This window comes from Herpailurus yagouaroundi, unplaced genomic scaffold (genome assembly GCF_014898765.1).
Source record: "Herpailurus yagouaroundi ecotype Mexico unplaced genomic scaffold, PumYag 511, whole genome shotgun sequence".
NCBI lineage: Eukaryota > Metazoa > Chordata > Mammalia > Carnivora > Felidae > Herpailurus > Herpailurus yagouaroundi.
In genome coordinates, this window is record NW_024412728.1 from 341113 (window position 1) to 409449 (window position 68337).

The following is a 68337-nucleotide window of genomic DNA, read 5'->3' on the forward strand; positions in this document are numbered from 1 at the left end:
GCCGACTTCGGCTCAGGTCAAGATCTTGCGGTCCGTGGGTTCAAGCCCTGTGTCGGGCTCTGTGCTGACAGCTCGGAGCCTGGAGCCTGTTTCAGATTCTGTGTCTCCCTCTCTCTGACCCTCCCCTGTTCATGCTCTGTCTCTCTCTGTCTCAAAAATAAATAAACGTTAAAAAAAAATTTTTTTTTAAATGGTAGTAAATATCTTCCTTCAAGGATGTATACACCCTCCCCCGTTCATGCTCTGTCTCTCTCTGTCCCAAAAATAAATAAACTTTGAAAAAAAAAAAAGGATGTATACAATTTTCAGACAAATTTTTTTTCAATATATGAAGTTTATTGTCAAATTGGTTTCCATACAACACCCAGTGCTCATCCCAAAAGGTGCCCTCCTCAATACCCATCACCCACCCTCCACTCCCTCCCACCCCCCATCAACCCTCAGTTTGTTCTCAGTTTTTAAGAGTCTCTTATGCTTTGGCTCTCTCCCACTATAACCTCTTTTTTTTTCCTTCCCCTCCCCCATGGGTTTCTGTTAAGTTTCTCAGGATCCACATAAGAGTGAAACCATATGGTATCTGTCTTTCTCTGTATGGCTTGTTTCACTTAGCATCACACTCTCCAGTTCCATCCACGTTGCTACAAAGGGCCATATTTCATTCTTTCTCATTGCCACGTAGTACTCCATTGTGTATACAAACCACAATTTTTTTATCCATTCATCAGTTGATGGACATTTAGGCTCTTTCCATAATTTGGCTATTGTTGAAAGTGCTGCTATGAACATTGGGGTACAAGTGCCCCTATGCATCAGCACTCCTGTATCCCTTGGGTAAATTCCTAGCAGTGCTATTGCTGGGTCATAGGGTAGGTCAGACAATTTTTTTTTTATCTTAATGAAGGTAAAGGAATTATTCCTCTCATTTTTTTTTAAGTTTTTTATTTTCAGGGTTTTTTTTTAATGTTTATTTTTTATTTATTGAGAGAGAGCACTTGAGCAGGGAAGGGAAAGAGAGACAAGGGGACAGAGGATCTGAAGTGGACTTTGTGCTGACAGCAGAGAGACTGATGCGGGGCTTGAACTCAAAAATCATGAGATCATGACCTGAGCTTATGAAGTCAGATGCTTAACTGACTGAACCACCCAGGCTCCCCTATTTTAAGTTTTTCGGTTTCATTTGTTTTGTCTCTTTTGAAAATATTATTTGTTTTTTGTTTTTTTGGTTTTCATTTTATGTTTTGATGTGGTTCAAAATCCAGAATCTTGTAAAAGATATGAAGTCTCTCTCTCAGCCTTGTCCCATTCCTGACAGGCAACCAGTGATATTAGTTCTTTGCATATTCTTCCAGAGACATTTTATGCCTATGCAAACACACATTAATTAATTAACATATACATTATTTTCCTTTTCATACAGATTTTGACATTTGCTTTTCCACACCTTGCTTTTTTACCGTTAACCATATACCAAGGAGACCATCCCATAAGGATGTATTGAGAACTTCCTGGGGCGCCTGGGTGGCTCAGTTGGTTAAGTGTCTGACTTCAGCTCAGGTCATGATCTCACAGCTCCTGAGTTCAAGCCCCATATCAAGCTCTGAGCCTGGAGCCTGCTTCATTTTCTGTGTCTCAGTCTCTCTCTCTCTCTCTCTCTCTCTCTCGCTCTCTCGCTCTCTCGCTCTCGCTCTCTCTCTCTGCCCCTCCTCTGCTTGTGCTCTCTCTGTCAAAAATAAACATTAAAAATTAAAAAAAAACTTTCTGTCTTTTTATTTTTTTTATTTTTTTTTTTAACATTTATTTATTTTTGAGACAGAGAGACAGAGCATGAACGGGGGAGGGTCAGAGAGAGAGGCAGACACAGAATCCGAAACAGGCTCCAGGCTCCGAGCAGTCAACACAGAGCCTGATGCGGGCTCGAACTCACATACAGCGAGATCGTGACCTCAGCCGAAGTCAGACGCCTAACCGACTGAGCCACCCAGGCGCCCATGTCTTTTTATTTTTTAATGATAATCTATTGTATAGATACACAATGCTTCTTTTTTTCATGTTTATTTATTTTGAGAGAAAGAGAGAGCTAGAAGGGCACTTGAGGTAGGAGAGGGGGAGGGACTGAGGTGGGGAGAGAGAGAGAGAGAGAGAGAGAGAGAGAGACTCTTAAGCAGGCTCCACACTGAGCCCCAGGCAAAGCTTGATCCCATGACCCTGAGATAGCAACCTGGGCAGAAATCAAGAGTCAGACAGTTAACCGATCCAGGTGCCCCTGGATACACAATGCTTCTTAACCAGTTCCTTACTGGTAGATATTTAGATTGTTTATAAGGTTTTATATATATATATATATATATACATATATATATATATATATACACACACACACATATATATATATACATATATATAACGTGTGTTTAATTTTGAAATTTTGAGAGAAAGAGAGAGAGACAGAGAGAGAGACAGAGTGAGCAGGAAAGGGACAGAGAGAGAAGGAGACACAGAACCAAAAGCAGGCTCCAGGCTCTGAGCTGTCAGCACAGAGCCCAACATGGGACTTGAACCCATGAACCACAAACTGTGAAATCATGAGCTGAGCCAAAGCCTGATGCTCAACTGAATGAGCCACCCAGGAGACCCAGATTTTATATTTTTTAAGTTTATTTCTTTATTTATTTTTAAGAGAGAGAGAGAGAGAGAGAGAGAGAGAGAGTGTGTGTGTGTGTGTGTGTGTGAATGGGAGAGGAACAGAGAGAGAGGGATTGAGAGAATCGCAAGAAGGCTCTGCACTGTCAACACAGAGCCCAACTCTGGGCTCAATCCCATGAACTGCGAGATCATGACGTAGGCTGAAACCAAGTTGGACATTTAACCAACTGAGCCACCCAGGTGCCCCTAGTTTGTTTTGTTTTGTTTTGTTTTGTTTTGTTTTTAAAACCTATGCTGCAATATATAATTTTGAATACAGTCATCTTGCAGGTATGTGAGTTTATTTTTGGACACATTCCTAGAAGTGGGACTGCTGGGTGTATACATTTTTTAATTTGGACTGAAATTACCATATTGCCATTCATAAAAATGTGACCAGTTTGCAATTCCATCTTCAATATATTTGAGTACCTGTTTTGGTATGCTATTTTTTTTAAACTATGAAAATATATAGGCATAATTTGGAGCCATTTCTATATAGATGATATTTGAAATCCTGGAACTGGATGAAACTGGAGTGATTAAGAAGACAGTAGAAGCCGACAGAGCAAGCAGCCCAGATACAGTTTTTAAACACTCCAGTATTTAAAGCAAAGGGAGTCAGCAAAGGAGACTGAGAAGGAGCAATCAGGAAGAAAACTAGAACTGTATAATGTCCCAGAAGCTTAAGGAGAGGCAGGGGGAGTATAAAATAATACAATCATTTCAGATAACAGTTTGGCATCATGTGGTAGAGATGTGCAATAATTCTACTCCTATACACATATCCTAGGGGAATTCACACAAAGGACCACAGAGAGATGCCCCAGAGCATTCATGATAGAAAGAAACTAAAGGTCAATGAAGAGAAGGGATAGATTAGAGCATATTCACACCATGGATCCCACCTAGCAATGAAAATAAATGAACGCTTTTGTATAAACATGGATTTATAACAAATATAATGTTAACTGAAAAGGCAAGCTACAGAATGAAACATTCAGAGAGAAAAAATTTATACAAAGTCTCAAAGCATACCAAATAAGGGATTCTTTTAAAAAGTCCTGATAAAAGGGTGTCTGGCTAGCTCAGTGGGTAGAGCATGCAACTCTTGATCTCAGAGTTTTAAGTTTGATCCCCACACTGGGCATAGTTTACTTAAAAAAAAATGAAATAAAATAAAATTATTAGTAAAAACACCATGTTCAATGCACACAGCCCACAGTTAGTCCTTGCCTCGGCAGTGTTAACAGAACCCCATGCATATCAGAACCATACAAAATGAGGACTGTCTGCATATATTTCTATTATTTACTATGTATATTGCATATAACAAATAATTAAAAAATGTTAAAAATTGACAATTTTATAGAGTGGTGACTCTATTCTTTTCTTATAACAATAAAATAATAAAATTTGTGAAGTAATTCCAAAAGAATTGAGCAAAATAAATAAAAGGAAAGAGTTGTCAAGTGTGCCAAAAGCCCCTGAGAGTACAGATGATGACATACATAGTCATCTCCATTCAAACTGGGTATGTATGTTTGTGACCTTGACTGCAGCAGATTTCCTGGAGAAATGTGAGCAAAAGCCAGAATGAAGTGTATAGAACCAAGAAGGAAGGATGAGGAAGTGTGGATTACAGGGGCAAACAGGGCCTTAGGTGTCAACCTCTGGGCGTGCGGAAGGGTGTGGAGGACGGGGAGGCAGGGTTGGATTCTGAATGTGCTTCTTTGGGTCCAAAGCTTAGAAGAAAAGAAATGAACATTTATTTCCTTCTTTCCATAGTCTTCAGAGAGACCTTCAGAAATCATTTATACACGCTGAAAGTTTGCAAACTGTTTCTCCAACAGTTCCTGGGTCCCTCAAAGAAATTAAGTACTTTGGTGGACTTCTGAATACAAAGACAAGGATGTGAAGTTCCTGGGGCTAGACTTCACCATCTGGGCCGTGATTCTCAACAATGTATGAAAAATTAGTAGATTTTGCTTTCCAAAGATTTTTTTTTTTTAGTTCTTTGTTAGAATGTTTGCAATGAATGTGTGTGACAAAGGATTTGGATGTGGATTAGGAACTCCAATAATATGACAGTGGGGGGAAAAAAAGCAACAACAACAAACATGAATAAGACTTAAATAGGCATTTTATTTATTTTTTTAAGTTTTTTCACTTTTGAGAGACAGAGACAGAGCATGAGCAGGGCAGAGAGAGAGAGAGAGAGAGAGAGAGACAGAATCCAAAGCAGGCTCCAGCCTCTGAGCTGTCGGCACAGAGCCCGATGCAGGGCTCCAACTCACAAACCATGAGATCATGACCTGAGCTGAAGTCGGATGCTTAACCAACTGAGCCACCCAGGCGCCCCTAAATAGGCATTTTACAAAGGAAGATACATCAATGGTCAATGGTCAATACATATAGGAAAAAAGGTTTTAACATCAATAGTCATCAGGGGAAAATGCAAAGTAAAACCACAATGAGAAACCAGTATGCACCCATTAGAATAATAAAATAAAAATATTAATAAACTATGTGTGGCTCAGTGAGCATTGACTCTTGATTTTGGCTCATATCAGGATCCCAGGGTGATGGAACCAAGCTCCTAGACAGGCTCCTTGCTGAGCATGGAATCTGCTTAAGGCTCGCTCTCTCCCCCCCCCCCACCTCTTCCCCACTCTCTCTCCCTCTCTCTAAAATGTAAATAAATAATGGGGCGCCTGGGTGGCTCAGTCAGTTGAGCGTCTGACTTTGGCTCACCTCATGATCTTGAGGTCTGTGAGTTTGAGCCCCGCGTCGGGCTCTGTGCTGACAGCTCAGAGCCTGGAGCCTGCTTAGGATTCTGTGTCTCCCTCGCTCTCAGCCCCTCCCCCGTTCATGCTCTGTTTCTGTCTCAAAAATAAATAAACGTTTAAAAAAAAATTTTTTTTAAATGAAGAACTACTGATAACACGCAACAGCATGGACAGATCACACAGATACTATGCCAAATGCAATAAGCCAGACACATAGAAGGCTATGCTCTATGAGTGCATTTGTATTATGTTTTTAAACAGGCAAAACTAGGGGCGCCTGGGTGGCGCAGTCGGTTAAGCGTCCGACTTCAGCCAGGTCACGATCTCGCGGTCCGTGAGTTCGAGCCCCGCGTCAGGCTCTGGGCTGATGGCTCGGAGCCTGGAGCCTGTTTCCGATTCTGTGTCTCCCTCTCTCTCTGCCCCTCCCCCGTTCATGCTCTGTCTCTCTCTGTCCCAAAAATAAATAAACGTTGAAAAAAAATTTTTAAAAAAATAAAAAAAAAAAAATAAACAGGCAAAACTACTGTATGGGAATAGTGGTCAGATCAGTGGATGCTTGGTGGGAGAAGGGAGGCTGACTGAAAGGGGGCTGTTATTGAAAAGGTGATTAACCTATATATGTAAAGAGATGTCTGTAAGTTTATGACTATCATGGGTAGTATTATCCTATCTTTGTAAGAGCACAAAGTAAAAGCCTCAAGTATGTGGATATCTGTTTGTATGGCCAGGAGAGAAACTTGTGGACAGGTATATATATAGCTGTTAATGTGGTTACTTCCTGGTAGTGGAAACAGTGCATTTGTTAACTTTTCTTTCATAAAGTTTTGGATTGTTCACCTATAACGGCCAGCATGCACTACTTTTGTAATTTAAACTTTATATTCTATATATCAAAAGCTTCTTGGTCGTGGTTGTGCAACAACGTGAATATATGTAATGCCACCTTAAGTGTACTTCATGTATACTTAAGGATAGTTAAAATGGGAGGACTCCTGGCTGACTCAGAGCACGTGGCTCTTGATCTTGGGATCATGAGTTCAAGCCTCACCTTGGGTGTAAAGATTAAATAAATACATAAACTTTTTAAAAAGTGCTTGGGGTTCCTGAGTGGCTCAGTCCGCTGAGCCTCCTACTCTTGATTTCAGCTCAGGTCATGATCTAAGGATTGGTGAGTTCAGGCTTGGTGTCAGGCTCCTCCGCGTTGACAGTGTGGAGCCTGTTCAGGATTCTCTTTCCCTCTCTCTCTCCATTTCAAAAATAATAAATAAACTTTTTTTTTTTACAAAAATGCTTAAAACGGTGATTTTTATGTTATGTGTATTTTACCACAATTTAAAAACAAAACAAAAACCTTAAGCTGCATCTGCAAATGATCCTGTGACTAAGAATGGAAGTTGGGACTGGTCGAGACTGGGAAATCAGAAATGAAAGTGAATTTTTAAAAACATGATATTTAATTGGTGAAGAGGAGTCTAAACATTAAAAAAAAAAAAAAAAAGCCCAAAACTCATAATCCCACAGTGACGGGGGAGACTAAATCCAGAATTCCAAAATCGAGGTGGACCGGAGGCGGGATTTTGTGCTTCGCAGGTGGGGAGCACAAAATCCCACCTCTAACTAGATTTAGTCCAATGGGATACAAGGAAAGGGGAAAGTCCCGCCTCTCAAGCAGCTACAGCCCAATGGGAGCCTTCTGGATCCGTTGGAATCCTGACGGGGCAGGTAAAGTGCGCTGGCCCTGAGCTCTGGCTGCGCGGGTCGCGGTCGCCAGAGACTTGGAGAGGTACGCGGCCCTGGGCCCGGTGGCGCGCCGCCCTTCGGCCTGCTACTGTGTTTGCTCGGGGTGGCTCGTTCCGGAAGCCAGGCCAGTGAGAGCGGAGGTCGAGGGTGTGGGGCCCCTGCTCGGCCTTCCAAGCCTGATGACCGCCCGTCCCTCTAACGCCCAGCCCAGCAGCCAGAGACTGCGAAACCTGAGAAACAGGCCGAGTGTTTCATTCCCACAGCCGGGGGCCTGACAGTGCCTCACTGGGGCGCTGAGTTGTGAGGAGGAGTTGTGGGGGGCTCAGTTCACCCCATCCACACCCTTCCCCAAACTGTGACCTTTATGGTGGCCCTTTGTGACCACTTTCTGGAGCCCAGCCAGAGAAGGCTGGGGAGATGGAGGTTGCCAAGTCTGAGAGAGGATAGGGGGTAGGATTTCCTCTGAAATCAGTTGCTTCTCATAAATAGATTACCCCGAATCCTCTCCCCCACATCTGAACCTTAAATTTAACCCCTACACTTAGTCCTACAGCATGAAGAGAAAAAATGGATTTTACATCAAACTGATTTTTGCACCCCTCACTTACTGATTACTTCCTGCTTGGGAAGAGAGTTGCAAAGGGAAATAAGGTCTGGACTTAAAATGTGTCAGTCTGCTGAAAACTACTGAGCAGATTAGTGCAAGGAAATATTAGACATAAATGCTATCACAGCAGAATGTGTAGGGTCTTGAGGCTTCCCAAAAGAGGAGTGAATTCTACCTGTGGAGGTGCAGAAAGCATTGAGAGGAGATGGCTGACATTGACTGCGGAGATAAGACAAACTAGAGAGGGGAAAGAGCACTCCAGGCAACTCCACAGCCAGAGTGGGGTTCTAGGAACCACAGGTAGATCTGAAAACCAGATGGGGGGGGGGGGGTGGGGTGGGGATGGGAATGGAGGGTGTGGGGGGAGGGTACAGGCTCAATCAGAGCACATGGATTGTTAAAGCACTCACCCTTGCTATTGCTGTCTGGGTACTTAATAAACTTGAATCTCAGCCATATCCCTTTAGCTCTTATTTTCCTGGGTTACAGGTGAGAGACGAAAGCTTAGAAGTTATGTTATTTCGTAAATTCACACTGTTGGTATGTTTGTGAGGAATGTCAGTCCACGTCTTTCTGATTACAGATCCTAGGCAATTCCCACTTCCCCACAGGAGCCAGGGCAAGAAATTGACTGTGTTTTTGAAGAGGGGAGGTTGGAGGCGGGGAGAGGGTGGAAACTGAAGGATCTCAGGGAAGGCAGTAAAATGATTAGATTTATATTGAAAAAGCAGCTGCTAGAGGAGAAATGGTAGCAACTGCAAGAGAAGTCCAGAGATGAATGAGTTTCTCCAGGCAATACTCAAAAAATGCCCAGAGGGTAGGGCTTGAGGAAGTGATTCAGAAAACCTGATGTCACTGCTCAGGCACTGTAGCCAGTCATGGAGACTTGAGGAGAGGAGTCAACTCCCAAGCAGGAAAGTGACGAGAGAAAGAGAAATCCAGCCAGGGTCACAGGCTGATGAGAGAGCATCTGAGATAAGGGCTGCAAAGAGTTGGTGGATTTAGCAATTAGGAAGTGGCTGGTGACATCAGCTGCACCATGCTGAGGTGGAGGCAAAAGCAAGATATAATGAGATATGTATTTACTAAGTGGAGAAAAGTTTAGAGTAGAATCATATTTTTGTTTGCTTGTTTGTTTAAAAATATAGTAGGTTACTATATTCATGAACAGTAACCTGGAAGAACATTCACCAAGGTGACAACAGTGGTTATCTTGGGAGGAAGGGTGTTGGAGGGCCTATTACTTTCTTCGTGATATAGTTGATGTTACTTTTTGATCAGGAAAAAATAACCAATTAAAACGTTTTGTGTATTAAAAGTGAGTGGGGGCTAAAGAAGTAGAGAATGACAATTCATTCTGGAAGCTTGTTGGAAAAAGAGAGTCAAAAGGCAGATGTTTCTGAAAAAGGAGGCAATGATAACAGCAGCTACATTTGATTAAGAATGTTTTGGGGCGCCTGGGTGGCGCAGTCGGTTAGGCGTCCGACTTCAGCCAGGTCACGATCTCGCGGTCCGTGGGTTCGAGCCCCGCGTCGGGCTCTGGGCTGATGGCTCAGAGCCTGGAGCCTGTTTCCGATTCTATGTCTCCCTCTCTCTCTGCCCCTCGCCCGTTCATGCTCTGTCTCTCTCTGTCCCAAAAATAAATAAACATTGAAAAAAAAATTTAAAAAAAAAAAAAAAAAAAGAATGTTTTAAGGAGGGGCACCTGGGTGGCTCAGCTGGTTGAGCCTCTGACTCTTAATTTAGGCTCAGGTCATGATCTCATGATTTGTGAGTTCAGCCCCACATCAGGCTCACTGCTATCAGTCAGCCTGTCAGCGCAGAGCCTGCTTCAGATCCTCTGTTCCCCTCTCTCTGTCCCTCCCCTACTTGTGCTCTCCCCCCAACCAAAAAAAAAAAAAAAAAAAAAAATTAGAAAAAAAAATGTTTTAAGGAACACCTGGGTGGCTCAGTGGGTTGGGCATCCGACTCTTGATCTCAGGGTTGCTAGAGAGTTTGGGCCCGTATTGGGCCCCACACTGAGCTGTAAGCTGTATGTATTTTTTTAAAAAATGTATTAAAATACCCTACTAGGTGCTTTTTGGGGGGTAGAAGAATTATCTAGAATCCTCTAAGGCATTCTTTCCTCATTTTTTTTTAACATTTTATTTATTTTTGAGACAGAGAGAGACAGAGCATGAATGGGGGAGGGGCAGAGAGAGAGGGAGACACAGAATCCGAAACAGGCTCCAGGCTCTGAGCCGTCAGCACAGAGCGCGACGCAGGGCTCGAACTCACGGACCGCGAGATCGTGACCTGGCTGAAGTCGGACGCTTAACCGACTGCGCCACCCAGGCGCCCCTCTTTCCTCATTTTTATACATGAAGAAAGTAAGGCTTGGTGAGTTAAAACCTTGTCCAAGATAGTACATCTCATAAGAATTATCAATGAGGTGCTTGTTAAAAACTGATTCTTGGACTTCCTCCAAACCTCCTGAGACAGACTCTGGAGAGGAAAAGCCTGGAAAACAGATAGCCCAGGTGATTCTTAGGTTCTAGCAACCAAGGGCTGTAGCAGCATAGGAGATGGTCTGAGGCCAGGGTAAGGGTTTAATGTGGCTGGTGGGTGGAGCAGAAGGGAGAAATGAATCTTCCCTTGACAATAGACAGTCCCAGGAAGACTCTGGGTCATGGGAGGGCAGCAGGAGTACAGAGATGCTCAAATATTCCTCTTCCAAGTTGGTCAAATGAAGGCAGGGAGTAGTGGGAGATGAAGGTAGAGAAGTCAGTCTTTGAGGGGCCCTGTTTAGCCTGCTAAGGAACTTGGAAGTCATCCTGAGGACAAAAAGGAATCCTTGAAGGAGCAGAAGAGTGGTATGCACTAAGATATGTGTTTCCAGATAGATCACTGATTGTATCAGGAGGGCAGATTTTAAATGGTTAAGACTGGAGAGAGAGAGAGAGAGAGAGAGAGAGAGAGAGAGAGAGAAGCCTAGAGAAGGGAGGCCAACTGGAAAGACTCTGGCTATAAGCCAAACAAGCCATACTATGGGTTGGTCAGTTTGATGGGAATAGAGAAGAATGTCCAGATTCAAGAAATAGGAAGTGAAAAATGGGCAAGGTTTGGTAATTGTTTGAAAGTAGGAGGTGTTGAGGGAGGCAGCAATCTAGGATAAGTACCCACGTAAAATACACTTGCTGATTGTTTGGGAATACCCAGTTCTGCTATAGAAGACAAGAAAACAAATAGGATGAATAGAACTTATAAGAAGTGTTGCATGTGGGCAAGTAAGTTAGTAATCTGTGAGACACGTTAGATGTTGACAAGTAAGTAGAATATATTTCTCCGAATTGAGATAGAAAGGGAGGGAAGACCCAAACAGGCAATCATGGTATTCATGATACTCTAAATATATGATGCATCTGAAGCACTTGATATTCAGGAGGACTCAGTTTGACAGGACAGATGCACATCGAATAACCTAGAATTCAGGCTGTACGATCCTTCCACCCAACTTGTACACAATCCTAAATGTATTAACCTACCCCATCACTTTCCCCTTACTCCTTGCTGTGTGTTTTACATTTATCCAATAAACCATGTGAGTCAAGCATTTCAGTTTGGTCTGTGAGCCTTTTTATTCTGTGACCTCTGGGATAGCCTCTTAGTACTGCACCAGCCAGCTACCATGGCATCAAAGTAATTTCCCACACTACAACCCAGCTCTGACTTGAGTAAGTGGGTAGATTAGATGGTGATGCCACCTACCAGGAATATAGGATGAGGGTCAGGCTGTTTTATGCTGGAGGCTAAGAATATGCTCAGTTTGAATGTGTTGAGTTTGAGGCAATGTAGGACATTAAGCCAAGATGGCCAACAGGTGGTTGGATATAATGATGTGGAGTACAAGGATTTAGATATTGGTAGTCATTACTATTTAAAGCAATGAGCTTGGATGAGATCCTGTGGAGAAACAGTTTTCCTTCCCATTCTTCACTCCCCATTCCCTTTACCCCCTCTTCCGATGCCCTAAAAATGGTCATACAGCCTCACAGTAACCTTGTGGGGCCATCTCATGCTGATGTCTGTTGAGAGATAAACCCTTTCCACCATTTCTTTTCCCTCAGTGATGTATTCTGTGCAATAGAACTTCATAGCTCTTTCCCAGCTCAGCACTGGGTAGTTCACATAGGAATTCTCAAGTTACTTGGATGACCAGTCTTTCTTACGGTGCTGCGAGGAGGGCAGGTGGGCAGAACCCCAGGCATCTGGGTCCCAGGCCAGGGTCCAGGGGCTTGGGAGAAGCTGATTCTCACCAGAGCTCATCATTCTAAGCACCTTGTCAGCACCTTGTCATCATTCTAAGGAGCATGATGAAGCAGAACAACTAGGGCCAAGGTGATTGATTGGGGCAGGGGTGAGGTGGTGGAGAGGTGTGAGGAGGGTGGGGTGGTGGTGGTGTGGCTGTGATGGAAGACTCAATACAGTTCTAAAGATATTGAGCTATGCATTCATTATTGTTCAACTTTATTTATTTATTTATTTATTTATTTATTTATTTATTTATTTAAAGTTTATGTATTTATTTTGAGAGAAAGAGTGAGCATGAACAGGGGAGGGGCAGAGAGAGGGAGAGAGAGAGCAAGAGAGTGAGGGAATACAAAACAGGCTCTGTACTGTCAGGGCATAGCCCCATGCAGGGCTCAAACTCACAAACCATGAGACCATGACCTGAGCCAAGACCAAGAGTTGGATGCTTAACTGACTGAGCTATCCGGGTGCCCCCTATTTTTTTTAATTTTTAATTTTTTAAATTTTTATTTATTTTGAGAGACAGAACATGAGCAGGAGAAAGGCAGAGAGAATGAGGGAGAGACAGAATTCCAAGTTGACTCTGCACTGCCAGCACAGAGCCTGACATGGGGCTTGAACCATCAGCCATGAGATCATGACCTGAGCCGAGATCAAGAGTCTGACACTCAACCCACTGAGCCACCCAGGCACCCCTGTTCAACTATTTGTTAAGTTTGGGCTCTGAATAAATATGCTGAGCACCCTAGATACAGCACCTTTTCTGAGATTCTGATATTATCTCCTCCTTCTTCTGAGGGATTTTATCCCTGACTCCAAACCCAATTATGTACCCAGTGGTGCCAGAAAGACTGGATATTAGGCATTGAGTATTGGCAAAAGTAGGACATGAGTATAACATCCCTGCCCTTGCTCCAAATCCAGAATCTGGGAAATAACTGGCCTTTTTCTGACAGAGTCACCTCCCTACCCTCACCAGCAGTTCATAGGAACCCTGGAGACTGGTCAGAGTCTGAAGTGAAGTATACTTCTAACTTATGTATTTTTTTTCTTTTCTTTTCTTTTCTTTTCTTTTCTTTTCTTTTCTTTTCTTTTCTTTTCTTTTCCTTTCCTTTTCCTTTCCTTTTCTTTTCTTTCTTTTTTTTTTTTTATCTAATGAATATCTGAGGGTCTACAAGTGCTGTTCATTTTGCATTACCAATAATAAACATTACAGTAGCACCTACTAGTACTTGAATTCTTACTGATGGGTTTTACATGAACACTGGCATGGGTTCTCTCATTGGATCCTTACCTGTTAAGGTAAAGACTATTATTATCTCTAATTCCCAGATGAGGAAAGTGCTGCTTAGAGTGGCTCATTTATACTTGCCGTGGGCATCATGAGGAGCAGTAGCATTTAGATCTGAGATTAAAGCAAGATGCTGTGTTGGGCCCAGTGCAAAGTTTTCTGCCTTCAGGGAGCCTCCGTGTGGTGAGGTGTATAATGAATGAGGACTCCATGTAGTCAGTACCATTACTGTGGCATGAGCAATGCATGCTGGGAACACAGGAGGAAGCCACTTGCTGCAAAAGACAGAGGGTGGGATGCAGCATGACTTTGCTGGGATTCATGAGAGAGAAGATATGTCTCTGAGAGTGAGTGAAGGTTAATCAGCTGGAGAAGGGAATTTCAGGCATTTTGGGAAGTGGTGGGATTGGAGGTGGAGAAAGCCACTGTTTGGCTCTCCTGTAACTTTGGAGTTCGGAGCTTAGGTATTTGAGTCACACATCCTGCAGACAATGGTAGTCCGTGAGTTAGGGAACCAGAGCATCTGGGAACACTGGCCAGGACTTCCTTCTCAGCACACTGGAGTCTTTCCACTCCAGCAAAAGCAAGTCTAGAAAAAGCAGAAGTGCAGATGGGGAGAAAGGAAAAGAGCAATCCTTCCTTTTTTTTTTTTTCCCCAATGCTTATTTATTTTGAGAGACAGAGAGACACAGAAAGACAGAGGGAATTCCAAGCAGGCTTTGTGCTATTGGTCTGATGCGGGGCTCGAACTCATGAATTGTGTGATTGTGACCTGAGCCAAAATCAAGAGTCGAACGCTCAACCAGGCACCCAAAGAGAAATCCTTCCTGACCCAGAGCTGCATCTACTCACTCCAGAAATACCTGGCAGCTGGGGTGAGGCCCTGGCCTAGGATAGGAGTGATAGGTGTGCACTGATCAGTGTGTTAGGGGATGGGGGGTGCTGAGGGCACTGTGGGGAAGGGTGGGAAAGCAGGCCTTTCAGATAACCATTACTTCCATCACATTACCTGTGTGTCTTTTGAGCATAGTTCTATTGCTGATCATTCTGCTTGCCTTCTCTCATATGTACTTGGTGAACCCTTTCTCCACTTGGCCTTCAAGTTCTGAAAGACAGGGCATGACCTGGCATCGAGGATGCGTAGTACTTTGGCAAGACCAGAGGTGGCAAGTTCCCTGGTCCAGGTCTTTTGGTCTCCTTTGCCACTGCTGCTCCCTGTCCCACTAGTGTGTGTGACTATCTGTAAAGCCCCTGGAAAGGAGCTCATTGCACATGTGGGGCCCTTGGCTCCTGTCCTCTAGCAGTACTCCAACTAACCTAGTCGAGGGACAGGCTGCCTCTGAACCCTGAATCTCTGGGACCTCAAGCCACCTGTTCCCAGGGGATGGGACTGCTTGGAGCCAGAAGTCCACTGAGATGCCCTTTGACATGAGCAGAGGCTCTTCTGTCTTGGGGATCACCAAGCCAATGCTAGGTCTCTGCAGGAGACCCAGAGAGCAGGCCCAGGGAAAGGTGGAGGAGGGTTCAGCTGGTCTGTCAGTGGCCCACATGCCTTCACCTTTCAGAGCCTCCTTGTTCTAAGCTCCCGTCCCCAACACACACACAGTGTGGATCTTCTGTGGGCTCCTGCCTTCTATGGTGATCATTGTGGGCGCTGCAGTGCACCTTTCTCTGGAGAAGTGGAAGAAGGGTAGCAGGTATGCTCAGAGTATTAGAGCCGGGAATGACCATAAGGATGTTTTGAGGCTGAGGGAGGCTGAGGCAGGGATTTAAAGAGAGCAACTGAAGGTATATGAAAAGAGAAGGGAGTAGGTTAGGATTTTTGTTTCCTCTCTAGCTTTGGGCTTGGGTGTCTCCTTCCTAGTATACACACGAGCGCGCGCGCACGCACACACACACACACACACACACACACACACACACAGCTCTGTTTTCCATGAGAAGTTTTGCCTCCTGAAGCATGTTTCTTGTAACCCCCCAAGCACTGAAAACCAAGTCCAAATTGGCCTGTCAAAATCCTCCTACGTAACTTGATCAGACTTGATGGGAATACCTGCCAGATCTCCCAGGAAGGCTGCTTGGAGGTGGGAGATGGGGTGCAGAAAGGCCAGTTGCCAGCTGGCAACTCACTGAGCTCCTCCTCTCCTACTCCTCCAACCCCAATTTCTCTTCACAAGTGCACAGAGACAAATCTATATTCCCATGGCAAAGACGTGATAAAGATGGATAGGAGGGTGTATGGGAGTGGGGCAGCAGTTTTATGTTCTGGCTGGAAGGAAACGTAGAGTTCATTTAGTCCAATTCCTCTTTATTAGGTGAGGAAACTGAGGCATGGATGGAGGAGGTGCCACTGGCTGGGAAGTCAGAGCCAGGGCCAAGAGCCCTGCTCTACAGACATGTAGTTTACTCCTGACTACTGCTCCCAGGCTCCCACCCCTCCCACTTTTCCCACAGACTACAACCAGCAAACAGGCTCCTCTATTTGAGGTAAGTGTTGGACTGGGGAAAAGAAGACATCAGTTTGCACACCTGGGGAGAGATTGGAGGATCGCTGTGAGAAGGGCAGGTGGTGGTTTACAGCCAGGAGCGGAATATGTATACATTGAGATTAGGGAGATAATCTCTCAGAGTGGGCAAAGCCTGAACCCTTCTCTCCCCAGGCCTCCTTGCTTTCTTCTGCCTACAGATTGACAGAACCCTGATATCAAAATAAGTGGTTTGCCACGCTGGTGTAGAGCAAGTCTCCATTGGTCTCCATCTGAGCCTTTCAGCTGTTTTTCCCAAACAGCACCCCCATGCCCCAGCAAGGGGATGGTTAGGCTGACACCTCTTTGCAGCTACACAGCCAGCCACGCCTGAGGAGTGCTGGACCTCAACTGCCCTTCCTGAGTCTCCAGGTGGTGCCCTGAAACCAGATACTTGTGCTTTTCTCTGTGCAGGGCCTTGACGTTGCACTATAATAAAGGTGTATGTGGAGAGTTTGTGAGCCTAGTCCTGAACTGATTTTTGGGACTTGAAGTATTTTAGTGACTCTCTAAGATCCAGGAAAGTCAAGCCTGGTCTGAGGACTCAACCTCGCTTCCTGTCTCCTCTAGGTCAACAACCCTGGGCTGCCCTACAGACGCTGGCTGGCAGAAGGACAGCCCCCTACCCTTCAGGATGAACAGGAGGGTGGAGAAGGGGAGGGCAACATGTCTCAGCCTGGGTCAGCCCTGAGAACCCCAGGAGGGGCTGGCTAGGACTCCAGACAAACTTAACTTGCCATTAAGGTTCTGACTCAGACTCCAGGCAAGCACAGGGCTGCCCTGCAGCAGAGGTACCACACAGGCCAACAGGGATCCCAGCACCCGCTCCTCTTCTGGTTCTCTCTCTGGAATGAGTCTCTTGCCCAGGCCAGAGACACCACCTAGAGCAGCTACAATTTGTAATCTAAAAAACAAGAGGGTGGTGTTGAGTGGGAAAATTGGGAAGGTGTTTGAGGAGTCGCTGCGAAGATGGGCAGCAGGGACTCTCTGAACTCGCATGGGGAGGGAGGTTTCTAGAGAGTGGTGAGCTGAGAAGCACTGGTGTTGGGGATTTCAGCCAAGTCTCAGGACTGCCCCTCCCCCTCCTCCAGGAGGCTGTCTTCTTGGCAGACAGCAGATAGATGCATGACAAAGGTGCTGTGATGGCTCTGTCCTGGGGGTGGGGGAGATGGCTGGGGAGGGGCCCCCTTCTGTTCTAAAGCACGTCTCTCCACCCCCATCAGGCCTCTTAATCTATCTGCCTTTTGGGCAGTTAGTGGCTTAGAGGTGAATACAGTTCCGGCTCCACTGCCCTGCTGCCCTGTAGACCTGCTAACAGACCTATGGGAAGTGTTGAAATGCATGCACACAGTTAGTTGTACAAAATGTACATATAGATGGGCACACGAACAGGGTTGTGTTATGTAGACTCAGTGGGGAAAAAAAGAAAACAGGCACAAAAAACTCACTGATACCAAGGTAAAGACAGCTGGCTACAGGTAGAAGGGCCCCCACTAGGACACCCAGCCCCTCAGAAGGCAGACACTGAGCCACTGACCCCAGCAAACAACCACAGACAGGGGCGAGCTGAAGAGATGCCTTAAAGTTGGCAGGGGTCAGTGTCAGTGTCCCTAGGCTCAGGATTCCGACCTTACAAGCTGCGGCTAACTCTGATCCAGTCCCCCAATTTACCCGAGTGCCTCCACTTGGGGCAAGTTTGAGGATCCTTGAGGGTTATTCTTTTGCAAACAGAATCAAGCACTAGGCCAGCAGTGTGAGCCCTGAGGACAGTCAGGGAAGTCCAGAAAAATAGACCCTGGGGGGAGAGCTTAGGGCTGGCTTCCTGTACCCCCTCCCCAAATCGCTTTCCACCTCTTCAGCATCTTTCCACCAGCCCCACTAAACAAAGCGGATCCCTTGGCCTGGGGGTCTGGGGGAGGGGTGGATGACAAGGCTGGACGCCTGAGTCCTCCAGAGGAAGGGGAGCAGGATACCTAGGTCCCAGCGGGGGGTCCTGTCTGAGGCTCAGGCTTTGAGGGGATTGCAGGGGGATGGTGTTGCTGGAGTTCTTTTTAGCTGCTCTGAGGGGGATTCTGTGTGGGGGATTGGGGCTGGGGGTTGGGGAGCAGGAAGCTGTCCCCAGGGGAGCCATCCAGGCCCATTCAAGGGTTGAGCACTTGTTTAGGGTTAGAGCTGCCCCCTCTGGGGACTGGGATTGTCCAGCCAAGGCCATTGTCCTGCCCCCTTCCCCCAGTCCCTTCCAAGCTTCTTTGAACCTGAAGTCGGATATTTTTTTCTCCTCAGCTCTCTCCTTTGGCTTTCCCCACCCAAGGCCTGGGGCTGGAGGCCTGGGCTGGGGAGGGGGAGGAGGAAGAACAGCCAACAATGGGGCCAGATATTCGGGTCTCTGATGGGGGGGGGGATGCCAAGGAGGCTGATGTGGGGCCCCACAGTGGGGGGCCTCTGGGGTGTATGTGTCTGATCCCTCCGTCTGGACAAAGGTTAGAGAACGTGGGCCCAGTCAGTCCAGAGTCCGGCCCTTAGAAAGGGAAGTAGGGGGTCAATCCCTGGGTCTAGTAGGTAAGGGGGCTCTGGAAGGGAGGCCTTGTCTGTCAGTCTGCCGTTGGAGATGGGGTGAAATTCAGCAGGCTTGGCAGATAGGTACAGGGCATTTGTGGCTTTGGAGTGACTGAACCTGGCCAGTAATCCGGATGGGGATGTCAATTCCCCCTGGGGGAATTGGGCAAGAGGGAGGACTGCAGGGGGTGGCTATTAAGGAATGGAGGGGTAGTTCCGGCAGTCCTAGGCACATACACACTCAAAAATGTTTGAGGAGCTGAGAGGATGGCTGTGCACCAGGGAGGAGATGGCGTCAGTGTCTCTGAAGAGGGGTCAAGCACCTGGGCTCCTGAAGAACCGAGAGGAAGTATCCAAGTCACCCAGACAGTTCTGAGGTGTGCAGAGCCCCAGAGGGGGCAGGCAGCCTGTTGCGGGTTGGAAGTGAAGGTCCGAATGAGGGGCCTGCATCAAGGGTCTGGGGCCTTGAGAGGCGCCTAGCTGGAGCTCCCTGGCTTTCCTACCCCCGCCACAGACCACCGCCACCATCAGGCAAACACCCTTCGCCTCAGTTTCTCCCACCCCCACCGCCCTCACCTCCACCCATCCAGGGGGCGGGGCCAGAGGTCAAGGCTAGTGGGTGGGATTGGGGAGGGAGAGAGGTGTTGAGCAGTGCCTCGGAGAGCCCTCATTTTTCCAGGCCCCCGGCTTGGGGCGCCTCCGTTCCCCATGGCGGGACACCTGGCTTCCGACTTGGCCTTCTCGCCCCCGCCAGGCGGTGGAGGCGATGCGCCGGGAGGGCCGGAGCCCGGCTGGGTTGACCCTCGGACCTGGCTGAGCTTCCAAGGCCCTCCCGGCGGGTCAGGAATCGGGCCCGGGGTTGGGCCGGGCGCTGAGGTGTGGGGGATTCCCCCGTGCCCCCCGCCGTATGAGTTCTGCGGGGGGATGACGTACTGTGGGCCTCAGGTTGGAGTGGGGCTGGTGCCCCAAGGCGGCCTGGAGACCTCTCAGCCAGAGGGCGAAAGGGGAGCCGGGGTGGAGAGCAACTCCGAGGGGGCCTCCCCTGAGCCCTGCGCTGCCCCACCTGGGCCTGTGAAGCCGGACAAGGAGAAGCTGGAGCAAAACACCGAGGAGGCGAGTGAGCTGAAACAGGGCCAGAGGGGGTGGCTGGGCTGGCAGGGGGCGGCCAGGGAGGGGGTGGTGGCTGCCTAGGCCTGGAACCCAAGAGGGCAGCAGGCAGAGGCAATGCCCCAGGCAAAGAGGGCTGTGTGGCCTGAGAGCAAGGGCACGGTGGGAACCAGAAGCCAGAATTCAGAGAGAAGGGGCAGGTGAGGGCAGGGCAGCCCCGGGGGAGTCGGAAGCTGCCCCAGGCTGGCCTTGCTTCCCGCTTCCCGCCCGGCCCTTGTCAAGTAGCACCTTTCCACATCCTAGGCCTGGCCTGACCAGGGTCCGATCACTCATTTATTACCAGCCCAGCACTAGGCCCAGCTTGGGGTTTGAGTCCCTTCTCCCACCCTTAGCCCTTCTTGAAAATTTGATCCTTACGAGACTGAGGATCTTGGCCTTAGGGTTAAGTGTGGCCTGAGGGCAAAAACAGTGCTTATCCAGGGTTATTGTTCCTGAAAGTCTAGGGTGTGACTGATTTCTGATAGAAGCTCCTGTTTGTGCTGTGTGTGTGGACGTGTGGGGTTGGGTTTACCTCCCGTCAAGTTTAGGGCTTGTCTTCCCTTGACCTCTGCCTCAGGGCCAGTGAGTCACCATTATGCAAAGTGCACACCCTGGCACCCCCTTGGTGGAAGAGGTCCTCCAGGCCATCGCCCAAATGTAGGGTCTGCTGAGGGGTTGAAAGACTTCTGGGTCCAGCCCTGCTAAGGACTAGTAAGGATGTATCTTCCAGTCCTCCCAAGAGACAAGTGTAAGCAATTAGAGATCAAGTACTAAGCCTTTAGACCTCACCAAAGGAGGTGTGAGCGGGTCAGCCGACCGAGTGGCCCTAGACTTTGTAGGAGGTGACTGCTGAGCCTTGAATAATAATGGCTGCCAATTGTGGTCCATTTCCTAAGTGCCTGGCTGTGTGCTCAGTTTCTACATCATTATCTCATTAAACCACCACAAAATCTCCCAGGGAGGTATTATTAGCCTATTTCACGGGTCTTAACTACTAAATGATGAAGCTAAGGTCTGAACTGGGGTTACTTTATTTCAATCCTCAAAGTAGGATTTGGAAAAGCCATTATGGGAAGCTGAGAACATTTATAGGTCTGAAGCAGGGACTGAGCAGAAGTTGGGAATGGAAGTTAGCCTATTTGAATATGATGTGATCAGCCTTGGAATGCTTCCCTCAAAGTTTCTAGGACTGCACAAAGGCTTAGCTGCTCTTCTGGCCCTCTTGGCCACTTGCCTTCATTGGAGTGCCCCAGGGCTCAGTCCATCACCCTCTGCTCTATCTACCTTTCCTTCCTCTCATCCACTCTCACGCTCAAATGCCTGTGGAGAGGACTACCACATTTTATGTCTCCTGCTGGGATGGCTCCATGAAATGCTTCACCCCATCCATCACCCAGTAGCTCAAGGCCCCAACCGGTCATCCTCATTCCTTTCACATTCTACATCCCATCTTTTCGAAGCACAGCTATCTTCACCTTGGAAATAACACCCTGAAGCAATCACTACCCTCTGGTCCCAGCCACCACCATCTATGTGGGGGTCACTGCAGTTGTTACAAGTCATACCCTCATTTCCTCCTTAGTATGTTGTCAACATGTCAACTGAAGTGAGCATCTTATCTGTTTTATTTCCTTTAAGTTTTATTTATATATTTTGAGAGAGAGACTATGAGCACAGGGGTGGGGCAGGGGTGGTGGTTCAGAGAGAATCCCAAGCAGGCTCCGTGCTGTCGGCGAAGATCTCATGAATCCTGGGATCACAAACTGTGTCAAAACCAAGAGTCAGATGCTTAATTGACTGAGCCACCCGGGTGCCTCTGGAGTAAAAAAATTTTTTTTGTTTATTTTTTTAAATATTTCTTTGAGAGAAAGAGAGAGTGTGCGTGCATGACCAGGGGAGGAGCAGGGAGAAAGGAAGAGAGAATCCCAAGCAGGCTCCACACTGTCCATGCAGAGCCCAATGAGGTGCTCAGTCCACCAACTGTGAGATCATGACCTGAGCCAAACTAAAGAATCTGACGCTAAACAGATTGAGCCACTCCTGAAGTGAACATTTTATTTTTTTTTTAATTTTTTTTAATGTTTATTTATTTTTGAGACAGAGACAGAGCATGAATGGGGGAGGGTCAGAGAGAGAGAGAGACACAGAATCTGAAGCAGGCTCCAGGCTCTGAGCTGTGAGTACAGAGCCCGACGCGGGGCTCGAACTCACGGACCGGACCGTGAGATCATGACCTGAGCCGAAGTCAGACGCTCAACCGACTGAGCCACCCAGGCGCCCCTGAAGTGAACATTTTATTTATTTATTTATTTTTATTTTATTTATTTTTTTAACGTTTATTTATTTTTTGGGGACAGAGAGAGACAGAGCATGAACGGGGGAGGGGCAGAGAGAGAGGGAGACACAGAATCAGAAACAGGCTCCAGGCTCTGAGCCATCAGCCCAGAGCCCGACGCGGGGCTCGAACTCACGGACCGCGAGATCGTGACCTGGCTGAAGTCGGACGCTTAACCGACTGCGCCACCCAGGCGCCCCATGAAGTGAACATTTTAAAATCAGATATTTTACTCTACAAATCCATTCAGCAGCTCTCTCTCCGTTTCACTCGCTGACTGCAGCATCCACAAGATCTGCCTTGCTCATCCCTTTGACTTTGTGAACTCCTCCCCTCTTCTCTTTCTTGCATCTTTCACCCTGCTCCAGCCACACAGGCCTTGCCACTGCAGGGCCTTTCCACTGGGATCTTTCCCTTTGCTCAAGCATCAGTTTCTCTTATTTAAAATTGTCACCATCCTCATAGTCTCCCACCCTGCTGTACTCTAATCCTTCACCCTGCTGCATTTTTTCCATGGTGCTTCTACCATAGTAACATGCTGGATACTTATTTGTGTCTCCATGTTACAATGGAAGCCCCCTGAGGCTTTTTGTCTAGTTTGGGTAGCCTTTGGTTAATAGAAAGTGTGCAGTAAATCTATTGAATTAATCAATGAGAATCCCTGTATGTCACAAAAAGATACAGTAAAAATAAGGAATAATCAGGTTTTTAAAAATGAGCACCAAGTCTACCCATCACTTAATTCATACCTTTTTTGACACCTTTTCTGTAGTGTGTGTGTGTAGGTGCATGGCATGTCATACTCTGGGAGGAGGCTGGGGGAGAGCATATTGAGAATTAGAGACATGTGCCCTTTACTTTTCCAGTCTCAACTGCCTCAAACTGGCATAATAATTGGGTCAAAAAGCTTTTGTGGGAATGAAATGAGCTAAGAGGCAGCAGCTCCCTTCATATAACCTGACAGGTATTCATTCTCATGGAGGCCAGGGCCTGCCTTTCCATCTATGCAGGAATGGTGCTCTGCATCTACCCGATGTGTTACCTTCTGGGGTGAATGATGTTCGTAGATAGGCTACTTCTGGATATTTGGTGGGCAGTCTGGATGCAGATACTCCACAGACCATTCCTTGGGGCTATAGCCAGGTTCTTGGGGCCCAGGTGGGAAGGGGGATCGACAACTGGTGTGTTTATGTTCTTACATGTCCTCTTCCTTTATGAATGCAGTCCCAGGACATCAAAGCTCTGCAGAAAGACCTGGAACAATTTGCCAAACTCCTGAAGCAGAAGAGGATCACCCTGGGATATACTCAGGCCGATGTGGGGCTCACCCTGGGGGTTCTCTTTGGTGGGTCTCCCTCAGCCTGTCCTGACACAGAACACAGGGACCACATCTCCCCTGGAAGAACATGCCTGAACTTGGGGCTTTTCTTCCTACCAGGGAAGCAAAGGAAGGGTATTTCAGGAGCGGACTCTATCCCCACACATGAAGAGGGTAGAGAGGAAGGGGGAAAAAGTACCTGGACCTTGAATTTCCTCTGGGAAGAAGTGTGACCCTGGTGTGGGATCTCGGGAAGGCAGGAAAAGGTGGGGAGGCCCTGGGTCTTGGGGTCACACAGGTACTGCCTTCTGCCTCACCTTGCTTCTCTTTCCACTGGCTTCCCCAGGGAAGGTGTTCAGCCAAACAACCATCTGCCGTTTTGAGGCTTTGCAGCTCAGTTTCAAGAACATGTGTAAGCTGCGACCCCTGCTGCAGAAGTGGGTGGAGGAAGCTGACAACAACGAAAATCTGCAGGAGGTGAGGGGGGCAGGGATGCTCAGGGGTCTGCTGAGCCTTATCCTGGTTTTCAATGCTTCCACCCATGGCTTCCAGCTCTCCTTCCTGGGGCAATGGTCCTCAGTGGGATGGAGTGGAATTCCTCAGTTCTGGAAGGAGGTCCAGAGTCATCCGTCTAAACCCACCCTTCCAGGATTCTCTCCATACCATCTGCTACAGGTGACCCGTCCAGGCACTGCCCCCTTAGCAATTTGCTCTTGAGTCACTGACTTCCTGGTGCTCTGCAGGCTCAAAGTCTGCCATTCCACCTTCCTCCTTTGTCACTCTCTCTCCACCTCACCAGATATGCAAAGCAGAGACACTTGTGCAGGCCCGAAAGAGAAAGCGAACAAGTATCGAGAACCGAGTGAGAGGCAACCTGGAGAACATGTTCCTGCAGTGCCCGAAACCCACCCTGCAGCAGATCAGCCACATTGCCCAGCAGCTTGGGCTGGAGAAGGATGTGAGTGCCCAGTCCTTATGTGCTCCATCTCCTCCCCAGTCACCACCTCCCTTTCCCTGGCTCTGGCTCTTCAAACCACTCTAGATCTGTTGGCTTTGCGCCAAATGACTAAGCAAAGCTAGCCCCACCTCCTGGAGTTCATGATTGATTGTCACTCTACCTTGTATCTTTCATCCCAGGTGGTCCGAGTGTGGTTCTGCAATCGTCGCCAGAAGGGCAAACGATCAAGCAGTGACTATTCGCAACGAGAGGATTTTGAGGCTGCTGGGTCCCCTTTCTCAGGGGCACCAGTATCCTTTCCTCTGGCACCAGGGCCCCATTTTGGTACCCCAGGCTATGGAAGCCCTCACTTCACTACACTGTACTCCTCAGTCCCTTTCCCTGAGGGTGAAGCCTTTCCCTCTGTGTCTGTTACCACTCTGGGCTCTCCCATGCATTCAAACTGAGGTGCCAACCTTTCCCAGGAATGGGGTCCAGAGGAAGGGGGAGAGCTAGGGAAAGAGAACCTGGGGTTTGTACCAGGGCTTTGGGATTAAGTTCTTCATTTCACTAAGAAAGGATTTGGGAACACAAAGGGTGTGGGGGCAGGGAGTTTGGGGGGGTACTGGTTGGAGGGAAGGTGAAGTTCAAGGATGCTCTTGTTTTTAATCCCCACATCACTCATCACTTTCTTAAATAAAGAAGCCTGGGACACAGTAGGTGGATACTTTTGTCTTTGGTTTGTCCTCCTTTGATTAGAAGAGGAGCTGGGGATACCCAATAGTTAGGTATTAGCTCTCCGACCCCAATGACCCTGAAACCAAGGTTCCATTTAAACTGCTCAGTCACACAATATCCGTGGGAAAGCCAGTACTGGAATCCATTTATTTGTAGAAAGTCCCTATAGGTATGAACTAGTTCTTCAGAGCCTGTGACTTGGAGTCCTGGGGAAATTTCAGTGGAATACCTTATTTTTATAGCCCATTCCCTATTAGGAGCTGACTTTTTTTTTTTTTTTTTTTTTTTTGCTTTTTTGCTTTCCCCACTTTCTACTCTGGAAGTATCCTTAGTGACGTTACACCAAGGAATTATCTTTAAATATTTTCTTTCTGTATATTGCCCCAGGTAGAAACTCCCTCATGTGCTTTGTTGATACCAAAGTCCATTTGGTTTCCACTTAAGATTTTGGCGTACTTTGTCCATGAGTGACTCCCCAAATCCCCATGTTTTTGTCCTGGCTCTGCCATTACTTAATTGGGGTAATTGGGGCCCTTGCTTGGAGCTGTTTCCTTCATGTTAAAACAAAAACAAAAACAAAAACAAAATTAAAAAAAAAATAAACCTTGGGTTGGTAAATCTCAGGGATAGAAAGGAATGGACATAGGGGCGCCTGGGTGGCGCAGTCGGTTGAGCGTCCGACTTCAGCCAGGTCACGATCTCGCGGTCCGTGAGTTCGAGCCCCGCGTCAGGCTCTGGGCTGATGGCTCAGAGCCTGGAGCCTGTTTCCGATTCTGTGTCTCCCTCTCTCTCTGCCCCTCCCCCGTTCATGCTCCGTCTCTCTCTGTCCGAAAAATAAATAAATGTTGAAAAAAAAAATTAAAAAAAAAAAAAAAAAAAGAAAGGAATGGACATAAAAGATTGCAATAGGTCAAGATGGGACTTTCCTAATAAGAGCTACAGAAACCCCATTTTGACAGTATCTTGGCTTGGTGTAAGGCTCATGAAAGGGAATCTGTTTATTATACTATACGTGGGTTAAGCTGATCTACACTGGATCAGGTCAGCATTCACTCAAGCTGGTGTACCAGGTTTTCTCTTTTCCATGGTCATACTTGTGAAACTTGGAAAGGTTCTGCCATCATGAACTTGACCAAACCATCCACCTTATTTTAATGGCAGTGGATCTGTTTTCCTTTAATCTAAAAACCTTAATTACCTTTTTTCTAGTCTCCCACCTCTAGCCCATTCCGTATCAAGTGAGCAGGTTCATATTTCTCTGCTTTATCTACTCATCTCTCTTCTAAGAGCCTGAATTAGTTTTTCAGACCATATCATTCTCAAGAACTGGAAAGCAAGGAGTATCAGACCTGCAAAAAGAATAGGTATCTAAGAGTGAATGAAGCTAATTCTTTATTTGGAAATAGAAGCAAAGCTCTGAAAAGCCAGGTAATGATCATGGTCAGTGGCAATGGTTTACCCACAATGTAAAAGTTTTGGGGCTGTGCCCTAGGTTTTCCCAGGATGCCTTATAATGCCATCCCAAAACATTAAGCATTCACTCATTCCAAGTCTGAGGCTTTTATCTGCTCAGGCATGGCATCTGCAATTGATGGGTACTCTGACCACAGACATTCTAGTGCCTATGATAACAAGAACCTATAGCTTGTAACGGAATTTCCAGCTTGCTGGCAACTTCCCGGAGGCAACAAAGATCTTTGGCAGGAAACCATCTCTTCTGTCCCCTTGGCCATGAGGGCCGGCTTCAGGCCTTGACTCCATATCCATAGCAATGGGCACTTCCCCTATAGCTATTCCCTCCTGGGGAGGCAAGGAAAGAAGGGGACATTTTTTAAGACCCATTGGTGCCCCACTGTGTCCACCCAAGGCCTGGAGGTACCAGCTCTCTGTCCTCTTGGTGCCTTGTTGGTGGGCCTTAGGTCTGGATGCCTACACGGCACTCTGGGCACCGGAAGTCAGCCTCCCTAGCAGCCTGGATGCTGCAGCCAACACAGGCCACATGGAACCAGACATCACAACCATCACACTGAACCCAGGCAACTGTTTCTTCTTCAGGCAGGCAGCAACAAGGGGCTGCACAGGGCTCTCCACCCCCAACTGCTGGGGGAGCCCTGGGCGTGTTCACTGGGTGCTTCCGAGGACGTCCACGTCGATTTCTGAACAAAGTGACACAAAAGCCAGGGTCACTGGAAACCTGTAGAAGCCTAGAACTTGCCCCTGGATGATCACAATGAATTTACACTAACAGTGAACTTGAATAGTAGAGCTGACTCAGGTCCTGCTGTTCAACATCTGTCTCATCTCTGTTCACCTCCCATCCCCATCCCCAATCCTATGCCCAGAGCAGAGGGCCACCTCCCAGCCTGGGGGTCTAAAAAGGAACTAAAGGGAGTTTACAAATTGAGAAAGATCTCTCCACTTACCCACCAGGTGTCCGTGGGGGTGTCTCGACACGGAGCTTCTTCCTGGGCTCTATAAAGACCGATGGGGAGCCCTCGGGCATCTCTCCCTCATCATCCAACTCTGCCAACACTCGATGAGCCGATTTCCTCCGATTTCTTGGGGGTGGGGCAGAAGGGGTGGCCCCCACCTCTCTAGGGGGAGTGGGAACAGGCACGTTCTGTTGCCCACCCCCAGTCCGGGAGAAGGTGAGGGGCTGGGGCCTGAGCTTGCTAAGGCTGCCGATGGAATTGAGGATCAGTGTGGCTTTTGGGGCAGGGGAAAGGGTGCTGAGAGGGCGCTGTGGGGCCCCCTGTGGGGGCAGCATAGGCCGGAAACAAGCTCTGGTTCCCTCTTCGCCACTAGACCGCGGGATGGTAATGGCTGCAAAATCTTGAGGTTTGACTCGGACTTGCTGAAACATGAAGTAGAACTCCGAAGGGCTGGTTCCTGGGGACCCTTCAGGGCCAAAGGTCACAAGGTCCCCATCACTCAACTCCAGTCTGTGACCCCTTGGGAGTCGGATATTATTGACCAAAGTCCCTGTTGATGGAGGGCACCAGACAGATACAGAGAATGACAAAAACAGAAATGACCAGAGTCAGGACTGGAGAAATCTGGCCTCCTTTGGTTTTTTGGGGAACATGAGGGAGAACATGACATCTGTCATCAAATTCTCACATTTGAAGTCCCTCAGCAGGTGACATCAGATATTAAGCTCCTTGTGAGTGGAGGACAAGTTTATTTTACTTATGCCCTCTCGCAGGGCACATGGAGGAAATGGACTCCTTCCTTCACTCTGCTGAGGTCCCACTGGAGTCCCATTCTCAGACATACTGTCACCCCAGCTCCAACACAAAAATAGTTATTGGCATACCTCAGACTATCTGGGTTGAGATCTTGGCTCCACCCTTCCCAGCTATGTTACCTGGACAAGTTAACCTCTTTATGCCTCATTTTCCTTGTCTGTAAAATGGGGATGATATTAGTGCTCACCTATATTTAATGCACCTGAATAGTGCCTGGCTCATACAGTAAGCACTAAGTAAATGTTGGCTACTACAGTTATCTAATCTCCGCAACACTCCTACAACAGACCTTACTTACAAAGCCTTACATTTTACCTACGAGGAAACTGAGACCCAGAGAGGTAAAGTGACAGGCCTGAGTTTTCACCAGGGGACAGTGGCAAAACCCAGGCCTCTTGAGGCTGACTGCATACAATTGCCTGCAAGTCAGGGAGTAAGACATATGCTCTGCTCACTAAAACATAATTCAACATATCATAACTGCCTTAAGACAAGAACAAGGTGTCTCAGCCAATTTAGAAACTGAGTCAAGTCTGAGCTTGGCCCCCAATGGTCCCAGAACATTCCCACTGTGATACTTCCCTAATGATGGCCCAGGCCCTGGATCTATCCAGCCCCTGTTTGTATATATATATATTTTTTTCAACGTTTATTTATTTGGGACAGAGAGAGACAGAGCATGAACGGGGAAGGGGCAGAGAGAGAGGGAGACACAGAATCGGAAACAGGCTCCAGGCTCTGAGCCATCAGCCCAGAGCCTGACGCGGGGCTCGAACTCCCGGACCGCGAGATCGTGACCTGGCTGAAGTCGGACGCTCAACTGACTGCGCCACCCAGGCGCCCCTATCCAGCCCCTGTTTGGATGGTTCCAGCTAGGCAGGGACCATCGAGGGCCAACACTGCAGAGAGATTCTGACATTGCACACCTTTAGTGGGAAGACACAGGTCTGGACTACAACTGTCCATCCAACCTGATAGGGAGTTTGGGAGGCAGGCAGGGTCACTGTGGAGCCCCTTAATCATTCCAGCCCAGAACTGCAACTGCCCAGGAGCAAGACTGCCCGCTCACTGCTCACCTTGGCTGCTGTGGTCTTCCAGGCTGACCTTCCAATCATCACCCCGGCGCTCTGCATGCAGCTCCGCATGGACTCCAGAGATGAGGCCAGGCTCCTGCTGGGGCTGCAGGGCCACATCACACAGATCGGCCCTACAACCCAAGCGATAGGTGCAGCCAGCCCCGCTAGGGGGGTGGAAGGTGTAGAGATCACCACCCCTGCCGCCCCCTATGCGCAGCAGCTGGAAGCAGGGCAGCATGGGCGGTGCCCCCCCCTGCACCACCTCTTCCACTTCAGGAGTCCATCACCTTTCCCACTCCTGAGCCATGCACGGTGGCCTAAGTTCTGGGCTGGTGGCTTACTTTCTGTCTGATGCAAATTTGAGCTGTGCTTTGTGCAACTCTGAGCACAGGCCTGAGTTTTCACCAGGGGTCTGTGGCAAAACTCAGAAGAGAACCCAGACCGGCATAGTGCAAATTCAGAGTGCAAGGAGCCTAGGCATGCGATGCAAACAAAATTGTCTGGCAAGCAGTTTTGCAACTGAAAATTTCAGGGAAGGTCCCAGTGCAACGCAAAAACGAACACGTCCTATGGCACTTTAGTTGAACCGGATCTTCAGGCCACAGAATATTCGGGGAGACTCAATCTGTGCAAGGCAACAATACATTAGGCAACTTCCAGAAAAATGCAAACTGTAGATGTGTGTATAGGGATTCCTGCTTCTGTACAATACTAACTTGTCACCTCAGTGTTCTTTGGAGAAAGGAAGCTTTTTCTTGTCAGACTTATCCAAAGAGAGTAACCCTTCTGCTCGCCCGCACCTCGCTCTTCAGGCCAATCCTCGCTCTACCTGGTTATCTTGAACCCCAGTGGGAAGTGAATCCACTGTCGTCCCCCAAAAGGCAGTGAAAAGGGTCCCTACGTTCTCTAACAAAGCAGATCTAAACCTTGGAGGCTTCCCAGCTTCTCCGGCTGGGATAAAAACAGGGGAAAGAGCTCCCCGAGATCATGCAAGGCAAATCCAGCCTTTTCCCTCCCCTGCCCAGCCCAGTTTCCGATCTACCGCGGTGCAGTCTCCAAGTAGTCTCCTCTCCAGGCAGTGCCAGACTGTGCGGCGACCCCGAACCCCTCCGGCTCGGGCCCGGAGCTGGCGCTACCGCCGCTGTTTGACAGCGAGGAAGCCGGGGTCGAGAGGGGCGCGGTCTTCGCGCGCGGGCAGCACCCGCCTAGCCTTCGGAATTCCCGGGTCTGAACTCCGCGCCGAGCGAACCCGCCCCCCGTGCCACTCCTGATTGGCCAGCTCATTTGTCCTCTTCCCCTCCATTGGGCGGCGTGCTGGGAGTGTCCCTGATCTCCCGCCTTCCGCTTTTTCTGATTAGTTCACAAATTTTCCCGGGTTCCCGGAGTTGGGAGGAGCCGCCAGGGCGCGGAGACATCCCCCAACGCTTTAATTGTGTCCGGCTTTAGACAGTACTGCGCCTGCGCGCATCTCTTTCTCTCCTCCTTCCTGGGTGAAACCGGATTTTAGAGCCGCCCGCCAAGCATCCCGCTTTGCGCAGGCGCAGTCAGAGGCGGAGGCCGCGCCCAGGAGCGAGGTGTAGGGGGTGTGGCTAAAGGGCAGAGGAGGCTCTCGCGCTGGGTAAGGGACTTTCGGGAAGTGTCAGTTGGGGGCGGGAGGGGGGTCGAGAGGGGGTACGGGGGTGGGTTCAGGGGTCTACAGGGGAAGAGGGGTCCAGGGACCAGGTAAAGGAACAGATGAGGTGGCCCGAATGGCCTTAGAGTTCAGGGTCCAGGAGGGTAGACTCGGGTATCTGTAGGAGAGGCGGGGGAGGGGGGGGAGATGGGGTGGAGCGAGAACTGAGAACCTACTAGAGTGCAGGGAAGCAATTGGGAGATGAGGGGGGAGTAAGGGATCGGAATAATTCCTTCAGGAAAAAATCCGATTAGGCTGTAGCGAGGGTGATAGGAATCCCAGATTGGGAGAAAATAGGTGAATTCTGGTGGGAGGGTGGGGAGACCTTGAAGAGACCTCTCTTGTGCTCTAGGACTCTGGAAAGAGGAGGGTAGGCGGCAGGAATGGCTGCAAAGGGCATAGTAGAGAGAAACTAAGGAACGTTGATAGAAGGGTTTGGGTGTGATGTCAGGAAGCTGGTTTTTCTGCCAAGGGATCTAGGCTGTCTGGATTCCCAGGGGACCTGGAGAGTGTCCTGCCCTACACGTGGTCACATTCATCTGGGGCCAGGCCTTGGGCCAGTGCTGTAATAGGGAAGGACCGGGCGTCATGGCTTGGTGGTGTCTGGATGGGCTTCCTGAAGGCCTTGCTGAGCCATGGAGAGAACTCTGGAGATTGGGCTCACAGCCCCTGCACTGCATACCTCCTTCCTCACCTCCGACCAGGAACAGCAGAGACTGTAGGAACTTAAGGAGGAGGGTAAAGGCTCTGCCCAGAATTCTAAGAGTATGAGTAAAGACTAAGAGCTCTTTCTCAACCTGTCTCAGTTAATTCCCTCTACCTGATGGTTATTGCCATAGTTCTATCAGGAGCCAGGTTGGGTCAAGCAAGTGATCTTTGGGTATTTCCTACTTGGGAAGTTACTAAAGGATTATGATTTTGTTATTGTAGGGCTTTCTCTTTGGAAGGTGGCCTGAAAATTGATCTGGGGTGTCCTTGTTTCTACTGTTGTCCAGGAAAACATAGATGACTGGACACAGAATCTAGAGACTTCAAGTGATGTGGAGATGTTTCGACCTTCAGGTCAGTGGGACCAGGCAAGGGGACTGATGATTGTCTCTCCCTCGGAAACTGACCATTTTTGTCATTGTGTGTGATTCCTCAGGTTCCACTGGGCTGATTCCCCCATCCCACTTCCAAGCTCGTCCCCTTCCAACTCTATCAAGAATGGCTCCCACCTGGGTCTCAGACATTCCCCTGGTCCAACCCCCAGCCCATCAAGATGTCTCAGAGAGGCGGCCAGACCAGAGACCTCAAATGATAATGTGGGAACAGGATGTTTCTGGCAATGTGCAGGAGCCAGGGCGGAGAGGCAGGTAGGGATTCATTGTTGCTCTTTCCTTGGGTTTTCTTGCCAGTGAGCTGCCTTTTTTTTTTTTTTTTTTAATGTTTATTTTTGAGAGAGAGAGAGAGAGAGAGCGAGAGAGCAAGCACAAGCGGGGGAGGGGCAGAGAGAGAGGGAGACAGAATCCGAAGCAGGCTCCAGGCTCTGAGAGGTCAGCACGAGCCCAACGTGGGACTCCAGCTCATGAACCTGAGCCAAAGTTGGATGTTCAACCTCCTAAGCCACCCAGGCGCCCCTCTGCTGACCCTTCTTCACTGAAATAGATTCCTTACCCTGTTGCAGCCCTTAGTTCCATAATTTGTGCATTTTTGTATAAGCAGTTACTGGAGCTTATAATGCATAAATAACAACGCAATGTGCTGGATGGGGATAGCAAAAATGAATGAGATACTGATATCAATGAACTAAAAATCCTAAGGGAAGAGGTAGATTGACCAACAACCGACGGTAGGTAATAAGCATAATATGAGGCAAGACAAAGAAGTGCAAAGTAGGAGTATAGATAGACTGTACTACGGTAGTATGCATTTATTCTGATGGAGTGCTTGCCATTAGAGCCGGACATGCTATTTGTCGATGTTATGTCTGTAAAAATTCTGATTCTTGTTCTTGATGTTTCATGTGTGTCTTTTCCCAAATGTACTGGAATGTCATTCTGCCATTTTGCTCTGGAGTGGGATTGCAGGTGGGTCCACCTTGGACCCTGTCCAAGAGGAAGGAGCATGATGACAAAAGAGGAACACTGGAGTGGGGGTCAGGAGACAGGGACTGCTGCTAGTTTGGCTACCAACTAGGGTCCTTTGGCCAGTCACTTAATGTCTCTAGGCTATAGATCCCTGCCAGTTTGTTTGTTTGTTTATTTGTTTTTAATGTTTATTGATTTTTGAGAGAGAGAGAGGAATGTGTGTGCAAGCTAGAGAGGGGCAGAGAGAGAGGGAGACAGAAAATCCAAAGCAGACTCTGCGTTGTCAGTGCAAAGCCCAACATGGGGCTTGAATCCACAAACCATGAGATCATGACCTGAGCTGCAGTCGGACACTCAACCGACTGAACCACTCAGGTGCCCCGATCCCCGTCATTTTGAAAGTAAAATCCTGTGGTTCTGGGCCTCAGTGAAGGAGTTGCATCAAGAGCCATGTTAACATAAGCTGGTTTAAACTTTACAAGATACCAGTAGACTATGTAATTTATCGATGTGCTATCAACTCCTCATATGGTATATCTAACGCTCAATAAATGCTTTTAAAATTTTTTTTTTCAACGTTTATTTATTTTTGGGACAGGGAGAGACAGAGCATGAATGGGGGAGGCTCAGAGAGAGAGGGAGACAGAGAATCGGAAACAGGCTCCAGGCTCTGAGCCATCAGCCCAGAGCCTGACGCGGGGCTCGAACTCCCGGACCGCGAGATCGTGACCTGGCTGAAGTCGGACGCTTAACCGACTGCGCCACCCAGGCGCCCCTCAATAAATGCTTTTAACTAATGCCTGGTCTCACTCTATTGATACTGGAAGCCATGACCTCTCTTCCTCTGAAACTTCCTCAAACTTTTCCTTGCCCTTAAATCAGAATTCAGAAATCTCTGGGTGTCTTCCAGCCTCTCCATTTCAAAATGTGTGGCCTGATGATGTGTGCATTTGATGTTTAATGCATCTGCCTGTACATAGCTCTCTCAACAGAGGTCATATTCCATGATCTCAGCTAGCCTTTAGGTCCTGTGAGCCCTGATAGTGGACCTAATCTGCTTAGTAGGGGCATGATAAATGACAACAGTGATGGAAGTGCAGATATCCCCATGGCCCAACTTCATCCCCCTCATCTCCACACACAGGGCAGAGGGACCCTCTACTGTCTCCGTTTGTCCCCTTGGCCACCCTCCCAGCACCAGAGACAGGTCTCACTTGTGCTAACCTGTCTTTGAAGGTCTGTGGAGCTAGAGGGGTCACAGGCCTTGAGCCAGCAGGCTGAGCTGATCTCTCGGCAGCTGCGAGAGCTGCGGCGACTTGAGGAGGAGGTCCGGGTCCTGCGGGAGACTTCGTTGCAGCAGAAGATGAGGCTGGAGGCCCAGGCCATGGAGCTGGAGGCTCTGGCTCGGGCGGAGAAGGCTGGCCGAGCTGAGGCTGAGGGCCTGCGTGCTGCCTTGGCTGGGGCTGAGGTTGTCCGGAAGAACCTGGAAGAGGGGAGCCAGCGGGACCTGGAGGAGGTTAAGAGGCTGCACCAAGAGCAGGTGAATGTGGGGATGAGAAGAGTTCAGCTTCACAATGGTGAATGGGGCAAAAGCTTCCCAGCAAACAGCAGTTTTCGCAGATCAGGCCTTGTGAGCAGTGGAGTGATGAGATGTTTGGTGAGGGCGAGAGAGCAGATGATCTGGAAAGAGGGATTTGGCTGTTTTGGTCTTTGTCCAGATTTCACTTTTCCCCCCAAGACTCAGGTGACCTCCACCACCTGAAGCCCTCCTTCCCCTTCCACTAGGAGGTAGTTTGTCTTTCTACTTCACTCCAGGTAACCACTTCGTGTGGGAGCATTGTGGGGGTGGTGAGGAGGGTGGGAGAGGGGTCTTAAGGTGGACTGGGGAGGGGAGATGATTCAGTCAGCAAGCCTTGCTCAGTGTTTACTCTTTGCCATCTCTGAGATAGGAGCTGGGACTCTGGGGAGGGCAAATTAGCCTGAGTCCTTGTGGGTGAGGCTGACAGCCTAGTGGGGGACATGCACATTCAACACCTAATTCAATCCTAATTCATTCTTTGCAACTGGGAGAAATGCCATGCAGGAGAAGGACAAGGGAGCCCTAATATAGTCTGGGGGGTTAGGGGAGACCACCCTAACCAGTAGACATGCTAAGAAATGAAACCATGGGTGAATCTCATTTTTTTTTAAACATAATTTATTGTCATCCATTTTTTTTTTAAGATTTTATTTTTTTAGATAATCTCTACACCCATCATGGGGCTTGAATTTATAACCCCAAGACTAAGAGTCACATGGTCTACCTACTAAGCCAGCCAGGCGCCCCTGGGTGAATTCCTTCATAACCTCAGATTGGGGAAGGCTTTTCTACCTATGAATCCAAATCCAGAGCCATTAAAAGACTGATACATTGGCTTTGTAATATTAAATTTAGAAATGACAAAATTAAAGATTATATACAGTTCATATCACAGGAAAAGGCTAATGTCCCTCATATGCCTAGAAATTGACAAGGGAAGGGTAGCAATCTAGCCAGAAAATGGACAAAGGAGATAGTTCAAAGAAAAATATAAATGGCTTTTAGATTTATGAAGAATGCTTCATGATACGAAATTGTCATTTGTGCTAAATAGGAGTTGGCTGGTTAGCTGGCACATGGGGAGGTGATGGGAGCTGGGCAACATTGGTAGCATGGGGGATATGAGGAGGCCAGAGGGGCTTGAGTGCTGGAGATAAGAGAGGCCCTGGATGGTGTGTGGACAGTGAGGCCTCGGGGCCTGTTCAGAACTTTGTACTTTACCTTGAGAGCAATGCGCAACTGTTGAAAAGTTTTCAATAGGGAAATGACATGATCAGATTTGTATTTTATGTCTAAAAAGACCAGTTTTATGGGGCACCTGGCTGGCTCATTTGGTAGAGCATGCGACTCTTGATCTTGGGGTTGTGACTTTAAACCCTAGGTCCAGTGTAGAGTGTACTTAAAAATAAATAAAATAAGAAGACCAGCTTTGTGATTTAAGTCCAAAATGATCACTTCATGGTATGGACATAGGGCTGGAGGGGGCAGAGTCCTCCCTTCCTAGAACTGCCTTTCCAACAGGGTGTGGCAGAGAGCTGTGTGGAAGCAAGATCATTCCAGATGATGAATAGGTGGTAGGATGGAGCGGGTGGTAGGGGGCCTAGGGAGGCCTTCTGAGCAGGTGACATCGCCCGAGGTCTGAAGAGTTGGGGGAAGCCAAGCCTCAGGCAGACTCCGCTGTGGGAAAGAGCTGGTTTGTTAGTGCGGAAGGGAGGGCATTGTGGCTGGAGCAGAGTGGGCAGTGGAGAGCGGTAGAAGCTGAGCTCAGAGAAGTGGGCAGAGGCCATGATAGGTCAGGCTTCACAAGCTGAGGGCAGAAGATGGGTTTTGTTGTCTGTGCCATGATAAGCCACTGAAGGCTTTTTTGTTTTTTATGTTTATTTTTGAGAGAGAGAGACAGACAGAGCGTGAGTAGGGGAGAGGCAGAGAAAAGGAGACAAAATCTGAAGCAGGCTCCAGGCTCTCAGCACCAAGCTGGACATAGGGCTCGAACCCAGGAACCATGAGATAATGACTTGAACTTAAGTCAGCTGCTTAACTGACTGAGCTACCCAGGCATTCCAAGCCACCAAAAGCTTTCAAAGATTGGTCAGGAGTGTGTTGCTGTTGTACAAGCCAGAGATGAGGGTGGCTTGCTAAGGTTAGTGGCGGTGGAGACAGAAGTGAAGGGGGGAGACTGGCAGGAACTGCTGATGGATTGGAAGGTAGATGGACGACAATGAGGACTGTCTCCATTTTGCCATATGCAGTTGGGTGATTTGCTGGGTTGTTGTCTAAGGTCACAGAAGGTAGGGGTGAAGGGACCAGGGCCTGAGCAGGAGCGGATTTGCCAAGTCCAGATGTAGTGAGCTGGCTCCTGCTGTGCCCTCTCTTCTCTCCACAGCTCTCCTCTTTGATGCAGGCTCATCAGGAGGCTCTTTCTAGTTTGACCAACAAAGCTGAGGGCTTGGAGAAATCTCTGAATAGTCTGGAAACCAGGAGGGCAGGGGAAGCCAAGGAGCTGGCTGTGGCCCAGAAGGAGGCTGAGCTGCTGCAGAAGCAGCTGAGGTAAAGGGGGGGTGGACTTAAGGGGGACCTGGTGGTTGGTGGGTGTGGTGGGTCTCCAGGGTGCCTCACCGATTGCTGCCTTATTCCGACCCCAACCCTAGCAAGACCCAAGAAGATTTGGAAGCACAGGTGACCTTGGTTGAGAATTTAAGGAGATATGTGGGGGAGCAAGTCCCTCCTGAGGTTCAAAGCCAGACCTGGGAATCAGAGCGACAGGAGCTTCTAGAAACTGTGCAAGTGAGTGAGTACAGGGTGCCTCTGTGTGGGGGCTGGACGTGGGGTGGGAGGGCTCAGGGATCAGATCCTGGGACGGGAGTGGCCTCCTGAAGAAGAGCACAGTGCCCAGGAGCGAAGGCAGTGCTGTCGAGGGGCAGCGTGCTGCCTGCTGCATGAGGGCCTGTGTGGAGGTTCTACAGAGGCGGTGGCTCTCGCCCTCCCTCTCCCATATGCAGCACTTGCAGGAGGACCGGGATGGCCTGCACACCACAATGGAGCTGCTGCAGGTGCGTGTGCAAAGCCTCATGCACATCCTTACCATGCAGGAGGAGGAGCTGGCCAGGAAGGTAGGCCCCTGGTGGCTCTCTGTGTGTGGGAGGCGTTCACATGCTGCCAGAACCTCCTGGGATCTTCTTTTCTGTGAACACTTCTTGCTGTGACTCTTGCTGCTTGGTCGGGCCAGACCAAACAAAACGACACCCCACCCCCTTCCTCTGCCCCCGCCAGGAACCCACACTTCCACCCTTCCTCCACCCCGCAGGTTCAACCTTCAGATTCCCTGGAGCCTGAATTCACTAGGAAGTGCCAGTCCCTGCTGAAGCGCTGGCGCGACAAAGTGTTTGCCCTCATGGTACAGCTGAAGGCCCAGGAGCTGGAGCACAGAGGATGCGTGGAGCAGCTGAAGGGACAGGTTGCTTGACTCTCGCTCTCTTTCTCTCCATATTCCCCCTCCCCCCCACCCCAACCCCTGGCTCCTTACATGAGGGATGCTACTTGTCCAGCAAAGATTTATTGAGTGGCTACCATGTGCTGGGAACATAGCCCTGAACAGAGACAAGTACTACTGTCAGAGAGCTTGCATTCTGGAGCAGGGACCCACAACAGGCAAGCACACAATTAGATGATGTCAAGGAATTATGTGTGCTTTAAAGAAAAATGTAAAAGATAAGTGACGGAAAGAGACCATGGCGTCAGCCGGCTTTAGGTAGGATGGTCAGGAATGGCTTTTCGGAGGAGGTGACGATGCCCAAGGATGGCATGGGCAGTGGCAGTGAGTCTTTGTGGGTATGTCACAGGTGGTTCCTCAAGGGGTGGGGGGGCACATGGAACATGCTTCTGAAAGGAAACCTGGACTCAGACTCCATTCTCAGGAACCCAGGCTCATCTCCCTGCATGATGTTCTCCCGGAGACTTTGGCACCAGCCCCTTCATTCCCAGTGCCCCCCTCCAGCTTTCCGCTCCAGCTGTGCCCTGTCCCGCATCCTCTCCTCCCACAGGTGGCAGAGCTCCAGGAAAGAGTTGTGGCCCAGAGCCAGGAGCAGGCCATCCTGCAGCGCTCCCTGGAGGACAAGGCCGCAGAGGTGGAGGTGGAGCGGATGGGCGCCAAGGTCTGTGTCTGAGACAGGTGGAGCTGAGGGAAGTCAGGGATGTCCCCGGAGTTGGGAGGGGACCCCTCTTTTTACTGTATCCTTCCCAGGCCCTGCAGATAGAGCTGAACCGAGCCCAGGAGGCCCAGCGCCGGAGGCAGCAGCACACGGCCACAGCTGAGGAGCAGCTGAAGCTTGTGGCCAATTCTGTCAGCAGGTATCTGGGGTGGAGGGTGGGTGGAGTAGCATTTTTGCTTCCCCAGCTTCCTGGGCACCTTGGAGGTTAAGAGTTTCAGGCAAGAGGGGCTGGAGAGCTGGCCATTGGAGGATGCAGGGCTAGAGGTGTGTAGCCCTGGAAAAGTCCCTGTGCTGGTTTTCCCCTGGGGCAGCCTGCTCCACATTCATCAAGGGTCACTTGTTATGACTCCCGTGCACGTTTGGCTGGAGGCGAGGCCGTGCTTCCTCCTGTAGTTCAGTTCCCCTGGGAGGATCTCCACCTTCAGAGTTGTTTGAGGATGGGGAGTGTGGATACTCCATCTTTCTTTCTTTAAAATTTTATGCCCTGTTTAGTTCGAACCACATTTTAGTCTATTTTATTTTATTTTATTTATTTATTTATTTATTTATTTATTTTTTAATTTTTAACATTTATTTATTATTTGAGAGAGAGAGAGAGAGAGAGAGGAGCAGAGAGAGAGAGGGAGGGAGACACAGAATTCGAAGCAGGCTCCAGGCTCTCAGTTGTGGATGCGGGGCTTGAACCCACAAACTGTGGGATCATGACCTGAGTGGAAGTCAGGCACTTAACTGACTGAGCCACCCAGGTGCCCCTCTATTTATTTTAAAGCTGCACACCTACTGGCTTATTTGATATTCCATCTGAAATGTATGCCAGTTTCCTTTTCAATCAATTGCAAGTCTGTGTCTCTCATACCGACTTCCTAGGATTTTGCTTCTTGACTCTTGTTTTATAACCTTTAGAAAGACCTCTAAAGGAGAAACATACTTTCTTTGTGTGGGTAACAGCCCCTCCTCAGCTTTGGACTTTGGGATACTGAGGTGGCTCTCACAGTGCTCCTGGCACAGTGCCTGGCTTGTCATCTACACTCTGTAAATGTTTACCATTACCATGAGGCTGTTCTGAATGGATCACGTAAGAATATTGGTGTAGCAAAATTGTGGTGCCGGATAGGTCCTTGCCCAACATCACCTTCTATTGGATTTGTACCTGGAGGACTAATTTCACTTAAAAATTATGAAAAACTTCCACTTTGCACGGGATTGGAGAGACTAGTTATAACGAACCACCCCAGATTCAACTCCCTGCATGGGCCTCCTGTCCCCAGGAGAGCGGGAAGGTATGCTGTACACAGGGTTTTACTTTGGCATCAGGACATCACTGAAATGGTTGTTGCTAATGATTGGTTGCCAAAAAGTCCACGAGGCTTAAAACAACTCCGCTCAGATTATTGCCAGGTTTGTTAGATAGTCTCTAGATGGCCTGGAGACCTTGTCAGAAAATGGCTTTAAGGGGCACGTGGATGGCTCAGTTGGTTAAGCATCCGACTCTTGGTTTCTGCTCAGGTCATGATCTCACGGTTGAGTTCGAGCCTCGCATCAAGCTCTCCACTGACAGTGCGGAGCCTCCTTGGGATTCTCTTTCCCTCTCTCTCTCTGCCCCCACTCCCCCCAATAAAGTAAATAAAAACTTGAAAAAAATGGCTTTAATAAGAGCCACAGGAGGTGTTGGAAGCATCTGCTCACACCATTTTTTAGATAACTGATCTCTGCTGTGCTGCTAGGGATATAACTGTCAGCCTTTGTCATTCATTTATTTTCCAATTGGTACAGACTTGGACTCTCCTGGGGTATTCCACCCCTGCCCTGAGATGCAGGTCCTCCTCCCAGCGGGGGCTGTGTAGGCTTCTCAGCTTTCATGCACCATGCTGGTCCTGCTTTGGGCATAGCCAGCTGATAAAGCACGGGTATCTGGCCTTCACTGGTATCAAGGAATTGTTGGAGAGAATAGCTTTGATCTCTAATGCATACCAGTGATCAAAAACTAGGTTATGAGAAATAAACCTTGCAGGTTGCTTGAAAAGATACACAGTCAGGTAATGCTTTCTTGGGGTGAGGGCCCCTTAGAAAACTGATGGAAGTTATGTACTCTGTTTCTTAGGAAAAGTGCACCTAAATGCTGTATACCCAGATGTGTCATACAATACCAGATTACCAAAGCCAGGAGACATGTTCAGGCGCCTGCAGGCAAAAAAGTCCAAATCAGCTAGAGATGAGCCAGCTTTATGGCACTCGTTGTAGCCTGTGTGAATCATTTGTACTGAACTCTACTGTGTATATGGGCTCTGGGTCCAGATGAGGTATGTGACCCCATGAAGCTCATTCTTGCTCATTACTGCAAGGCTCTTGTTAAAGACACTGATTGTGAGGACCCAAATGAGAGCCTTACTGTAGGTTTGGGGACCAAGCATAGCTGTGCTGTCCTTATGAGAAAGGGGATCATTTTTTTTAATGTTTATTTATTTATTTTGAGAGAGAGAGTGTTGAGCAGTGGAGAGGGGCAGAGAGAGGGAGAGAGAGAGAGGATCCCAAGCAGGGCTCCGCATTGTCAGCGCAGAGCCCCATGAGAGGCTCGAACTCACGAACCGCAAAATCATGACCTGAGCCGAGATCAAGAGTCAGACACTTAACCAACTGAGCCACCCAGGCGCACACCCCTCAACTGGATCATTTTTATCTAACACACACCAAAGGACTTAGGCTCTCGGGTTTTCTTCCTTATTTGGCTGAGGAGCTCAGGCGTGACTGGCGGGACAAAGAGTTGGTGCTCCAGCCCTGGCTTCAGCTTCTCTTTTTCCTGCTATGTTCTGCCCTTCCCTGCTCCCCACATGTTAAGCAGTAGAGGATAGAAGTTGTCCCTACAGGTCACATCAAGTCCTTTTGGGAATGAGGTGGGGTTGAAGCGTCGCTAACCTCATGTCTTCCTCAGCTTCCAGACCTGGCTCCAGAGCACCGTGGCTGACATGGAACGGGCCACCACACGGCTTCCCAGCCTCAGCAGCCGAGTCAGCTATGCCGTCCGCAGAGTCCACACCATTCGGGGTAGGTAGGGCAACTGCCAGACCCACTGTAGCCGTCTTCCCCCATCTTTTTCATCCCACACCCGTCCCCCTGCCTACATGCCACTAGTCCCTGAATCTCTTCCCCTTACTCCCCTCTTCCCTTTTCTCCTCCTCGAACTCTTCTCTGTTGTTCTCTGCCTTTTCTCCTCCAGGCCTGATGGCTCGAAAACTGGCCCTTGTTCAGCTGCGCCAGGAGAGGTGAAGTTTAGGGCACTTTGAGGTGGATGGGAAGGAGTTAAGGTGTTGTTTGCTGGGACCCCAAACAATGAGGACTGAGGAGGGATGGGGGCTTAGGGATCAGGCTGGGTGATTTCCCCTCTTTCTCTTCCCTGCCCCAGCTGCCCCCAACCCCCACTGGCCACAGATGTGAGCCTTGAGTTGGAGCAGCTGCGGGAAGAACGGAACCGCCTGGACACAGAACTGCAGCTGAGTGCCCATATCATCCAGCGGGAGGTGGGCCAGGCCCGGGAGCAAGGTACTCTTGGTCCTGGAGTCCCTGGGCTGAAGCACATGTCTGAATTGGGTGCCTTGTGGGTGGAGAGGAGGGACGAGCTGGGGCCTGGCAAGGGGAGGCCTGTGAGTGCCGCCTCTTCCCAGGGGAGGCGGAGCGGCAGCAGCTGAGCAAGGTCGCCCAGCAGCTGGAGCAGGAGCTGCAGCGGACCCAGGAGTCCCTGGCTAGTGTGGGGCTGCAGCTGGAAGCAGCTCGCCAGGGCCAGCAGGAGAGCACACAGGAGGCTGCCAGTCTCCGACAGGAACTGACCCAGCAGCAGGAGATCTATGGGCAAGGTGTGCCGGAGGGGAAATGGGTTTACCCTGGAGGACTGGGGGGAGCAGAGAACCAAAGCTACCCCTGTCACACCCCATTTGCACCTCCCCACCCCCCCAGCTCTGCAAGAGAAGGTGGCTGAAGTGGAAACTAGGCTTCGGGAGCAGCTCTTAGAAACAGAGAGGAGATTGAATGAGGCTCGGAGGGAGCATGGCAAGGCAGGTGAGATTTGCTGGGATGCACATGGGCTTCTGGGGAGATTCAGGAAGTGTTGGACATAGGTTTTTTAAAAGCTGTTTTGGTAGTATGCAAATAATGAAGTTATCAAGAAATGGCACAAATTCTCAGGTGGTGAGCACACTCAGGTAGCCAGTGCCCGTATCAAGCACTGGCATGTGACCAGCCTCGAGCCTCCTAAGCCCCTCCCAGCCACTCTCCTTCACAAAGGCAACACCCATCCCAACCTCATACCAACAGTTACCCCCAATTTTTTTTTTTCCCATAACACAATATGCATTTATTCTTTCACAGCCCTGGAAGCGAGAAGCTAGAATTCTGAACTCAAGATGCACACAGGGTTGGTGCACACAGAGCCTAGAGGCTCTGAGGGACAATCTGTTTTATGATCCTCTCCTGCCTTGTGGCAGTTGCTGGCAGTCTTTGGTGTGTAGGCACATCATTCCATTCTCTGTCTCCATCTTTACATGGTGTTCTTTCCTGTGTGTGTCTACCCCCAACATTTTTTTTCAAGTGTTTTATTTATTTTTTTTGCAAAATTATTTTGTTTTTTTATGTTTATTTATTTTTCAGAGAGACATAGCTTGAGTGGAGGAGGGATGGGGGTGGGGTGTGGAGAGAAAGAGAGAGAATCCCCAGCAAGCTCCAAGCTGGCAGTGCAGAGCCTAAGACAGGGCTCAAACTCAATGAAACTGTGAGATCATGATCTGAGCCAAAACTAAGAGTTGGACGCTTAACTGACTAAGCCACCCAGGAGCCCCTCAAAGATTTTCTTTTTAAGTACTCCGCACCTAACATGGGGCTTGAACTCAAAAACCCAAGATCAAGAGTCATGCTCTACCTACTAAGCCAGCCAGGAGCCTCCCCCCAACTTTTTATTAGGAAAAAGTTCAAATACCTACACAAGTTATGAGTCACGTAATGCCCACTTGTATACCTCTAACTAGATGTTAACAGTTAATTAATCTTTTTCAATTAAAAAAATGTTTATTTTGAGAGACAGCAGGGGAGGAACTGAGAGAGAGGGAGAGAGAGAATCCCAAGAAGGCTCCGTGCTCATCAAGGAGCCAAACGTGTGGCTTCATCTCACTGCTATAAGATCACAACTTGAGCCGATATCAAGAGTTGGATGCTTAGCTAACTGAGCCACCTAGGTACCCCAAGATTTTATTTTTTAGGTAACCTCTACACCCAATGTGGGGCTTGAACCGATCATCAAGAGTCACACGTTCCGCCACCTGAGCCAGCCAGGTGCCCAGCAGTTCCTAATCATTTGCTACATTTGCTCTATCCATATATACACATACACTGATACATGCGTTTTTTTGGGGAATCATTTAAAATAAGTTACAAACATTATGACTATTCAGCTGCATCTCCTACAAGGAGGAAAATTTCCTACATAACCTCAATATGATTGTCACATTAAGAACATTAATTGCATAAAATCTAATATCCAGTTCATATTCAGATTTCCCCTAAGTTCAGGGATGGGGAAGGTACTTTGGGTTCACAGGACCATAGGGTCGTGGAGCATTAGCCACCAGACAGAAGAGACAGTCCTAGAGCATAAATGGCTTCCCTGAGCCATAGAGCTGGGGGCCCGGTGCTCCTGCCCATCATTCCAGTACTGTTCTCATGGTGCCTCTTTGCCTCTGGGCTGCCCCACACCTGTGCCCTCTGTGCCCTGGCTTCCACATAGTGGTCTCCCTGCGCCAGATGCAGCGCAAAGCCACCCGGGAAAAGGAACGGAACCAGGAGCTCAGGCGCCTGCAAGATGAGGCCCGGAAGGAGGAGGGGCTGCGGCTGACCCAACGCCTGCAGGAGTTAGAAAGGGACAAGAACCTTATGCTGGTAGGGGATGGCAGAGACCAGGGCCCTTCTTGAGCTGGTGGGGGAGCAGAGGTGTAGAAGAAGGAGGCTTGGCTCTGCCTGGGCTCGGTGGCGTTTAACCCTCTCCTTCCCAGGCCACCTTGCAGCAGGAGGGTCTCCTCTCCCGTTACAAGCAGCAGCGACTGTTGGCAGTTCTTCCTTCCCTGCTGGATAAGGGGAAATCTGTGGAGTCCGGCCCCAGGGCCCCAGGGTCTTCAGCACGTGTGCCTCCAGCAGTAGCACCCACCAGCAGAGAGTCCATAAAAGGTAATGGTCGATGTAGGAAGGGACACATGAGGGGGACTTTAGCAATCTTTCCTCCAGGCACTCTTAATGCATGAGCATTGTTCTCCATGACCCTTGGAGGCCCAACAACCTCTCTTATCCATGCCTGTCTTGGGCCAGAGAACCCTCTCCCTCATAACTCTCCCATCTGATGCCCTGTTCTCTGTGCGGTAGTTGCAACAGCCTTCTCTTGGTGGGCTCCTATCCCTTGGGGTCTTCTTTCCCAGGATCGCTCTCTGTCCTGCTTGATGATCTGCAGGGCCTGAGTGAGGCCATCTCCAAAGAGGAAGCTGTTTCTCAAGGAGACAACCAGAACTATCCTCCTCCAGTCTGCCTCTGAGCAGCGGGCACTCTGAGCAGCTGGGGGCTCAAGGTGGGCGGGGAGGATCTTGGAGAAGTGGGGTGGGGGAGGGAGGTCAGCCAGCTACCCTCATGGACACGAGCTACCAAGATGTCTGTGAATTCTTCTGTGGCACAATAAAGATGAATACAGTAGGAGCCATGTTGTCTCTGGGAATGGAAGGGAATTCTCCCAGCAGCCATCGCTTTCCGGAAAATGTGAGGAGTCCCACACAGCTATTTCTCTAGGTGGTGCCTTTTTCAAAACCCCTTTTCCTGGGCTGCTTGGGAAGTTTTTTGAGAAGCTCCAGGTTTTCTTTATTCTCAACTTTTTTTTTTTTTAATTTTTTAATGTTTATTTATTTTTGAGAGAGGGAGACAGAATGCAAGTCGGGGAGGGGCAGAGAGAGAGAGAGGGAGACACAGAATCGGAAGCAGGCTCTAGGCTCAGAGCTGTCAGCACAGACCCTGATGTGGGGCTCGAACTCACGGACCGTGAAATCATGACCTGAGCCTAAGTCAGACGCTTAACTGACTGAGCCACCCAGGCGCCCCTCAACTTTTGTTTTAAAATTCTTTACCTCTTGGGGTGCCTGGGTGGCTCAGTCGGTTTAGCGTCTGACACTTGGTTTCGGCTCAGGTCATGATCTCACAGTTTCTGAGTTCAAGCCTCACTTCAGCCTCTCTACTGTCAGCACAGAGCCTGCTTCAGATCCTCTGGCCCTCTCTCCCTCTGCCCCTCCCCCACTTGCACTCTCTAGAAAAAGAAAAAAGAAACCCAACTCTTTACCTCTGGAAGATAATCACTGTCAGGAATGAGGAATAGAAGACATCACTCATTTGACAGGAATCTCAGAGCTAAGGCGGTGTCCTTGTTCAGAGGCATTCAGAGGCTGCAGTGGTGGCTTGACGGGTGGGTCCCTGCTCCCACAGCACTGACATCAGGGCAGGGGGGACAGATGATGGACAAGTACCTAAGTGGGCAAAGCAGCATTGCCATGAAGAGAAGACACATACAGTGATGTGATAGAACCTGACTGGGGACAGACGGCTAGATGAGGGGACAAGAAAGGCCTTGAGGGGGAGATGTGTGGAGACCTTTGCTGCGGAAAGCAAGCAGAGGAGCCACACCGGCAGCCCTCCAGAAGAGTCCTGTGGAGGACAGACAAGCACAGAGGCCGAGTGGGAAGGGAGGACCTGGTAGAGGGGATTTTATCTAAGTCAGTAGGAAGCCCTTGGAGTAATTTAAAGCTGGGAAGCAGCCACACAATTAGGCTGATTTTTTTTTTGTTGTTGTTGTTGATGTTTAATTTTGAGAAAGAGCATGAACGGGGTGGAGGGACAGAGAGAGAGGAGGACAGAGGATCCAAAGCGGGGTCCTTGCTGACAGCAGCAAGCCTGATGTGGGACTTGAACTCACGAACCAGGAGATCATGACCTGAGCCAAAGTCAGACATTCAACCCAGGAGCCCCTAGGGTGACATTTTTAAGAGTTAGTTTGGCTGGCTGTGGAGGACGGGGTTTGGGTGCGGGGAGGGATGAAGAGTGGGGGCTAGGAGGGTACTGGGGGCTGGGGAGAGATGGGCTCCAGAATGGGGAGGTGGGTTGGGCTTGGCTTGGGGAGTGTGGGGGGGAAGGAGCAGAATGAAAGGTTCAAAGTGACACCACTGTCCCTCACTAGGAGGCAGCAGATGAGGTGGGGAATAGCCTGGGGAGGAAGGGTGTTCTGTTTGGAAGGCTTTCTGAGAAGCTCACTAGACCTTCAGACCAGAGGAGGCTTTCCTGAGGAAGAGGTTCTAAGGGGGTCTCTGAGAAACTTCGACAAGACTTGGACCAAGGCTTAAAGGTCCCAGGCAGTGGGGCGCCACAGAGAGCTGGCACCAAGGACCAGGGAAGCAGTCACAGGGGCCGGTGAGCAGGGTTCCAGAGAGAGGAGGAAGAGGCTGAGATGACTGGGGAAGCAGAGGCAGGTCCCTCCTAAGCCTCTGGGCTGTGACTGATGGAGCCTGCTCTGGGGTGGGGAGAAGGAGTCAGAATGTCCTCATACTTCTCACCTGTCATCACCCCAGTTGGCTTCTGGATGAAATTCTTCAGATGTCACTGCTTGGGAGGCCCCCTGGGTGTCTGATGAAGGCACATGCTGGAAAGCAGTCTAGAAGGGGAGTGGAAGTTCCAAGGGTAAAACTGAGTCCCAAGGGGGAGGCTCGGGGTGCTGGCTGAGACCATCCCAGCTGCATCCTGTGTGTTTCAACAGGAGCAACTCTCCCTGCTCCTCCCCGAGCGTCCTGCCTCCCAGCCCCTGTAATTATACTGCTTCCCCACGCAAGGCTTGCTCCCATTCCTTGGCTTCCAATGGCTCCAAGGGATGAAAGGTAGAAGTCCCTGTGATTACGGAGTTGAGAGCTGGGTATTGATTGCTTCAGGGTGTGTAGGGAGGAGGATGTGAAAACAAGGGTGGGGTGACCAAGGTCTAGATCATTGATAGAGCTGGGGTGGCTGGGTCACAAAATGAGGGGGGGGTACTAAAATGAGGGACGCCACCGTCAGAGGTTACACATCAGCCATGGCCTTCCAAACGGGTTTGACCAGTTAGGTTCTGATGGGATTCCTTGTGTCACTGGGCTGGCCCCTCCCCAGAGATTGGACACCTCCTCTCCCGCCTCCCCTATAAAGTCTCTTGGGGTTCCCAGGCACCTAGACTCAGCCCACCCCCAACTTTGGGGGCCAGGAGATAGCCATGATGTTCAACTGGAAGCTACTGGGGATCCTGGTCCTTTACCTGTATGCCGTAGGTAAGCCAGGAGTGCAACCTGGGTTGTTGGAAGATGGTCAAGTGAGGTGAGGGTGAATTAGATGCATAGGGATGGAGGAGATTCTGGGTATTCACGTGAGGAGAAGAGTTAAGAGGTTGAAGGTGATGTAGCTCAATGTTTTTACTGATTCAGGTGTAGGTCCATGTGGCAATTTCAATCAGAATCCGGTTGTATAGGCAAGTATTCTTCACAGCTGAGGACTGTGTGAAAGAGGGTGGGTGTCACTGCAGAGACTGGGATCTGGGTGCCACATGGGCCCAAGGTGTAAATGGCTTTGGAGGTACAGACCAGCACAGAGACCGTGCTATTGGGGGTCCCAGCCAGGGTGGATGGAGCTTATATCAGGTCCTGTCAATTTAAAGTTGGTCAAGTTAGGGGTGCTTGAGTGGCTTAGTCAGCTGGGTGTCCGACTCTTGATTTCAGCTCAGGTCATGATCTTATGGTTCATGAGATTGAGCCCTGCACTGGGCTCAGCACTGAGTGTAGAACTTACTTAAGATTTTCTCTCTCTCAAAAAATAAAGAAAGTTGGTCAAGTTAATGATACCAGATAGGGTTCTTATGTCATTTTAAGATCAAAGATACGGGGCGCCTGGGTGGCGCAGTCGGTTAAGCGTCCGACTTCAGCCAGGTCATGATCTCGCGGTCCGTGAGTTCGAGCCCCGCGTCAGGCTCTGGGCTGATGGCTCAGAGCCTGGAGCCTGTTTCCGATTCTGTGTCTCCCTCTCTCTCTGCCCCTCGCCCGTTCATGCTCTGTCTCTCTCTGTCCCAAAAATAAATAAACGTTGAAAAAAAAAAAAGTTTAAAAGATCAAAGATACACTGTAAATGTGTAAAGTTTCTTTGAGAGTTACTTTTTAAAAATTTATTTTCTTTTTCTTTTTTAATTTTTTAAAAAATGTTTATTTTTGAAAGAGCACAAGCCGGGGCAGAGAGGAGCTGAAGTGGGCTCCGTGCTGACAGCAGAGAGCCCGATTTGGGCCTTGAACTTGCAAGTCATGAGATCATGACCTGAGCCAAAGTTGGATGCTCAACTGACTAAACCACCCAGGTGCCCTCCCCCCTTTTTAAAGTTTATTTATTTTGAGAGAGAGAGAGAGCAGGGAGGGGCAGAGAGAGGGAGAGAAAGAGAGAATCCCAAGCAGGCTCTGCACTGTCAGTGGAGAGCCTGATGCAGGGCTCAAAGGCACCAACCCTGAGATCATGACTGGAACCGAAATCAAGAGTCGGATGTTCAACCGACTGAGCCACCTAGGCACCCGAGTGAGTTAACTTTTGAGATGTGTTTGTGGTGTCAGCTCAGGGTGTGGTCTATCTCAGAGATGCTATGCCTTCTGAGTCTCTAGCTGGGGGAGGAGGGATCTGGCCCTCATCACCTTTTACCTTTCTCCTTCCACCTCCACAGGCATCTCAGGCAACGGAGACCACCCCTCTCACCCACCCACAGAGGCTGGAGAAGAGGATGGGTCCCCAACATTGCCTCAGGGCCCCCCAATCCCTGGTGACCCTTGGCCAGGGGCACCCCCTCTCTTTGAGGACCCTCCACCTCCTGGCCCCAGTCGTCCCTGGAGAGACCTGCCTGAATCTGGAGTCTGGCCTCCTGAGCCCCCAAGAACCGATCCCCCTCAACCTCCCCGGCCTGATGATCCCTGGCCAGCAGGACCCCAGCCTCCAGAACACCCCTGGCCACCTGCTCCTGAAGTGGACCATGGATCTCAAGAGGAGCCAGATCTTGACCCACCCCGGGAAGAATACAGATAGAGGGATTCCCCAGAGGCATCTCAGTGCCCTCCAAGCCCATCTGAACCCTTCTGATTCCCCTTCAGTTCTCCCCAATTTATCCTCCATTTCTTTCCTCATTCTTTCAATTAATTCTGAATTCTCAGTATTTCCTGTCCACTTTTGAGTTCCGCCCACATTTCCCCACCAGTTTTCTCTGACAACTGAAGCATACACCCCTACCTCATGTCCAGTCCTCCCCCAGTACTTGCTTCCCAACTTCCTCTTTCCCACTCCTGCCCCACACTGTGTTTTCTGCTGCCGCCTGGTGGCCTGCAGCTGCAAACTATCAGGAGACCAAAACGGCGCTTCCATGAAATGGAAAAATAAAAAAAACCCATGTTTTCTTAATTTTGAATCTAGACTGCTTCTTTGCCAATGATTAGGTCTTTGAATATTGAGATGCCTTCCTCAGAGCACAAACGTACAGAGATCTGGAAGTAATATGAGTTCCTGGCTTGCCCATAATTATGCATAAGGATGTGGAACTCAGCAGAAGGAAGTTGGAAATGTAACTATCAGAATTACAAGGGCATTCAGACCCACATTTCTCCCATTCTGGAACCCCTATTTTGGAGAATGAGAAACCAAGTTATGTCTCTTTTTAATAGCTCATGGCTTGCACACCCCTGGCTGAACATGAAAACTTTCCCAGGGGTATGTGGGCAGGACTAAGTTCTAAGGGGATCAATTTCCAGAAGTATATGTACCCCTTCCAAAAATGAATCTGCCTGATGACTGTACCATGTTTTCGTTTTCCACTGGTGTCCGATAACAAACCACCCTCTCCCTCTGGATAGAGAAAAGCCAAGCTCTCTTGCTCACCTTGAACTGGAGGAGAGTGCTCTTCCTAGAGCTAGCAAACAAAAAATCAGTGGGGAATAGAAACTTAGCAAACAAAAATCAGTGGGGAATAGAAACCAGCCCTTTCCATCTCATTAAGAGATGCATCTTTTTTTTTTTTAATTTTTTTTAACATTTATTCATTTTTGAGACAGAGAGAGACAGAGCATGAACGGGGGAAGGTCAGAGAGAGAGGGAGACCAGAATCCGAAACAGGCTCCAGGCTCTGAGCTGGCAGCACAGAGCCCGATGCGGGGCTTGAACTCACAGACCGCGAGATCATGACCTGAGCCGAAGTCGGACGTCCAACCGACTGAGCCACCCAGGCGCCCCAAGAGATGCATCTTAAATAAAAGCTTATTCTGTTTAATCATCGTCAATATTTGTAGTTTTGACCAACTGTGTCTTGTAATAATTGTAGTTATAAACCCACTGCAGCATAACTGTTCGTAACACAGTCTTATGGTCACAGAAAATAAATTTCAATTTATATACATATTTTTGTTACAGAGATATATGAAAAGACTTCCCCCCAAATACAATAAAATACAAAAAAAGCAATACAATGAAAATATATTTCATTAGGATAAAACTAGGAAGAGTGGAATGGAAAAAACTAAACAAAAATAAGTTTAAATTTGTTGACTGGTTAAAAGGCTTGCTCACTTATTAAAAGGGTGTTGTAGATATGAAAATGTTACAGCATTTCATCTGAATACAGTTTTTTTTTAATGTTTTTATTTATTTTTGAGACAGAGAGAAACAGAGCATGAGCTGGGGAGGGGCAGAGAGAGAGGGAGACACAGAATCTGAAGCAGGCTCCAGGCTCCGAGCTGTCAGCGCAGAGCCTGACTCGGGGCTCAAACTCACAGACTGTGAGATCATGACCTGAGCTGAAGTTGGACGCTTAACCGACTGAGCCACCCAGGCGCCCCCATCTGAATATAGTTTGAAAGAGTGATGTGATTTTTAACAGGTAAGTATATACAATTCCCTGGAAAGTATACCCTTTACAATATTCAAACTTATGATTAAAAATGTTAACTGTTCACTTAAAAACGTGTAAAGCATGCATAATTTTTAAAAACTTCGTTAAGGGAATGTTTACGCTGGAAAGTTAAAAAGGCAGGAGCCAAGGGATCTCAATTGCCTAATGTCAATCAAGTGGCTTACCAGGGTTGGGCGCTGAAGAGGGGCTAAAAGAAATTGTGCATGACCTTAAAATTCACACTTGAGATCAAATTTGTTTACACGGCAACCCCCCCGCCCCCCATCAAAACCGGTATGTGACCAGTTTGGGAAAAAAACCAAAAAACCAAAAAACCCACCTAATTTTAGTTTAGAAAGAATCCTAGAACACGTAATAATTGTAGGGGTGAGCCTAGAATTTAATAGTTTCCAGTGTGGACTAGGTTCACGAGATTCAGTCATTATCTTATACCTTAATATGTCCATCAATGCCAGGTGCCATGGGGGAATATAGAAAATAAAAACAAACAGTTTCCACTCTCCGGAAGCTTAAAATTAAGCCGGGAAAGAAAGGATTTGTATGAAAAGTTAAATAACAATGTCACAGACAGGATGCGAGTAACTAAATAATTATATGAGTAAGCACCAAATAGCCTCGCCAATAAACGCCGTGAGTCCAGAAGGGAGTCACGGGGAGCTGGAGTAGTCAGAGGAGGCTTCCTGGAAGAAGGCACGCGCGCGCGGGGGAAGGGCAGGTCGCCGGGCTGCCGGCCGGGCTGCGGGCCGGGCTGGGGAGAATGTGGGTAGGGGCGGCTCCAGCGAAGGCGCAGGCGCAGGCGCAAACTTACCCGACGCCCAAGCCCTGCAGGACCCACCCCTGCTCACCGGTGCTCTGCCCGTCCCCGCCTCCTGCCTTTTTGGTGCCGCTCCCAGTGTCTGGAAAGGGCTTCCTGTCTCCAGCCGGTGGTATTTCTCTTCAATGACGCCGCGCCCCACTCACCTGCGCCCCCTTCCCTGCGCTACCGCGGTCTGCGGCGCAACAGTGCGTGGAACAAAACTCAGAGGGCAAGGATTTATTTCCGCCTGCCCTCCGCTCCTAGGCCTCGAGCTTCTTGGGGGCAGAGACGGCCCTGCACATTTCTGTGGGATCGCTTTACCATTTTGGTGCCTGTGCCTCCCCGTATGCTGTCACTCTCAGCAGCCTCGCCTAGGGCTCCCACCGCTGGGACACTGGCGTGCTGGAAGAACCTGTGTTTCTCCCTCGCATCCTCGCTGCCCCCACCTCTCTCCCAACCTTTGAAGGATGACCGATAAATGTGGGGGTATCGACACGCCAGCCCTTTGAGCCCGGTTGCCTTTCATGACACGTTGCTTGGGCTCCTTCGCACTAACCCACTCCTCCTCCCTCCTCCTCCACCCTCGCCTTAAAAAAAAAAAAAAAAAAAAAAAGTCCTCTTGAATCTTTGTCTCAGGATCTACTTCTGGGCATCCCAGCCTGGGTCGCAAAGTATGGTTTGCTGCAAACCACTGCGACTACTTATGACTTCATGTGCTGTATGAGCACTGTTGCCAAATGCTCTGCAGATTAAGCTCTCACCTAATTTGCACAGTAACCGCATCCTTACCACCATTTTGGATCCAGAGAGGTACTGTGACTCATACAAGAAAAGACAAATGGCAAAACTGGGATTTGAACTCAGGTCTATCTACTAAGCCAATGTCTCCGATTTTTTTCTTTTTTTTTAGGTTTTTATCATTTATTTATTTATTTTGCGAATGCGAGAGAGCGAGGAAGGGGCAGAGAGAAAGGGAGAGAGAGAATCCCAAGCAGGCTCCACACTGTCAGCGCAGAGTCCAATGTGGGGGAAGGCTCAAACCCATAAACTGAGATCATGACCCGAGCCAAGATCAAGAGTCTGGTGCCCAACCGACTGAGCCACCCAGGTGCCCCTCCAATGTCTCTGATTTTAACCACTATATTTCCCCATCCCTTTATTTATTATCTGTGTAGCCCTGACACTGAATATAGTGCCTAGGTCTTCATGGACAATTAATAGGTTATATTAGGGTTCCCCAGAGAAACAGAACCAATAGAGTATATATGGAGGTTTATTATAGGAATTGGCTCAAGATTGTGGAGGCTGAGAATTCCCACAGTCTGCCATCTACAAGTGGGAAAACCAGGAAAGCCAGTGGAGTAATTCCAAAGGCCTGAGAACCAGGAGTGCTGATGATGTCCAAGGACAGGAGAAGGTGGAGATGCCAGCTCAAACAAGGAGCAAATTCACCCCTCTTCCTGTTTCTTACGTTCAGGCCTCACAGAATGGATGATGCCCACCCACACTGGCGGCAGCAAGGTTCTTCCCTTAGTTCAACATTCCCATGCTAATCTCTTCCAAGAAACACCCTCACAGATGCACCCAGGAACAATGTTTTACCAGCTATCTGGGCATCCCTTAGCCCAGTCAAGCTGACACATAAAATTAACCATTGCATACATGTTTCATGAATGGCCGAATTCATTAATAAATGGCAAGTTTGGGCAACAGGGAGTAGACTGAAATGGTTAGAGTGAAGGGCTTAGCACCTGGAAAAGAGGGGGTTATTGCTGGACAGGTAGGTGGGGGGGAAATAGGGAAGCCAGGCTTGGGAGTTTATATCTGAAAGTGTTTCTCCTCTGGGGCACCTGGGTGGTTCAGTTGGTTAAGCGTCCGACTCTTTATTTTGATTCAGGTCATGATGTCACAGTTCATGGGTTCCAGCCCCATGTAGGGCTTTGTACTGACAGCGTGAAGCCTGCTTAGGATTGATTCTCTCTCTCCCTCTCTCTCTCTGCACACACACACACACACACACACACACTCTCTCTCTCTCTCTCAAAATAAATAAATAAATAAATAAATAATGAATCATGTTTGAAGTGTTTTTCCTCCGATAGAATTGTGTCCAGTGGTGGGGAGGCTCACATGCAGGACTGGGTGTTCTGTGGCAGGGTTATATGGGATGGAAGGGAAGCAGTCTAGAACCCTCAAACTGACCAGTAGCAATCCCCCAAGGCAGATGAAGTTCGTGGGAAAAGAAAGAGAAAATAATTAAAAAAAATTTTTTTAACTTAATTTATTTATTTTGAGAGAGAGAGAGAGAGAGCACACAAGCAGGGAAGGAACAGAGAGAGAGAGGGAGAGAGAGAATCCCAAGTAGGCTCTGCACTGTCAGTGCGGAGCTCGAACTCATGAACTGTGAGAACCTGAGCCAAAATCCAGAGTTAGTTGCTCAACCAAATGAGCCATCCAGGAGCCCCAAGAAAATAATTCTTAAAGGAGAGAGAAAGTGAGGGAAAAGTCCTTGGTGTAGCCCAGGCAGTTGTCTAGGACTCTACATCATGCTGTCTTATTTAATTTCCACATTATTATGGTTTTCATGTCTTCCTCCCCTTGTAAAGTATGAGTTTCTTGAGGGCAGAGACCGTGCCTTGTCTGTGTTTGTATGCCTTCTTTCCTAGTACATGACCCAGAAGGTATTCAATAAGGCAAATTATTAGCCCTGCTTCAAAGATGAGGAAACTACTCTGAGAGAGGTAACTCATCTAAGACATCACCCAAGTGCCAAAGTCAAGATGATGTAGGACTGCTTGCTCCAAACCAGTTCTTCCCCGTTTGACACAATAGGTGGGTGAGTGGGAGGGAAAAGGGGGAGGCATGAGGTAATTGGAGATTTTAATACCTATTAATAGGCAGCAGGTATTGACACCCAAACTTGGTGTGTTTATCAGTTGGAAAGGAGACTGAGTGGGACTGGAGGGTATGGAGCATTAACACAGGGGAACCCATTGTGCCAGCTTATCCATTCACTGCTTCTTCCCATCTACTTTGGCTGACCTCAGCTAGGAGTGAATGCAGTGGGGACAGTATTGCATCTTATGTCAACAAGGAGTCATAGAATCAAATAATACAATAGGATCATGGATTTAGAGAACAATAGCTCAGTACCTTGGACTGGTAGGCAGTCCATAAATGCTTGGTCAATGAAAGAAAAGAATCTAGAACTTGTATCATGGTATACTCTAATTATAGAAGCTGAGTTAACTTGGGAAGGCATCAGGCACAGCCCTCAGCCTTTGGGCAGGCCAGTGATGTCTTTGGACTAGACAGAAGAGATGGTTGTCTGCTCTTCTTTGAAGATCTCTGGGCAGGGAAACTCCAAACCACTCATTTGTTCATCCATTTGCCCAAATGACAATCGTTTATCGAGCATCCACTGCGTGGGGTGCTAGGCCATGGTAACAATCCCAGGAAGCAGTTTCAGTCCTCCCTGCCCTTAAGGAGCTCTGTCCGGGGAAGAAACAAACATGTCAATCATGGCAATAAAATGTAATAAAAGTTAAACCACAGAGGGGCATTCCCCTGAAGAGGGGAATTCCTAACTCCTCTGCTAATTTCTTGTTTCAAATACATTTGAAAACTTGCTTTGGTATAAATTTAAGCTCTCTTACTGTATATTTTCTCCCTCTAATCTTCAATTAAGTGCCCCACTGGGTGCCCAGCGCTAGCTCAAAAAACTTGTTGAATTTAACCAAATCCACCTTCCAAGCTATTCACCGCCCCCCCGCCCCCCCCCCCCTCAAATATCCTTAGCCTTCCTTTTGGCAGCTTAATCTCAACTCCTGTGATGGGGAAGACAGGATAGCATAGTGGTGACAGCATCAGACTGTGATCCAGATATTTGTCCCTACTCTGTTATCTATTCTCTGTATGACCTTGGGATGTGACTTTAGGCAATTTCTTAATTTCTAAATTTCCACCCAGTGCAGACAGCCTAATTCCTGTATGTGGGTATTCTATGCTCCTCCACCAGAGGGCGGCCTAGAGGCTCCTCCAAGGTGTTTCCCTCCAGAGTCGTCCTTGCTCTTTGCCTCTAACATCATCCACTCTTCAGGCCTCAGTCAGGCCCCACTAGTGCCCTCTTGGTCACCAAGGTGACCCCTCTAAGGTGATTCAGGCACTTGAGATGAGATGAGGCAGCTCTGGGGCCCTCAGGAAAATTCAGGCATAGGCTGCTTGGGCAAGTGGCCAAGCATATTCATTATTATTTATTCTCTCTCTCATTATGTGCTGAGTTCCTTCCATAAGCCAGGCAGTGCTCTAGGGCTGTGAATACAGTTGTGAGTCAAATAGAGGAGGGCCCTGTCCTCATGGGGCTTACCTTCTAGTGGGGGGAGTGAGCAATACCCAAGATGTATACAGGACATGTCTAATAAGGTATCACGTGTGATAAGTGTTCTAAAGAAAATTAAGGCAGAGGAAGGAAATGGAGAGTGGTGGTCCATATGTGGACTTAGGATATGATTTTAAATAGAAAAGTCAGAAAGGGCCTCTGAGGAAACAGCAGGTGACAAGAAGTGAATAAAATAAGGGAGTGAGTCAGGCCATGGGAATACCCAGGAAGAAGAGGAAAAACCAGCTTAGTGCTGTGTGCCGAATATAGCATCAGGACTGCAGGTCAAGTCCCCAGCTACTGGGGGTAGGCATCGCCTTAACTCCCTGAACTTGTGTCTGTGGCCCCAAAGGACAAATGATCATTTCTGTCTCCTAGAGTCACTAGGAGAATCAAGGTCAATCCAGCACGTGTAGATGACTGTGGTGATCTGTTACACACTGCTGAAGAGTCAGTGTTCTTCCCTGGTTCTAGCCTGGGGTCCAAGAGAACGCAGCTGGACTAGGGATGCCAGCCTCTGCCACAGAATTCTGTCTTTTCAGGTCACCTCTGTGTGTACATGATGCATCAGGTGCCAGGGACATACTGGGGACAGGAGAAGCTTCCTGCCTGAGAGGAGCTCCCAGCCAGAGGGATTTAGGCCAGAGAAGATGGGCCCACCTGATACACCCTCAGCAGCTCTGAGAGCCACACCTGGCCTGGAAGTCCCTCCTGGCACGAGTCCTTCCAGCTGCTCCCGAAAGCTTCTTCAGATTGCACCCTGGCCCTCCTCTCACCCGCCCTCCCTGGCTCTGTCCTCTGGACTGGGGAGGGAGCCGGGTCTCTAATTCTGGGTGACCAATGACAATAAAAAGCATTAATAGCCACAGTGGAAAGAATGACTGTTTTAAAGGTGAGCATAACGAGCAAACAATGAGAACTGGTGTCCCTAGCAGTCACTCCACAGAACAGAGAAGAGGACAAATATTATTGTTACTCTGAGAGCTAATCACAGCCTCTGTAGTCACCTCCTCACAAGACAAGAGGGGTGGTGGCTAAATCAGATGTGACCTAAACCTAGCAATGAGGTGTTGGGCCTGGGGAGCATGACCCGCACTCAGCTGACTTCCTATGGCTTGCAGGCAGTGGGGAAGGGCAAGAAGGGGGAGCAGAGAGCGTGGTGGGCAGAGCTCCCACCTGCTGAATTCTTCCTCTTCAGGACTCACTGCCTGAGGATGTCCCTGGCTCTGGCTCCAGTCCTCATTCCCATGTCCCAGCTGTGGTGCCCTGGGTCCCTTGGAAGGTACCAGAAGGGCTGAAGATGGTGAGGACAGATGGGAAGAGCACAAGTGGAGGCTCACCAGGCCAAATTCCAGGAGGTCTGTCCTAGAGAAGAGATGGGTGGACTGGGAGCTGACGGAGAAGGAGGGAAGGCAGAGCTGGGTATAGACCACACCACTGGATATGTTTTGAGGGAGCAGAATATATCTTGATGGGGTATAGACTGCTCCTCAGAGCAGTGATCTTAGCTAAGGGCTGGGTGGGATCACCTAAGGGATTTTTATTTATTTTTTTTTAATTTTTTTTAACGTTTATTTATTTTTGAGACAGAGAGAGACACAGCATGAACGGGGGAGGGGCAGAGAGAGAGGGAAACACAGAATCGGAAGCAGGCTCCAGGCTCTGAGCCATCAGCCCAGAGCCCGACGCGGGGCTTGAACTCGCGGACCGCGAGATCGTGACCTGAGCTGAAGTCGGACGCTTAACCGACTGAGCCACCCGGGCGCCCCACCTAAGGGATTTTTAAAGTACACAGCCCTGTCTTACTCCACTCCTGGCTTCAGATTAATGCCTTGTGCAGGGGGAAATCCCAAGACTTCCTCAGCGTGGCCACGTGAGCTCTGCTGTTTGTTAATGGAAGTGTGCTGCATCCCTCAGAGAAAAGAGATCATCCAGTGGAGAGAAGAGTGGCTCAGGGGAGACAGTCATCCATGAGGAATGAGGGTGGGACAGATAGGCCCACAAGAGAACACAGGTAAGTAGTTCTGTGTCAGAGCCAAGTCCATGTGTCTCCTGCTCCTTGCCTGGCTAGACTGAGTGCTCCTGGAGGCAAGGCATTAGCCACTGTTGTTTATCACCTGGCACCTATACTGGGCTTTGCACGATGCGGTTGGGAGGGGTGGAGGGCACTGAAGCCAGATTGGAAGATGTATTTCAGAGTAAGGTAGAAAGGGAAGAATCACCACGTGCTTACCACAGGTAAGTGCTTGAAATTCAGCGAGCAGGCATATGCTCTGCCCATTTGTCCTGGAGACCACAGTCCAGGGCCAATGGTTTCTGTTGCATTTTGAGGCTGTGTGGGGCTGCATAGGTAATGTGCCACAGACTCTATCTGAGGGCAAAGGAGTCAGACCACATGGAATGTGGATTCTGTGCTTGACCATCTACCACAGGGAAGAAAGTACAGAGGCAGGCAGAGAACAGAGACTACAACTGAATGAAGTTTAGGCAGTCATGGGCACACTGGGGCTGAAGAGGGCACAGACCAGGTCGGATCTCCCATGTACAAATTCATCCTTTCCTTCCTGGACCCATGACCTACGTCACAAGAGAGACCAGGGGGAGAGTATGAATGACCCAGGGCACCCATCCCCACATCCCACTACAGGGAAACAACTCAGGGAGACCCTACTGGGAGTGGGCAGGGAGTGTCAGCTTGCCATCTGTTGAGGGGGGGCATGACTGCTGGAGAGAGGAGCCCACCACAGGCACAGCAAGGGCAACAGAGGAAGAGAGAGGAGAAGAAAGTGCCTATGGCTGGAGCAGAGCACAGAGGCTCAGAGAGGGAAGGAGCCCTCAGGGCCTGAGGTGCAGAGTGGCCTCTTCCCCTTTCCCCCCAACAAAACAAGCTCATCTTTTGGGCTTCTTCCCTTCCTGTGTTTTCACTCCCTTGTTCTTTCTCTCAAGCAGTAGCCCTAGGTCTGCCAAACACCCCTGCATGGAACGCTCATTCTAGAACTTCAGTCCCATCTTTGAGGGCCATGGTAAAAAGGAGAGGAGAAAAGATTGAGTGGGAGGGACAGCATGTGCTATTGACTTTCTCACTTAGGACCTCTTAACTTTTGAGACTTTGATATCACACAAGGAATGTTGCATATACCCATACAGGGCTTAAGGAACCTCTGAAGTCTGTCCATGGACCACTGCCATTAATTTGTGGCCTGGTGTCAGTTGAGTGATGGTACCCACACGGGCTCTGGAGTCCAATAGGCAGGTTTGCATCCTTTCCAAACTCTTTTTCTAGTTATCAGATGGTTTAAACAACTAATTAATTAATTAATTTTTATTTTTTAAGTTTGTTTATTTTGAGAGACAGAGAGAGGGCATGAGCAGGGGAGGGGCAAGGAGAAAGGGAGAGAGAGAATCCCAAGCAGGCTCTGTGCTGTCCGCACAGAGCCCGATGAGGGGCTTGAATTCACCAACCATGAGATTGTGACCTGAGATGAAATCAAGAGTTGGACACTTAACTGACTGAGCCACTCAGGCGCCCCTTGAGCAACTAGTTTAAATTCAGTTTCCCCATCTGTGAAATGGGGGAGAAAGAACTCTTACTCTGCAGGGCTAGTGTAAGGATTAAGCACCAGCACACTCGTGGGGGACCTGGGACAGAGGAAATGGTTCTTCTCTACTCCCCAAGCCTCCTTTCTGACTATGCTGTCCCCCCACTCAGAACCTTCAGTTCCCTGCATCCTCCTGCACATACCACATTCCTACCTTAGCCTGATGTTATAGATTGTCTCTGATGCTGGTCCAAACAGCCTGTTTTCTCCATCTCTTTCTTCCTCTGTTTATACTTCCCAACCTACTTATTTGTTCTAAATATACTCTCAGCACCACCAGGGCCCCGAGTCTGAGCTGCCTGCTCCCTTCCCTGCTTATCTTCCCCAAAGCCCGGGGAATATCCTGCGGCCTCCTCAAAGCCAAGTGCCTGTCCCTTTTCTCCATGTCAGCATTCTTTCTAGGCTGTCTGTCCCCAGCTGGACTTCAGCTCCTCAAGGACAAGGGCAATTCATCTTCCTCCTTGTGCAACTTCCAAAGCACAGTGTAGGATGAGCATGCTGAACCAGTGCCCAGTGCAGAATGCCCAGTGCCCAGTGCAGAATGCAGCACCAAAGAGTAGCCCAGGGCAGCCTAGAGTGGACACAACTTGCCTTCTTCATAAATGTGGGGCAAGAACTCCCAATCTCTTGTCCTTGGAAGGCACATGCTTTAAGTTTTATTTTCTCTGGTGTGTGTGGGGTTGCCCTAGACCACCAGTGCTGTCTCACCCAGTCCACCTGTTGGGCAGGACACTTGCTGCTGGGGAACACAGCAGACCCACCTGCACCTCCATGGGCATTGTCTAATTGGCGAGTGTCCCTCAAGGTGGCCCTGGGCTGGGCAGGCACTCAGCCAGTGTCCCTTCCCTGCCCTCCTCAGGCCCATTAGCTTCAGATTTTCACTGTCTGAGCTAAGAGAAGGGTTAGTAATGAGTCCCAGGGACATAGCATAGTAAAACAGCAGAGCAGATAGGATTCCAGTAAGAAAAGAGAGAGTGGAGAGGAGCTGGGAGGGTCCACAAGTGGGCAGATGTGGTGATGGGATTGGGTGGAAAGGGGTGGATACAGCAGACAGGAGGACAGTGAGAGGAGGGCTCTGAGGCTGAACACCAGGCTGTGTGGGTGGCTGGAGACCCAGACAGAGGCAGAGAGAGAGAGAGACTGTGCCTCCTCCAGCCCTGGCTCTCCTGGCCGAGGCTGACAGCATCCAGGAGGAATGAGAGGAAGAAAACAGGACAGACGTTGCCACCTCTGTTTGTTCTGAAAAAGAATATCCCACAGGCCTTGTAGTTCCTCCCCTCCTCCTCACCCACAAGGCTACACACACTTCTTCTTTCGGGCACTCCCTCCCTGCTCCCGGCACCCTCCCTTCTTCCCCTCCTCCTCAGGGAGATGGGCTCCAGTGGGGCCAGGAGTCCAGGGAGGGAACAGATGTGGCTGGGACAGACACACGCAGGTCACTGCTCTGTAGGGGCAGTGGGGCAAGGAGGCTGTAGGTCTCCTAAGGTCAGCCAGACTGGAGACTCCAAAGGGAGAGCCTGGGACTGTGCATCCTACTTGCTGTGTCCCAGTGTGGGACACAGACAGGACATTGCCGGGCTTCACGTGATAAGCCTGCACCAGGGGGGCTGCGCCCTTAGTCCCCTTTAATCTGTCTGATAATATCCCATTTGATCCTCACAAACCTGCAAGGTAGGATGACTTAAAATATCCCCATTTGACAGAGGAGGATGTTGAAGTTCAGAAAGGTTTGGACAGTTGCCTAAAGCCAGAAGTTAGCTGGGACTTGAACTCAGGTCATCCAGAGTCTAAAGCCAGTGGTTTTTTTTTCCCCTCCCATTGCATCAGCCCTCTTCAGGGGACACTGTACCATTATCTCCTCTTGCTGCGGTAGCTCCAGGCCCCTCTTCCTTCCCACTCCTATCTTGAATGCTGGCAAGGTCAAGGACTAGACTAGATGGTAGCCACTAGCTGCACATGGCTATTTGCATTTAAATTAAAATTAAGTAAAATTAAAAATTCAGTTCCTTAGGTTGGTTATACTAGCCCCATTTTAATTTTTTTTAACATTTTATTCATTTTTGAGAGACAGAGAGAGACAGAGTGTGAGTCAGGGAGAGGCAGACACAGAATCTGAAGCAGGGTCCAGGCTCTGAACTATCAGCACAGAGCCCAACGTGGGGCTTGAACTCACAAACCATGAGATCATGACCTGAACTGAAGTTGGACGCTCAACCCACTGAACCACCCAGGCTCCCTATACTAACCCCATTTTAAATGCTTCATAGCCACATGTAGCTATTGGCTACCGTACTTGGCAGGTACAGAACATTCCCATCACCAAAGAAAGTCCTATGGATAGCACTGGGCTGGAATTAAAGGCGGGGCAGGAAAGAGGGAATGGGAGAGGGCAGCCAAGGGCTTGGACATAGACTGCTTTTGTGAGGAGACTGGGGAAGTATGGAGATGAGAGTCTGGGTGAGGGGAGCAGGGTGGGGAGGAGGAGAGGCAGCTTGACCTGACTCCCAGGCCTCTCCCTCCGATACTGATACTCTGGGCAATACTAGTGAGCAATTAATTGGCTGGGGTGGGGCCAGGACCAAAGCAGGAGGGAGGGGAATGTGATGGAGGATGACCTGCCCCCCTTCTTGCTGAACTCAAGGCTCTGATCTGCCAGTCCTGCCTTCCATCCTTCAGGGATCCTGACATCTGCCTAGCCCTCCCTTATCCACCTCAGACAGGAGCTGGCTGTTTTCTGTTCACTCATCCAGGCCAGGGAGCCAGCTGATGGTCTGCAGGGCCACCACCTTCCCAATTAGTCTCATTAGCCTGTGGCTCACCCACTGAAGTCAGGGTCAGCAGCTGTCGGGGAGAGGCCATGAGTGGCCTGTGAGTAACTTCAGACCTAGCTATGACAGTGGTTCCCAGCCCAGGCCTCTCCTCAGGCTGAGGCCCTTGCAACCAGCACCCTTCGTACTATCCCAGGAGCACCCCCAGAAGGGAGAGATCAGAGAGCTGGTGCTTGGAGTGCAGATTCCTAGTTAAGAGGGAAAAGGCTCAATTCATTGATGGAACACGTAATAGGTGTGGCAGGCATGGAACTTGGACAATGACAACAAGGTGGGAAGGAGGGGGGTACTGGGGATGCAGTGTGGAAAGTGGAGGCGGAGTGATGGATCCCAAGGAAAGGGACAGATTCAGAGGCTGTGGATGGGAAACCAGGTGGGGTTAACCATTGGTGGGGTGTGGGACCAGAGCAGGCACTCTGTTGTGGACAGGAAAGTAGAAAGGTCCATGTCTGTGCATGGAAGGAGTGGGACAGGCCAACACCAGGGCAGGCAGGAGAGCGAAGGAGCCAGGTGACTGGGTCCTGTGGTGAGAGTGGCCACCTGAGTGGGTAGAGCCCCCAGTTCCAGGTTAGGCAATGAGGAACATGGGTAGGCTGGTCAGGTGGCAGGAATCGTTAAGGGCTCCGTGGCCACAGGTACCCCACACTGAAGCCACCTCTGCTGCTGAGTAGGCAGATGCCCCAAACGATTACTTCAGCTCCTCCCAACCACACCAAGTTGCCCCGGGCACCTGCCCCTCCACTTCCCCACCCCTACCCACAGTGACTCCTGCCCAGAGAATGTCCAGCCCTGGCATAAAGGCCCTGGGCTGTCCACGAGTTGCTGTCAGAAGGCTGCACAGTCCAAGATGGGCTCCTCGCGGGCACCCCAGATGGGGCGTGTGGGAGGGCAAGGAATGATGGCATTGCTGCTGGCTGGTCTCCTCCTGCCAGGTAGGAGGCTGGGGACCCTGGGAGTGAAGGAAAGCAGGGAGAGATAGCAGAGGAAGGATGCAGACACCAGGTCAGAGGAGACTGGAGGGATCCAGTGGTGGGAGGTGGGAGGAAGCACCATCCAGGGAGAAACCGGGAGAAGACCTGGCAAGGGGGAAGGGCAGGGACTCTGGAATCTGATGCTTCAGTCCGGGGACTGCTCCTCACTGCCTTGTCACTCCAGGTAAGTTACGTAAATTTTCTGAGCCACAGTTTCTGAGACTCTAAAACAGGGTTAATGATAACACTTAGCTCTAGTTTCTCTGAGTCTCAAATTAAATAATGTATGTATGTAAGTGCTTTGGAAATTCTAGAGGGTTGGGTTGTATAAATGTTGGTCATTGTTGTTATTACTATTATCAATTATTAGAACACTAGAAGATGAAGACTGTATATTTAATAGTAATAATTGTTACCATTTATAGAATGCTTTTCATGTGCCAGACACTATTCCAACACTTTACATTAGCACTTTTATAAAAAAGCTTATTTATTTATTTTGAGAGAGACAGAGAGAGACAGAAAGTGAACAGGGGAGGGGCAGAGAGAGAGAGGGAGTGAGAGCATCCCAAGCAGGCTCTTTGCTGACAGCATGGGGCTTGGACTCACTAACCGTGAGATCGTGGCCTGAGCCAATATCAAGACTTGGACACTTAACAGAATGAGCCACCCAGGCACCCCTACATTAGCACTTTTGATCGGAAGAACTGTATGAGAGATTTGTTATTCCCATTGTACCCCTGAAGACACTGAGGCTAGGCCAATTTAGGAGACTGGCTCAAGATCACAAATTAGAAAGCAGTAAAGCCAGGCTCCATCCAAACCGGGGTTTTGCTGTTGACCACCAGGTATTTGCAGTGACGCTGCCCATGGCCCTGTGGGTGGAAAGCAGACCATGTGGCTTGGCGGAGCAGAGAAGGAGAGCAGGAATTCTCCATGATTAGTGCAGCTGAATGAGGGAGGCTGCAGGCAGAGTTGGGATTTGGTGTGGAGGGGGACACAGAGAACTTCTCTTTGAGGAGAGAATGGGGACATCACAGACTGAGGAGAAACTGGTTGTTGGTGGACAGATTTGACCTCTCCAGATGTATAAACTAAAGCTCAGAGAGGTTTAGTCACTCGCTAGTATGAAACTCTGCCCACACTGCTTGGGACCTTTAGGAGCTGAGTGGAGGAAGACCGGGGGTAAGGTGAGCCTGGGGTTAGAAACAAAGGGTTGGTTAAAGAAAGAAGGGGCGCCTGGGTGGCGCAGTCGGTTAAGCGTCCGACTTCAGCCAGGTCACGATCTCGCGGTCCGGGAGTTCGAGCCCCGCGTCGGGCTCTGGGCTGATGGCTCAGAGCCTGGAGCCTGTTTCCGATTCTGTGTCTCCCTCTCTCTCTGCCCCTCCCCCGTTCATGCTCTGTCTCTCTCTGTCCCAGAAATAAATAAACGTTGAAAAAAAATTTAAAAAAAAAAAGAAAGAAGTGGTTTCACATCTGTCAGGGATGTAAAGACAGGAGACTGGGGGGCAGGCAGGCATGGTGTGATAGCTGGGTGGGGAGAGAAGGAAGCTGATAATGGTCATGAGCCTGGGAGGAGGGTTCCATCTTTGTGTCCCTGGGCTGTGCCAGGACAGCAAGGGTGGCTCAGGGTGCGGTGTCCTGTCATGCTGTACCAGCAGGTTCTGAAGCAACAGTGAGTGCCCCCACATTCTGGCCCCCACCCAGATTTCCTGGCATGGGCAATGCTGAGATGGGAACAGAACTCCAACCCTTTATCCAAGCCTGGACCCTCCCAAGGAGGCTGGTGACTGAATCTTAGTCCTCAAGTGCCTTAGCCCTTACCTTAGTCCCTCTGCCACTGGCTTCCTCTTTTCTCAGTCTCGTTTGTTACTTTTCCTTTCCTTCCCAGTCCGTTGTTGTTTGTCTTGTCTTCTCTTTCCATTTGGTCCCTCAATCTTACCTGGGATTCTTTCCCTCAGGACTTATGCCCCATCTTGAGGAGTCTCTGTCACTCCCATGCTTTGTCTCTCTGGGGTCCTTCCTTTTGGACCCATTAGCTCCTGTTACTTCTCTGTTTCTCTTATCTTTCTTTAATACCTCCTGCTTTGGAGTCTCATTTTCTTTTTCTCTGGTAGATGTTTGGCTTCTGTCTCTGCCCCCTCCCAGAACACTGAAACTGCCCTACCTTTACAGACAACAGCCAGTTCTCCCTTCCTTTTCCACCCCAAGCTCTCCCTGGGCTCCTCTCAGAGAAGCCAGAGAAGATGACAGATGGGCTTGAAAGAAGTCAGAAGCAGATGACTCAGATGGGCTTGAAAGCTGAGGGGGCAAGCCAAGCCACTCTGGCCCTTACTAACCACTACTTCCTCCTCAGGGACCTTGGCTAAGAGCATCGGGACCTTCTCAGACCCCTGCAAGGACGTGCGTATCACCTCCCCCAATGACCCCTGTCTCATTGGGAAGAGTGGTTCCAGTAGCTTCAGTGGCCACAGTGGCTCCAGCAGCTCCAGCAGTTCCATTTCCGGTTCCAGTGGCAGCTCTGGTGGTGGCCCCAGTGGTTCTGGTGTCTCCAGTGGTGGCTCCAGCGGATCCAGTGTCGCCCAGGGTGGTTCTTCAGGATCTTCGTTATTTAAGCCAGGAACAGGGTATTCCCAGATCAGCTACTCCTCAGGATCCAGCTCCTCCCAGTCGGGAAGCAGCTCCTCCCAATCAGGAAGCAGCAGCAGCAGCTCCTCCCAGTCGGGAAGCGGCAGTTCCCAGCCAGGGTCTGGCTCAGCTCTACCAATCAGTGGTGATTCTTCCCGCTTACTAATAAGCTCTTCCCAGTCTGGAGAAGGCTCAAGCTCATCTGTTTCCCAAACTTCCTGGATGTCCAGCAGCAGTGGCCAAAGAGTCAACTCTAACTTACGCCCTTGTAGTTCAGATGTCTCCGATTCTCCCTGCAGTGGGGGGCCCATCGTCTCACACTCAGGCTCCTACATCTCCAGCTCCCACTCCGTGTCAGGGGGTCAAAGGCCAGTGGTGGTGGTGGTGGAGCAGCATGGCTCTGGTGGCCCCGGATTGGCTCAAGGTTCCCCCTGTAGCAGTGGTGGCCTTCCAGGCAAGCCCTGCCCCCCTATCACCTCTGTAGACAAATCCTATGGCAGCTATGAGGTGGTGGGTGGCTCCTCTGACAGTTATCTGGTCCCAGGCATGACGTACAGTGGGGGCAAAATCTACCCTGTGGGCTACTTCACCAAAGATAATCCTGTCAAAGGCTCTCCAGGGGTCCCCTCCTTTGCAGCTGGGCCCCCCATCTCTGAGGGCAAATACTTCTCCAGCAATCCCATCATCCCCAGCCACAGCTCTTCTAGTTCCAACATCTACCCATCAGGAGCTTCCTCGGCTATTGTGTTCCAGCCAGTGGGCTCTGGTGGGGTTCAGCCTTGTGGTGTTGGCTCTAAGGGGCCCTGCTCCCTCTCCAGTTCTGGAGTCCACAGCAGCTCTAGTGTTTCCAGCAGTTCATCCTTCCATCCCTGTGGCGGTGTTTCACAGGGGCCCTGCTCCCCACCAGGCACTGGCTCCTTTAGTGGCAGCTCCAGCTCCCAATCCAGTGGCAAAATCATCCTTCAGCCCTGTGGCAGCAAGTCCAGCTCTTCTGGTCACCCTTGCATTTCTGTCTCCTCCTCAACATTGAGTGGGGGTCCGGATGGTTCTCCCCAACCTGATCCTTCAGCTGGTGCCAAGCCCTGTGGCTCCGGCAGCTCTGGAAAGATCCCCTGCCGATCCATCCGGGACATCCTGGCCCAAGTGAAGCCTCTGGGACCCCAGCTAGCTGACCCTGAAGTTTTCTTACCCCAAGGAGAGGTACTTGACAGTCCATAAGTCGTCCTTTGCATATGTGCATGTGTGGGCATACACGTATACACACACACACCATCTCTCACTTGGGAGAAGTCCAGGGGCCCAGGCATTGGGTTAGCTCAGTTTCCCTC

The 68337-nt window shown here is 49.5% G+C and overlaps 5 protein-coding genes across 13 annotated transcripts in view; 4 read left to right on the forward strand and 1 right to left on the reverse strand.

The window, feature by feature from the left end:
• The first annotated feature begins 19188 nt into the window (after positions 1–19188).
• POU5F1 (POU class 5 homeobox 1) lies at positions 19189–24941 on the forward strand. Its single transcript, XM_040464841.1, has 5 exons — positions 19189–19593; positions 23186–23306; positions 23626–23756; positions 24079–24237; positions 24417–24941. The coding sequence occupies exons 1-5, from the start codon at positions 19189–19191 to the stop codon at positions 24681–24683; spliced, it is 1083 nt and encodes a 360-aa protein (XP_040320775.1). The 3' UTR covers positions 24684–24941.
• Positions 24942–26321: 1380 nt separating this feature from the next.
• On the reverse strand, positions 26322–30513 carry TCF19 (transcription factor 19). Of its 2 annotated transcripts, XM_040464839.1 has the most exons (4): positions 30321–30513; positions 29279–29903; positions 27378–27936; positions 26322–27110 (listed from the first exon to the last, which is right to left on the reverse strand). In XM_040464839.1, the coding sequence occupies exons 2-4, from the start codon at positions 29514–29516 to the stop codon at positions 26870–26872; spliced, it is 1038 nt and encodes a 345-aa protein (XP_040320773.1). In that variant the 5' UTR covers positions 29517–29903; positions 30321–30513; the 3' UTR covers positions 26322–26869. The 2 variants fall into 2 exon arrangements, with proteins under 2 accessions (XP_040320773.1, XP_040320772.1); XM_040464838.1 differs by having other exon boundaries at positions 29279–30513.
• A 266-nt stretch (positions 30514–30779) lies between these two features.
• CCHCR1 (coiled-coil alpha-helical rod protein 1) lies at positions 30780–49695 on the forward strand. 8 transcript variants are annotated; one of them, XM_040464834.1, is made up of 19 exons: positions 30780–30896; positions 31881–32012; positions 32095–32305; positions 34256–34559; positions 36982–37145; positions 37247–37382; positions 37598–37708; positions 37903–38052; positions 38639–38749; positions 38839–38945; positions 41736–41848; positions 42021–42066; positions 42207–42343; positions 42466–42654; positions 42755–42856; positions 44574–44725; positions 44839–45010; positions 45256–45401; positions 49584–49695. In XM_040464834.1, exons 2-18 carry the CDS (start codon positions 31997–31999, stop codon positions 45366–45368), a joined length of 2334 nt encoding a protein of 777 aa, XP_040320768.1. In that variant the 5' UTR covers positions 30780–30896; positions 31881–31996; the 3' UTR covers positions 45369–45401; positions 49584–49695. The 8 variants fall into 8 exon arrangements, 5 of the variants coding, with proteins under 5 accessions (XP_040320768.1, XP_040320769.1, XP_040320770.1 ...); XM_040464835.1 differs by having other exon boundaries at positions 30781–30896; positions 31946–32012; XM_040464836.1 differs by lacking the exon at positions 30780–30896 and adding an exon at positions 30982–31000 and having other exon boundaries at positions 31946–32012.
• PSORS1C2 (psoriasis susceptibility 1 candidate 2) lies at positions 48028–50308 on the forward strand. Its single transcript, XM_040464840.1, has 2 exons — positions 48028–48159; positions 49584–50308. The coding sequence occupies exons 1-2, from the start codon at positions 48105–48107 to the stop codon at positions 49937–49939; spliced, it is 411 nt and encodes a 136-aa protein (XP_040320774.1). The 5' UTR covers positions 48028–48104; the 3' UTR covers positions 49940–50308.
• Positions 50309–64211: 13903 nt separating this feature from the next.
• CDSN (corneodesmosin) overlaps positions 64212–68337 on the forward strand; it is a 4965-nt gene continuing 839 nt past the window's right edge. Inside the window, exons 1-2 of the mRNA XM_040464773.1 lie at positions 64212–64342; positions 66738–68337. The exon at positions 66738–68337 is cut by the window's right edge and continues 839 nt beyond it. Of these exons, the coding sequence (XP_040320707.1) occupies positions 64258–64342; positions 66738–68227 (1575 nt within the window). The 5' untranslated portion in view covers positions 64212–64257 and the 3' untranslated portion in view covers positions 68228–68337. The remainder of the gene's footprint in view (positions 64343–66737) is intronic.

Bases quoted from the DNA above. Each gene is read 5' to 3' on its own strand.
- PSORS1C2 (XM_040464840.1), top strand. From the start codon at position 48,105: ATGATGTTCAACTGGAAGCTACTGGGGATCCTGGTCCTTTACCTGTAT. The intron at 48,160-49,583 runs GTAAGCCAGGAG...CCACCTCCACAG, and splicing joins CCTTTACCTGTATGCCGTAG to GCATCTCAGGCAACGGAGAC.
- TCF19 (XM_040464839.1), bottom strand. From the start codon at position 29,516: ATGCTGCCCTGCTTCCAGCTGCTGCGCATAGGGGGCGGCAGGGGTGGT. The intron at 27,937-29,278 runs GTGAGCAGTGAG...CTCCATCAACAG, and splicing joins GGAAGACCACAGCAGCCAAG to GGACTTTGGTCAATAATATC. The intron at 27,111-27,377 runs GTAAGTGGAGAG...CACTTTGTTCAG, and splicing joins CCCCCACGGACACCTGGTGG to AAATCGACGTGGACGTCCTC.
- POU5F1 (XM_040464841.1), top strand. From the start codon at position 19,189: ATGGCGGGACACCTGGCTTCCGACTTGGCCTTCTCGCCCCCGCCAGGC. The intron at 23,307-23,625 runs GTGGGTCTCCCT...TGGCTTCCCCAG, and splicing joins CACCCTGGGGGTTCTCTTTG to GGAAGGTGTTCAGCCAAACA. The intron at 24,238-24,416 runs GTGAGTGCCCAG...CTTTCATCCCAG, and splicing joins AGCTTGGGCTGGAGAAGGAT to GTGGTCCGAGTGTGGTTCTG.
- CCHCR1 (XM_040464833.1), top strand. From the start codon at position 31,539: ATGGCTTGGTGGTGTCTGGATGGGCTTCCTGAAGGCCTTGCTGAGCCA. The intron at 38,750-38,838 runs GTCTGTGTCTGA...TATCCTTCCCAG, and splicing joins TGGAGCGGATGGGCGCCAAG to GCCCTGCAGATAGAGCTGAA. The intron at 41,849-42,020 runs GTAGGTAGGGCA...TTTCTCCTCCAG, and splicing joins CAGAGTCCACACCATTCGGG to GCCTGATGGCTCGAAAACTG.